Source organism: Hyaena hyaena, unplaced genomic scaffold (genome assembly GCF_003009895.1).
Source record: "Hyaena hyaena isolate Hyena2069 unplaced genomic scaffold, ASM300989v1 scaffold_44, whole genome shotgun sequence".
Taxonomy (NCBI): Eukaryota; Metazoa; Chordata; class Mammalia; order Carnivora; family Hyaenidae; genus Hyaena; species Hyaena hyaena.
The window spans coordinates 2,004,246-2,076,334 of NW_024080676.1; the positions used below are offsets into that span (position 1 = coordinate 2,004,246).

At 38.2% G+C, this 72,089-nt stretch overlaps 1 protein-coding gene across 3 annotated transcripts; it reads right to left on the reverse strand.

The window, feature by feature from the left end:
- Positions 1-1,421: 1,421 nt before the first annotated feature.
- On the reverse strand, positions 1,422-39,228 carry LOC120230557 (protein FRA10AC1). 3 transcript variants are annotated; one of them, XM_039230174.1, is made up of 15 exons: positions 39,079-39,228; positions 38,913-38,974; positions 37,014-37,090; positions 35,640-35,735; positions 35,468-35,513; positions 32,546-32,622; positions 31,132-31,215; positions 30,456-30,540; positions 22,014-22,059; positions 19,655-19,768; positions 18,139-18,181; positions 15,646-15,764; positions 10,576-10,614; positions 3,726-3,804; positions 1,422-1,600 (listed from the first exon to the last, which is right to left on the reverse strand). In XM_039230174.1, exons 3-15 carry the CDS (start codon positions 37,088-37,090, stop codon positions 1,558-1,560), a joined length of 948 nt encoding a protein of 315 aa, XP_039086105.1. In that variant the 5' UTR covers positions 38,913-38,974; positions 39,079-39,228; the 3' UTR covers positions 1,422-1,557. The 3 variants fall into 3 exon arrangements, with proteins under 3 accessions (XP_039086105.1, XP_039086106.1, XP_039086107.1); XM_039230175.1 differs by lacking the exon at positions 38,913-38,974; XM_039230176.1 differs by lacking the exons at positions 38,913-38,974; positions 39,079-39,228 and adding an exon at positions 38,478-38,604.
- Positions 39,229-72,089: the final 32,861 nt, after the last annotated feature.

Genomic DNA, 72,089 nt, shown 5'->3' on the forward strand with positions numbered 1-72,089 from the left:
AATCTCTGATGCTAACCATTTAAAAATAAGGCACTAGTTGCTCAGTCGGTTCAGCATCCAACTTTGGTTTAGGTCATGATCTCATGGTTTGTGGGTTCAAGCCCCACATTGGGCTCTGTGCTGACAGCTCAAAGCCTGAAGCCTGCTTTGGATTCTGTGTCTTCCTCTCTCTCTGCCCTTCCCTCACTTATGCTCTGTCTCTCTGTCTCTCAAAAAATAAATTAACCTTAAAAAAAAAAAGACTAAACTACTTACTCTGCAATTGAATACCAATCATTCCATGCTTAAATGTCATTTAAAATAGTATATCTTCAGGGCACCTGGGTGGCTCAGTCCATTCAGTGTCTGACTCTTGATCTCGCTCAGGTCATGATCTCAAGGTTCATGGGACGGAGCTCCAAGCCCCATGTCAGGCTCTGTGCTGATAGCGCAGAGCCTGCTTGGATTCCTTCTCTTCCTCTCTCTCCGTCCCTCCCCAGTTCGCACTCTCTTGAAATAAATGAATAAACTTAAAAAAATAGTATATCTTCAACAAAATAATCAAAATGCTATTATGATCACTTTCTATTGGTCCTCTCTCTTCACCAAATCATGCATCTTCTCTACCTCTTGGCTCTTGCTCTTTATAAAAATTGGTTAAAACCTTTTTAAAAAAAAAAAATCAAATATATGCATTTGAAAATTTAATGAAAACTGTAGACTTTCCACACACAGCCCCCCCAAAACACACATAATCACAGAAGTTTGCACACAGATTCTAGGAGTGCTTAGCACATCCAGTGACTATAAGGGGTATGACTCTCAAATTAAGAATCACATTTTATAATACATCTTGGCACAGAAGTACATCCATATTTGCATGACTGTATCTGGGACAAGCTCTAGCACATACTATTACTCAGCTCAATTTTCTTACTGGAGACTCTCTCTGTTGGAGAGTTAGCTTTTGTGAACCTAATCTACTGGTTTAGACTTCTGGGACCTCATTGGCTCCCCTGCCCTCAATAGTATTAATTTAATAAACTGTTCACACACTGAGAAGTCAAATTTGATTATAGCTGCCTTAAAAAAAAAAAGGTAGCTAGAAATAGGTTGTGATGGGAAAGCAGGTGCTTAAACAGAGGGGTGCCACTGACAGGAAAGTAAAAAGAAGCTGAAGACATACTTACTCTATTTCATAATTTTTGTGAGGTATCAATAATTCTAATAATTTAAGCTAACTGAGGCAAGGCAAGATAAATATGAATGAGTAAAAACAACAACAAAAACTACAAATTACAGGAACCACAGACTCTCTCTGTACAGTGTACTAGCTTCATCCTCGAGGAGCCACAGGCAGAATGGCCTGTAAGATAAGCAACTGAAAAGATACAGAAGGGAGGGCGAAACATGTCTCCAATGGAACTGAAAAACTTCCAAAGTAGCTGACATCCTGACAGTAGTTGGATTTTTATTTCCAAAGATAAACCACTCAAGCTGCAACTTGTAGATGACATTGTTGTGAAGAGTTTCAAAATGCACTTTCATATTAAGGAACGTGGGCTTCTTTCTTGCATCTCACAGAAATAAATCTTGAAAATAGTCATCAAATTCTTCTTCTCTATTTAAAAGAAAAAAGTACAAATATTGATTAAAATAAATAATTACAGAAAAAAAATTACTAGGTGACACATTATATGAGATTAATGAAAATATTTTCACTCAATGTAATTTGCTGATTCTTCTATATATCAATACATTTCATGATTCAGCCATCAAATAATTCTTAACTTCAATCATAACTATACCCAGACTGATTAAAATGTTCTATATGTTGTCACCTTCCCCTAAATATACTTATTACCTAAGATTTTACTTTAAAGTGCATACTTTATAAAATGTTATTGCTTCTCTTTACTTTTTTGGTTGACTTTATAGCTTCCCTGTTCATTCTCATTTCAAATTATAGTCTCATCAAGAAATAATGAAAAAGAAAACTATTTTCAGGAAAAATATAAGTCTTACTCCTAATAATGGGAAAAACCTGTTTAGGCTATAGGTTTTTATTGCTCTGAGAATAGTAAATATATATTTGTAGCTGTACAAATCATGTCTAAAACAAAGAATCAAACTCTGAAAAGAGATATTAAATTGTATTATAAATGTGTTAAAATACTATGAAAACTGTCAAGTACTAAACAAGTATTTGTGTTTGGAACCAGAGTGATGAAGGAAAATACCACAGGTTTTCAAGTCAGACAGTGTTTAAGTTCCAGCTCTGTCACTTACTAACTAATATGAGCGGGTTACTTAACTTCTCTGGGCTCAGTCTCCTTATCTGTGCAATGGAGAACATATTTCCTCACAGAGGCACTATGAGGATTAAAGGTACACACATCTGCTTTTCTTCCTTCTCAGAAGGCAACCAAGCTGTAAAGTCAAATCCAGTTTACCAGTCTCTTCAGAAAAAGTTCTTCTACTTCAGGGATTCACAATGGGCCTCCATCATTTGATTTTAAATACTTGCAAATGCATAAAGCCATTACACCCATGTTCAAATAAAAAAAAGTAAGTACACAATCAGCTAAAGTTGAGTTAAGAATTATCTGCAATTTGGCATTCCTCATGCTGCTGTCCCTTGTTCCCCAGCATGACAGCAAAATGCATTAACATTTTAAAAATTGTAGTAAGAGCTTAAATATAGAAAATTAGCTGAATCTCTGTTAGACTGAGATGTTGAGTACTTGATCAATGTCAAGTATTTATTAAGGTTACAAAGAATTCTGGATTATGAGGGCCTTCTTAGGATTTACTCAAGTATCTTCACTGCCTGAAAAGATGAGCTGATCATAAGACCTATTCTGTCATTTTCAGCTATAAAGCTCTTCAATGGGAAGTTTTACAGTTGAAAGTTTAGTCAATAGCTTGACTAGGATAGCAATATTTTATTCATAGTAATAACTTTTACATGAGAAATTATTTGGCTGAAGAAAAAAGTTAAGGTCACAGAATAAAAATAAAAGAATATTTAAAAAAAAAACCACCTCTTTCCAACACACTTGAATTCTATTACACTGGGAACATATCATAATTAGAAAGATGTTTTGTAATCAGCTTAAATTAGTGAATAATGATGGATTCAATAGGTATCTTTCCATTATGAGCCAAAATGCCTAAAAACGGGACTAAAATTTATTGAGCACTTAGATTTGTAGATATGGCACAAAGTGCTTTCCATTCTTTATTTCATTAAATCTTCACAATAAATTCTTTGCAGTAGGTATTATTTTATCCTCTTTTAGGAGATAAAGCTCTAGTGCTGAACTTCCCAGTATATGACAAAAGCTATCTTTAGGGACTAAGGTGGTTGTTAGCAATTTACCCAAGCATATCTTCAAGGGGCTCTCCTGTACAGATTTATGATAATCAGAATATCATGAAGAGGCTGCACGAACTAGTAAACAGCCCTTCTCTGATGGATTCTAAGCAAAGACCAGAGAGGGCCATCTGTCAAGGTGAGCTGAAGAAAGATTTACCCACAGAGAGGAAGCTGGACAAGTTAGCTGTCTATGGCCACAAACAATGACTAGAATTAAACTCTGATGTTATCAGACTAGAGAGTCCTTGGAATTAAACAGACATTCATGATGCTAAGCTTTTTCATCAACTGTTATCAAGAACAGCTGTGGTTGCAGCTTCCTAACTGACGTAAAGGGTATGCATTATCTATTAATATCAGGACTCACTGTGATTTTTCATCTGTCTCTGGTACGGGACCCTTCCAAAGTTCAGATTCTGAAGTACCTTCATCTTCATCAGAGTTTCCTGTTCATTTAAAAGAGACTTTTAAAATGTGTTCTATTTAAAACATGTTTTGAACTACCCATCAATGCAGTTAATTAACTTCAGAGTTAACTACAATTTAGCTTCAGCTTTTATGTCTCTGAATACATAATTCATTCTTCCGGGCAAATATAATTCTTTTCAAAAATAAATAAATAAGCTGAGATATACCAGAGTCTCAGCAAAAAGACCAAGGAAAGTCTCAAGGGAAACTTCCTAAGTTACACTGAGTTAAAGTAATGATTACAATATTAACACTTATAAAGGAATGATCTCTTGCAATATAATGGTCTTCCCTTTAGTTTCTTCTTTCTATCAACATATAAAGGACACACAGGTTAAGAATTTTATAGAGAGATGGGGCACCTGGGTGGCTCAGTGGGTTAAACACCAACTTCGGCTCAGGTTATGATCTCGCGGTTCATGGGTTTGGGCCCGCGTAGGGCTCCGTACCGAGAGCTCAGAGCCTGAAGCCTGCCTCAGATTCTGTGTCTCCCTCTCTCTCTGCCCCTCCCCCGCTCACACTCTGTCTCTGTCTCTCTCTCAAAATTAACATTAAAAAAAACTAAAAATAAAAAAAGAAGAATTTCATAGAGAGTATATTTACCTTAGGATTACAACCTCAAGAATTGAACTAGTGTGTAGGACAGCTAGTTAAATTACAAAAAAATATTGTCGGATGCTTTTAAAATTTAACACTGATAAACGATTGGGACCTCATCAAGATTAAAAGCTTCTGCACCGCAAAGGAAACAACCCACAAAACTAATAGGCAACCAACGGAATGGGAAAAGATAGTTGCAAACGACATATCAGATAAAGGGTTGATATCCAGAATCTATAAGGAACTCACCAAACTCCACACCCGAAAAACAAACAACCCAGTAAAGAAATGGGCAGGAGATATGAACAGACACTTCTCCAAAGAGGACATCCAGATGGCCAACAAACACATGAAACGATGCTCAGCATCCCTACTCATCAGGGAAATACAAATCAAAACCACACTGAGATACCACCTCACACCAGTCAGAGTGGCTAAAATGAGCAAATCAGAGAACACAAGATGCTGGCGAGGATGTGGAGAATCAGGCACCCTCTTACACTGTTGGTGGGAATGTAAACTGGTGCAGCCCCTCTGGAAAACAGTGTGGAGGTTTCTCAAAAAATTAACAATAGAACTCCCCTATGACCCAGCAATAGCACTGCTAGGAATTTACCCAAGGGATATAGAAATGCTGAGGCATAGGAGCACATGTACCCCAATGTTCATAGCAGCACTCTCCACAATAGCTAAAACATGGAAAGAGCCTAAGTGTCCATCAACAGACGAATGGATCAAGAAGATGTGGTTTATGTATACCAAGGAATACTACATGGCAATGAGAAAGAATGAAATCTGGCCATGTGTAGCAACATGGATGGACCTTGAGGGTGTTATGCTGAGTGAAATAAGTCAGGCAGAGAAGGACAAATATATGTTTGCACGTATAGGAGGATTAGGAGGAACTTAACTGAGAAACAAGGGGGGGAAGAAGGGTGGAAATGGTGGGGGAAAGGGAGAGAGGCAAACCATGAGAGACTCTTGAATGCTGACAAAAACTGAGAACTGATGGACGTGGGGGGGAGGGGGGGATGGGCATGGAGGAGGACACTCGTGGGGATGAGCACTGGGTGTTATGTGGAAACTAATTTGACAATAAACTATTTGTAAAAAAAAATAATAATAAAAATTAAAAAAAAATAAAATTAAAAAAAATTAACACTGATTAAATTAATTAGAAGAAGCCAGTTTCAAAGAAACAAGCATACTCATACACTGTTAGGAGTAAAAATTCTATAAACTTTTTTCTTGAGGAAAATTTAGCAATATAGATTGGTGTAAAATGTACATACACTCTGACCAACAACACTGCTTTTAAGAATTTAATTATTTACTTAGAATAAAATAAGCACCTGAGATACATGTACAAACATATTCATTCTATAGTAACAAGAAGAAAAGAAAACAACCTATATCCTCTCCAGTTAGGGATTAAGGGTTGGTTAAATTAATACCATACAGCTGTTAAAAAAAAAACAACAAAAAAACCTTAGCATATCTATATGTATTACCATGGAAAAATATCTGTCCTATATCAAATTTCTTAAAAGTTACAGAAAGCCTGCATGGTATAATACAATTTGTGGTTACATATACTATAAGTCTGTAAGGTCCAAACAAACTTTAACAGTCATTATATTATCTGTGGGCCTGGGATAATTTCTACTTTAAGCATTTCCAAATATTTTATATTTTAAACAATGATCATGTATTGCCTTAAAAATCAAAACAATGAAGATACTTCTATTTTTAAAAATACAACAAAATAGACATGTTTCATATAAATCACCCTATGGGGTGAACCAAAAATTATCAAATACTGAAAAACACAATAAAAGTATATGTCATATAGTAATTTTAATAGCAAATAGTTCCTCTCCAATAAGTTAGTCTTAAAGAACTGACACAAATTTGGCCTGTCAATACAGAATGTCCCTTAGTTAAACACACACAAAAATAAAACAGCATTGATTTGCCACAGTGGTTTCAGCCTTTTACGTGTTGGACTTTGATCCTTGAATCAATATGCATATCTAAACTTTGGTTCTAACTGAGTCTATTCTAGCACAAATTCTGACAAAAATGGCAAAAAAGAAAAAAAAAGGAGAGAGGTTGTACTTTTAATGATCTACATACAAAGACAATAAAAGATGATAAAATTATAAAGCCTTGGGAACAAGATTCCCACTCAGTAACAACTAGCACTGAAACTGTCAGGGTCCCAAGCCAAATATGAGAGAAAAAAGAACAAAAGTCTTCTACTATTATTTTTATTTTTTATGAAAACTCACTAACACGAGATAAAAAAAGCACAGAAAAACTAATCAGGCCTAATAGTTAACACTACGGTGTTACCCTGTTAATGTCATCAGAGAACAAAACCTACAAGGTATTTGAAAATGGGCAGCTCATCTCCCAGTCAAGGGTACTTCCCAGAGGCCAGCTTTCCTACACCAGTTTTCTGACACCAGACAGTCCAGTTTTACTAAAAGAGCAAATCAGTTTAGAGTATTATAAAAAAATTTACTTTGAAAGATAACATGCTAAAAAAGTGACCCAATACTGTTAGAGAATCAAATCCAGACGACTTTACTACATGACCTTTAGCAACCCTACGAATCTATAATATTCTAGTTCCCTGACAGTGGCAGTAACTAGAAACCATCCTATGGTAACTGCTACAGCCTGCCAGAGGTGGGAGGGGCACTGCTAAGGAAATAACAATGAGAAAAGGCAATACAAAATGGTACTCTTGTATCAGTGTCAAAGGTAAGCAGCAGTTCTTAGCAAGTGAAGATCAAAATCACTGACTCTCTGTATGAGATCTTGGAGGTCTTTAATCTAGCTCTTATCCAATGATTCAGTCTCTTACTGTAGTATCTCCACAAGTGCAGTCCAATCTATGCTTAAACACTTCACTACTGCCTGAAGCAGCCCATTCCCCCATTCCTTTCTTCAGATAATTCTAATTGACAAGTTTTTCCTTAAATTAAGGCAAAAATCTGTCTCTGGGCAATTTTCTTCCATAGATTCTAGTTCTGCCAGATAGTCACCAAAAATAAGTCTACACAAAAACAGTTTTACAAACATCTACATTTTCTGTGTCTAACTCCTTATCCCTTCTCTCCCAACCCTTCACTTTTCTCCAAACTAAACATCTGTATTGCCTTCAACCTTCTTCCTATGACATTTTCAAGTTCTGTCAATGCCTTGGTTAATAATCCATTTTTGACCTACTTTAAGTTTTCAATGTTTGTTTTAGAATGTATTACAAACTGCATACAATTTTCCCTATATTTTGAATAATGAAAACAGATCTGTCATCTTGGTTTTTCTAGATATTATATGATGCCTAAATAACTTGGGCTTACTGAAGAAGTGGCAAGTCTCCAATTATGATAACAAACAGACAGGTCAAACTTTTATAGACTTAACTTTTGATTTGACCAATTCTAAAGAACAAAACCCAGAATCTGTTTAATGTCTGGTTTTCTTTCTCTTCCCAAACAACAATAATAGCTATAGGTTATCAAGAACTTGCTTTGTGTTGGACACATGCTTTATATGTGTATTGTCTCATTTGGCTTTGATAATAAAAAAAACCAAGTTAAGTCTCTTTATACTCATTTTACAGATAGAACTGAGACACAGGTCAAATCATTTAATAGATTTAATCATTTAATAGATTTACAGAATGTATCTGCCAAAATTTGGGTATAAAGAGTAGACTTACATTTGATTCACTGATGAACAGTTACTGATAATACAAGTAAAAGGGCACAGACTTTGTAGAGTTATAAGTCTGTGTTTAATCCCAGCTCTGCTATTAACCAATGACTAAATCTTAGGCAATTTATGTAAAATCTCTGGTCTTGGTTCTCCTGTCTGCAAAATGAGACATTATATGTCCATTATTAAGATTAAATGAGGTAACATAACTAAACCACTTGCCATTGTGGCCGATAGAGTAGATAATCAACAAATGCAAGTTAAAATTATTTTTCCCTATAGAAATTGGGATTTTCTTCATGGATTTGGTTTTAATAATCCATATGTTAAATGGCAGTAAAATGGTAACTGAACATTATCCAAGTAGAAGTGAAAAATAGTTCTACTATTTATTTATATATTTTATATATATTATATACATATTTTATATATATCTATTTATACTATTTATTATTCTGCACACACACACACACACACACACACACACACTACTTCCGCCCCATATAGCAAAAGTCTTTCAGCATCATGCCTGGCTATGCTCTGGAAACTGTTACTATACTTTCTCTAATTTAGGAAAAGGGGCTACACATCAATGAGGATCTACTTGGGGAAAAACAAAGATCAGTGCTTTAGAACATTTTAAATATGCTGAAAACAAAACAGGTATCAGCAAAATAATTTATAATAAGTATGTTGTATTCCTAAACTAGAGGAATGCTTCCACTGACACTTCCTTCTCCATTAAATCTTTACACAGCAAATATCTTAAAACCTCTTTTTCTATTTTTCCCAGGTGCAAAATTTCTGATTACTGACCACTTAAAAATTCTCCTTCAGAATTATATTAAGGGGCACCTGGGTGGCTCAGCCAGCTAAGCATCTGACTCCTGATTTCTGCTCAGGTCATGATCTTATGGTTCGTGAGTCTGAGCCCCATGTCAGGCTCTGCATTGAGAGCAGGGTGCTCCACCTGGTGTTTTCTCTCTCCTTCTCTCTCTGCCCCTCCACTGTTCTCTCTTTCTCTCTCAAAAATAAATAAATAAACTTAAAAAAGAAGAATTAAAATGCTCATAATATTTCTATTTGAATAGTGGGATTTGGAGTAATTACAAATTTTTTTTACTGATTTTGTCACAGTAAATATGTATTACTTTAAATCAGATAAAAACTTACCACAGGGGAAGGGAAGGGGAAAAAATAGTTAACAAACAGAGAGGGAGGGAGGCAAACCATAAGAGACTCTTAAATACAAAGATCAAACTGAGGGTTGATGGGGGGTGGGATAGGGGAGAAGGGAAAGTAGGTGATGGGCACTGAGGAGGGCACTTGTTGGGATGAGCACTGGATGTTGTATGTAAGCCAATTTGACAATATATTTTAAAAAATCAGAAAAACTTAATTCTTAAGTTTATAAATTTCTAAGCGTAGAAGTCTCAAATTTCTGAATTTCTATAAAATAGGTTTAAATAAATTAGATATGCTATTTGAACTATACTTTATTTATACTACTGCAATGTCTTTAAGAAATTTGACACTGTATTACTACTGAGATGCCAAGGCTACTGTTTGTTATATCACAGATGGATGCCCCATATGAATTCACAGGAGAGTCTGCTCTCAGAACACTGCCTGGAAAAAGATGAACACACTACATACGATTATATGGGTACAATTAATCATTCTGCTGGTGGTTTCCTTCTTTGGTTTGATTGTGTAGAAGAAGAGTGACAAATGTGTGATCTACCTTTGTAATTATGTAGGACTTTTTGGTAAATATTTGTCTAGCTTTATTTTCCTATTCTATCTTACTTATCCCTTATTTTGATTTCACTTTTAAAAATCTTATTTTATTGTAAGTTATTTGAATGTTTTCTGGAATGTCACAGGGAAAAACAATAAAATTTGTGGCAAATAGTCAATGAATCCAAGCTGGTTTGATACAGTCAGGTGAAAACCACAGTACTTATTTAAAAACTAACCAGTAGTAGCCAGATGCCAACATTCTACTTTTCATACACAAACCACACATTTCATTTGATCACTCGAAACCATGAAATAACAGAGATAATTCAGTCTCATACAATATAAGCAACATTTCTTAAATTGTAATCCACTTCCCCAATTTTTCCATTCCACTCTCATCTCTTTTTCTTCCTTTATATTCCATAATGTGAAATTAAAGTGTGTATCCATAATATTTACTGAAAAAAAATTTTATGCTCTTCCATTTTAAGAAACTTTAAAATGTTTTAAATTGGGGAAGAAATCATAGACTCCTAGCACTTTTTCTTTGATTCTTCTCACACAGTACAAAAATAAAAAATAATATATCAGAGCAAGTCACAATTGATGGGAAACCCAAACTGTAAATAATCTGAATCTATATATGTGTATTAAATAAAAAAATACTTAATACTTACTGTTCACAGAATTTTCTGATTCCTTTGAGGATGAATGCCCTGAAAAGAAAACAGCACTGTTTTGTTAAAAATCATTTTGCAACAGCATAACAGTTATAGTTGTGACCAGAATTCTTCCCAAGAGTCTAGTTTACTTTATATTCTTACAGAAAAGCACCTTACTGCATTTGAATCTTTCATGTTTCGCAGACTTATGTTTCTAATTAAAGTGTTAGAGTCTTTTAGGCAGAGGTATTTTATGCTTGAAATATACAGCACAAAGCTTAAACAAATAATAAACACCTCAAAAAAACCACGAAAATATTAACTCGTATTGTTTAAAAAAAAACTCTCACAGATTAACTGCAATATAATCATATTTTATCTATAGTATGATGTTCAACATCGGAAAGCAGTTTACAAATAAATACTCATTTTTCACAATGCTTTTTCATATACAGATGAGAATTCTTAGTAACTAAAATCCACACCAAATATTACTTCATAAAACAAACATTTTTAGTCCTACAATAGTCATCCAGTGAGGGAAACAGAAAGAAAAAAGTACTAAAAATCTAGCATAATTTTTAAAAATCATAACTCTACAGAATCTTCTGCAATAAGACCAGAAGGGAAATAATTCTGAATGAAGACTGATAAATCAGAAAATGGCAGATAACAGGTGGAAAGTAACAAGTCCGCCAACCTCCTTGGATAGGAGATCTCATAAAGCAAAGGAGATACATAAATGGCCCCTTTCAGGCCCAATGAAGAGGGTGTCACAACCACAGAGTAACAACTCCACAGGAAGCCAAGGCCTGGACTGTAGCAACCACTTTAGGTTATTGTTTCTTTTCTTTTCTTTTTTAGGTTGTTTCTTCACTCCTATTTCCTACTTATCAGAAAGCAAATAAAAACATAGCTAAGTGGGCAACAAATGAAAGGATTCTTCTCTGTCATATGAGGAACACAGTACCGGGTTCCAAATGTCTATAGGTGTGTAAAAAAAAAAGAGGTTAGCTCATTTTGGAGGCCTAAAGACATATTTGGAACCAAAGGGAAGAAATTGTAGGTCTGGGCTAAATTAGTTAAGGAGAAACCTGCTAACAATTACAACTAACCAAAACATAAAATAATATTTTGGATGGTAGTAAGTTCCTCTTCCCTGGAGGTGTCAAAGTGAAAGCAGAGTAAGTACTGATATAGAGCAGTGCAGCTCAAATTTTATGATGCCTATGAATCACCCCTGAACTTAACCTGTACTTATAATAATTCAGGAGATCAGGAAAGGTCCAAGACTGTGCATTTCTAACATGCTCCCAAATGATGACAATACCAGAGGACCATATTTTAAAAAGAAAACCACACAGTATCTTTTTGATCATGATCCCAGGGCTGATCTCTGATGTTCCTTTCAATGTTGAGAACTGTTTCACTGATTCACTCACTCACCTAACATTTGTTGAACACCTACTATGTGGAGAAAGCACTGTGCTTAGAAATTGGATAAAGAAGGGGCGCCCGGGTGGCTCAGTTGGTTAAGCATCTGACTTCGGCTCAGGTCATGATCTCATGGTTCACGGGTTCAAGCCCCATGTCGGGCTCTGTGCTTACAGGTAGCTCAGAGCCTGGAGCCTGCCTCAGATTCTGTGTCTCCCTCTCTCTCTGACCCTCTTCTGCTCATGCTCTCTCTTCCTCAGAAGTAAATTTTTAAAAATTAAAAAAAAAGTTTAAGAAATTGAATAAAGAATTAAATAAGTTACATTTCTTAACAGAAAACACATTAGTTCAAGGGTGATATGTATTTCCAAAGGAGAAGTACAAGGTGCTACTAAAGTGTTTAACAGGGACCTAATCTTGCCTGGAGGTGTGGAATGAAGGGTGCCGGGAAAGGTCTTCCCAGGAAAGTGAGCTTGGGGATTGACTGGTAGTGGTGGGAGGAGTAAGATCTTCAACTTTCTGCCAAGATATTCTACCTAAGTACTGTGTTCTGCTCAGACCTGTCAAAGCAGACTGGTCCTCAAAGTCAAGCTATTGATCTTTTTTATATTTTTTTCTCTATCCACTGACTCAGCAATCTAGCTATCCAATTATCCATCCATCCATCCACTTACTTAACATTTTGTATGATAGAAACCTGACACTATGGGAGCCAATGGGACCACAAAAGGAGAACACAGAAAGAAGAGAAATGATGTGAGAGCCATAGGCAATTCCCAACACCTAAGAGTAAGACTGAGGAGGACCTATAATCAAGAGGTGTAGAAGAGACCAGAAAGACAGGAAGAAAATCAACAAAGGAGACTGTTTTGACAAGTTTTGTCAACAGTTCAAATGAGGCTGAGATAGGGGCGCCTGGGTGGCTTAGTCGGTTAAGCATCCGACTTTCGCTTAGGTCATGATCTCGTGGTTCGTGGGTTTGAGCTCTGCGTTGGGCTCTGTGCTGACTGCCAGCTCAGAGCCTGGAGCCTGTTTCGTTCTGTGACTCCCTCTCTCTCTGACCCTCCTCTGCTCACGCTGTTTCTCTCTCTCTCTCTCTCCTAGAAATAAATAAAACATTAAAAAAAAATTTTTTTTAAATAAAAAATAAAAAAAAAACAAAAAAACAAATGAGGCTGAGATATTAGCATTTATTATTATTCAAGTTTGGGCCAAATTACGGTTGTCTAGCTATAAAGTTTCACATCAAAGTCAAGCTAGCTCCAGATGATCCCAGATACAAAGATATTACAGAGTTCAACATGGTTTTCCTAAGTTTGCTAAAATCCTGTCATTTTTTGCTTTATGCCACAGAAGTTGAAAAAAACTAACTATATTTTGTGCTCTCTGCTATCAGGTGCTCTGAATAAAGAATAAATCAGAAAAAGATCTCTCAAATCTACTCTGCTTTCATTCTCTATCCCTGAAGTTGTCCTGAAACAATCTTTAAAGTCTTTCATTTTCTCATTCTTTCTTACTTTCACCTTAAAGGTGCTGGGATACAGCAATGAACACAGCAGACAGATACACAGCCCAGACTTGGGCTTTTATATAACTGTCACATATGTAATGAGGAAAAGTTCCAGTTCTATAATGTTGATGGCATTATAATTGGAGGTATTAATTTAAATTCATGGTCAGGGATGGAAGGAGGAAAGGATCCCTAAGGAAGTGACGTTTAAGCTTAGACCTGGAGGATGAGTTAGGATGGCACTGGGTGGTAGAGGGAGGGGTTAGAAAGAGAGGAAGGAGCATCTCCACAGTCCCTAGGAGGAAAGAAGTTTGGCATTGTCTAGAAACTGAAAGGCTGTGGAGTGGAGTGTGAAAGTGAGATGAAGCATGATGAGAACCACAAGTTTTGTATGCTGGGTCATACAGAGCCTCTGGGTTTTGTGCAGATTTTGGTTATGTCCTAAGAACAATAGTAAATCACTGCTTTATGGAGAACGGATTAAGGGGAGGGCATGCGGGATAACAAGACAGTGGCAGAACTCGTGAAGAACAGTAATACGTCAGTGGTCTAGATGAGAAAACATGGTAGTTTGAACTAGGGTAGAGAGAACTTGAGAAATATATACTCTGGGGGTAAAACTGACATGATTTGGTGACTAATTAAACATAAATAATGAGAACAAAGAAGGCAACTTCCAGGTATGATTTTAGGCTGACAGAGGTGTCATCTATTAAAATATGGAGCACTACAGGAAAAACATCTGTAAGGAAGTTCTGTGTGTAATCTGAGTGTTCCAACCCCATACCTGACCCTGAGTATCCAGCTACCTGTCTGCTTTGAAGGTACTAAGCTTTTACAAGGTAAGGAGTAGTTCTTCTTTAATTTGGGATACATAGTGAGTAACATGGTATCATACTATGATATGAATACAGTATTATATAATAATGAAATCAACAAAACCCTCAAGTATGATACATTAAATATTTCTAAAACAAAAATTTTTTAAAAACAGAAACAGAATTTTCACATTTACTAACATCTATTTTGGAGTTTGGAAATGATTAAGATAGACACAAAAAGGAATTCTGCTTCAAATACCATTTCTCAATAAACCCGGAAGAGTATTTTCTTCTCACCATCTATCAATTTCACCAACTCTATTAGTTGGTGATACTATATGCTTGAATATGTTATGATTCACTAGAAAAAAAACTACATGTAAGAATGAAACCTATTTAATAATCTTCAGAGCTGGAGCAAGGGAGCCCTCTCCTGTCCAAGTATTGTGTTAACATTTGGCTGAAACTAATACAATCTTCCATTAACTACATAATTTAAATTCAATTCACTCTAAGTTATAGCCAATTTGACTCTAAGATGGACTAAAAAATAAACTAGCAGTAACCTTCATAATAGCTAACTGTGTACCACGCATTGTGCAAACAGCTTATCTTCATTATCTCATTTCAACTTCTGAACAACCCTATGATCCAGGTACTACCATCATGACCATTTTACACATGAAGAAATTAAGGCTAACAGAGCTTAAGGACTACTGAGGAAGAAGTAAGTGATGGATGGATTTGAATTTAACAATTATTTACTAAGAGTATGTGAACAGCACGATGCTAGGTCTGGAGACACATATGTATCAAGCTCTATGATTTCAAGAAGCTCATAAGCTAGTAAGAAAATCACAAAGGCCAAGGTAATTGAAATCACAGTGTTATAATTTTATACTGACTTATGGATTATGTACTGTTTTGCAGTGTTCAAAGTGCCTTTCACATTCTTACTTGATTCTCAACAATAAGCTCAAAGAGCAAAGAAGCCCTTTATTCGTATCGTCCCTACATACATGAGGAAAGTAAAACTCAAAAAGTTCATGGACTTGCCCAAGGTAACAGGTGTATGAGACAAAGTCAGGAAGAAGAATGCTGTTTACAATATTATTACCATCTGCCCAAAATGAATTAAAAGCCAACTTGCTTTCGAAACCCCTGTAAATTACTATAAATTCCTATCTAATTTCCCAACTAGTAACTACTATAAAACAGAAATCTAAATATGTTCACCAATTAAATTCTACATTTGACACATATAGATTATATTTCATGTTAAAAAATGTGAGAAGGTATTATATTTGAATTCCCTTTTACCTTTTTCTTTTTTCTGAGAAGTCTCTTCTACAGAAGATAATCTGGATTTTTTATGTGATGACTCTTCACGATCTTTTTTGGTTTTGTCCTTTCTTTTTTTTGACTTGACTTCTTTCCTCCTTTATGTTGAAGAATATAAAACTAAAGTTAACTTTTTCAACTGACCTTTATGAAAAATAAGAACCAATGAGCAAAACAGTCAAATCAGTTAAACTACTTATTTTTATAATGTAATTTACATAAGGAACACTTAAATGAGTCCATAAATATTTTAGGTTAGTATATTAATTAAGACAATTTTGAATGGAGCCTAAAATTCTAAGACAAATTATTTTTTATAAGTTCTGTATACAAATTTTAGTAAGTATAAATCATAGTTTTACTCATTTCCTCCTTTTTGTTTTCTATCATTTAATCATTTTTTAATTACAAAAACAAATGTCATTTCCCTCCACATAATTCATATCTACCTATACTTTGAAAAAACACACAAAAGACGAAACACTATAACAGTTCTAAACTACCTGTTAAGAAAAAAGGAATACGGTAAAGGCATAAAGGAATGAGGATGCAGGTGCTTACTTTAACTCAAATGTCTACTTTAGACCATTTGTCCTTTTATAGCTATAGCTTCATCTCTTCTAGGCCATGTGTACAAGGCTGTTGGTACCATGGCTGGCAAATAATTGATTTTAACTCATTAAGAAAGGAAATACTAGATAGGAAAAGGTGATAATGCTAAAATTGGGACCGGGAAAGAGAAGGAAGAGACAACAGGGGATTAGTTTCAAGAAATTTACTCATGAGACCTTCCAAATTAAGTTACTTAGACCAAATGCCATAATACTTTTTAAGGCAGTCACAACTTTCTGCCTTTCCTAAGAATCATTTCAATTTTGAAATGAAGCTCGAAAGTCAAGGTAAAAAAAACCCCTCTGGTATCACTGATGGAGAGGGGAAATAAAGGTTAGGCTATTCAAATAATCTAAAAATTCTGCTAATTTCAAGAATTTAAAAATTATTAATATTTTTTAATAACTAAAATACTAGGTACAGCACATTCATAGCATAGCTGATTTAAAAATTAATATACTGGGATGTCTGGGTGGCTCAGTTGCTTAAGCGTCCGACTTCAACTTGGGTCATGATCTCGCAGTTTGTGAGTTCGAGCCCCACATTGGGCTCTGTGCTGACAGCTCAGAGCCTGAAGCCTGCTTTGGATTCTGTGTCTACCCCTCTCTCTGCCCCTCCCCTGCTTGTGCTCTGTCTCCCTGTTTTTCAAAAATAAATAAATGTTAAAAAAAAATCTTTTTACCATACTAACATGCATATTTTATAAAGCTGCAGAATCTCATTGTTAGACTTTCAACTTATTCAGGGCTTGACAAATTCACAATAATGGCAGGTCACAGATTTTGTCTGAACATCCTCAATGCCAGGGACCTCTCTATGCTTGACTTAGCATATGCCAGACACTATGTCAAGCACTTTATAGGCACTTTTACCAGTGTATCCTTAGCATCCTCATTTTTAGAGGTGATAAAATTGAGTTTTACAGAGGTTAAATATTTTTTTTAATGTTTTTTTTCTGTTAAAGACAAGTTTATTATTTTATAATGCTGCATTTTACTTTATTTTTTTAATTTTTTTTCTTAAATAGTTTATTGTCAAGTTGGTTTCCATACCTTTTTTTAATGCCTATTTACTTATTTTGAAAGAGAGAAGGGTGGGGAGAGAGAGGGAGGGGCAGCATGAGAGGGAGAGAGAGAATCCCAAGCAGGCTCTGCACTGTCAGGGTAGAGCTCGAGGTAGGGTTGTCTCACAAACCGTGAGATCACCACATGAGTCATATCAAGTCCGGAGGCTCAACGTTTAACTGAGGCACCACTGTGCCCCCTAGAGCTTAAGTTCCTTGCCCAACACAGATAACTAGTAAGTGGAGAAGCTGAGAGGAATACACAGGGGGCTGATTTCCAAGCCCATGACCTTCTTGATATGTACTGCAGACTGCAGAACATGGATACTCCTCCCCCACTGAACATGACAGCCACATTCTAGCTCACTCAACAGGAGCCTGATTTTGACATTTGAAATGAGAACAGAGGAATATAATTCCTTTTAAGAATGACAAACTCCAAATAAAACACTATTTAAATGAGACAGAAGTATCACTTTATGAAGATCTGCTTTATAATACAGTTTACAAGAATATTATGGCATCTGAACACTGACTCCAAACTAAACATTCTAACATCTATCTACCACCGTGTATGGGCCCTCACATTTAAAACTGCTTGGCTACAGTACGGCAAGGCAACCTTCCAGTTCCCTGGTATATGTGTATGGTGTATCACACAGTAATGCCACATATTCTACACAGTCAATTAATTAAACCATCAACCACTCAAGTCTACATTTAGACATTCAGTGTAAGTTAAGTGACTATTCAAGACTAGAAAACAATAACAACAGCATTTTAAAAGATAATATTACCTGTAATGAAAATTTAATTTAAAGGAACATTCTTGGCATAATCCTAAAAAAAAAAAAAAAAAAGTGACACCACTGAAAGGCTGAATTAGAATAACTGTACTGCTACTCTACTTTTAATATCATACATTCTCATTCTTCCTTATATCCCTTTACTATAAGAGGGGAAATAAAGACTCTGAAAAAAACAATTTGATTCTCTCTACCTCAAAAAATGGCTCTGGGGGCGCCTGGGTGGCTCAGCCGGTTGAGCGTCCAACTTCAGCTCAGGTCATGATCTCATAGTTTGTGGGTTCGAGCCCCACATCAGGCTCTGTGCTGACAGCTCAGAACCTGGAACCTGCTTCAGATTCTGTGTCTCCCTCTCTCTCTGCCCCTCTCCCACTCACGTCCTGTCTCCCTCTGTCTCAAAAATAAATCATTAAAAAAATTTTTTTTAAATGGCTCTGCACAGTAAAAAGGGTATTAGAATGCTTGAGACATCGAAAATATTCTAACATTACTTTAGAAAAAAGTACTGTCAATTTATTTTAAAAGCAAACTGTTTTATACATAGCATTAATGAGTGCCTCATAAAAAAGATATCTAATAACAACAGTGTGGGTATAGTCACTTCCTCTGAAGTCTTCTAAAAGTTTTCAAATAACAAATAGCATTTCAAAAAGTTCCACAGTTGTGGGCTCTTCTTTTGCCTTGTATAAACTTAATTTCAGCTCACACCAGCTGTCTTATCCCCATGAGCACTTCCAGGAGGGACTTCTGCTCTGGTGAGCATTAAGTAGCACATGAGGAAATTTTTGACTTCTGTATGGAGTGAGCAGAAAACTCTGAAGCACATTTATTTAGGACCCAGGTACGGTAGATGACATGACAGGAGAAGAAGCTGACACAGAAGACTAGCTGAGAGAGAAGAGAAGAGAAGAGAAGAGAAGAGAAGAGAAGAGAAGAGAAGAGAAGAGAAGAGAAAGGAAATAAAGAGGGAAGAGAAGAGAAAAGAAAAGGGGAAAGAGAAGAAAAGGAGGAATGACAGATTCTAAAACATGCATATTACGAGAGGCTGCTGCATTCTGGGCTATAACCTTAAGCTTTTAAGACTGAACCGTTACCCTCCTAAAACCTTTTCTTTATTGACACAAAGAGAATGTATTTATTGTCCACACCATAACAATACGGCTACTAGGTAATGAGATTCTATGCTCCCTTTTCTGATACACCACATCTCATTGTGCATTGGTGACATTCTCACATTAATGGGAAGAGGTCTTAACTTTACAAATTATCAGTTTCTATCTGGCACTAGAACTGTTTCACCTAAAATGTCACCATAATGCTAGCAATATAAAAATTTTATTTTCAAAAGTTATCTATCACTTTGGTAAGCTCTCAGAAAAATGAGCACTTCCACAATGATACATCAAAAATTTTTAATTAAACCTTAAATTAGCTTATATATTTTTAAATCTAAGCAATTCGATAAACTTTGAAGAAAGTGGTTATATCCCCGCTAAAGTCAACTTACTTAATTTAACAAGTGCATTTCTCTTTTCACCATGCTCAACGTAACCAAAATTAACTTCCCAACTCTTCAAATCTTCTTTTTCATCACAACATTTATTTCCACAGAAAAACTGGCCTGCAAAAAAGAAAGGAATATTAGCTATGATAGTTGGTGACAATATTGATATAGAATATTAATATTAATCTGGAATTACTCCTGAAATTTACCATACATAAATTCTAATTCTAGCAAGTCAGCATTAAAAAATAACTGAGTGTAATAACTATAGAATGCTCAACAAATGTGTAAAGAAGTATTAAATCAAAGAGCTGAAGAAAGCGTTTAAAAAAAAAATCAGTCGCAGAATTCTTGCTCAACAGATAAACTGTTTAGATCAGAGTTTTACTAACTCCCTGTTAGGGAATCTTATACTTTGGAAAATGGAAGTACTAAAAAAGTATACTCAATAATAATACCCTAAAAGAATAAATATATTTTCCATAATACATGTATTTATACCTTGGTGAATTCCTTTTAATATTTAATAATAATTTTTAAATTGATTAAAATTCTTATTTTAAGTATTAACATTATACCATCTATATTAAGTACCAGCATAAAATGGCATTTAAAGCACGTTTTAAAATGGTAGTACTCTGAGATGAAGCAGAATAAGTAGAAATAATAATGCTCTACATTTAGAGTTATTTGACACTAAAATCAACACATTATCATGTCTGCTGTATATGAAAACATTCTGTAAAACAGGACTGATAATGACGATTCAAGAGAAAAAAATGAAAGAAACTACGCAACTACTATTTACTTTTACAGAAGATGAACCTTCTACTTGTACAGTAAAAAAATAATTTATATCTCAATAATTTGTACCAACAGGAACAAATCTCAACTTTTCATTAAAAAGAAATTACTGAAATGAATTTTGAAAATTATCAGTCCAAAGAACCTGTAACTTTTCTAAACTGGCATTTTTTACTCATTCTAAATGAATACTTCATGAAATGTATGTTTAGTAATGGCTCTATTGTTAAAACAGCAACAAAATTATAATTCAAAATCATAGCAAAAGCTTTCTCTCACCAACTAGTCCTTTTTTCACTTATATTAGTTCAGAGAATGCCTATCAATTTTTTAAAGGCAGCATTACTTACCATCACCTGAAAATTCCAGTTAATAAAAGTACAAAATTTTAAAACTGAAACATTTCAAAATTTTTCATTGTTTACATAAAAACATAAACTAAAATGCAATACTAAGAAAAGTTAAAAAATAGCTTTAAATTTATTCTTTTTCCTTCTTCTTTAGAGTATCTTCAGGGCTGATCCTTTATCTAAAGAAAAAAGTGTCCTACTCTTTCATTTTGTTTTATTGCATATCCAGTTTTATACTCCACATAGACATCGAATTTATGGAAGATGGAAATGATCCACAGTGATGGCGTCGATGTTTAATCATCCTAAAGTGCAACCTTTATTTTTAGTTTAAAGGTTTTTTTAAAGTTATTAGTTTAAAATAATTTCCTAAATGCTCCTTTGTAGCTTTCAGAAGCATTAACACCTCAAAATGCAATTATCAATAAAGAGCTAACTTTACAGCATGAAAGATGATAAAGATTAATTTTTCAGAGACTTATGAGATTACAACAATGCATTAAAAAAGCATTTAATAATTACCTCCCAAATGTTTGATCTTTTGCTGTAAGACTAAATATTTGGTCTCAATCTCAATGTCATCCCAAAATAAGAAATAGCCTATCCAAAAATCCCATTAGGTTCAAAGTGATAATCTCTACTTTCAAAATGTGATTAGACTGAAATACAGTAATACCAAATCATTCTTCCAAAAATTAACTTAAAAAATCCTCAAGTATTCATCCTTTACTAGTTTAATTCTTTAAACATTTTTGGAGTGCCTGGGTGGCTCAATCAGTTAAGCATCCAACTCTTGATTTCAGCTCAGGTCAAGATCTCATCGTCCATGGGCTCAAGCCCCACATTGGGCTCAGCGCTAATAGTGTGGAGTCTGCTTGGGATTCTCTCTCTGTCTCTCTGCCTCTTCTCACTCATACACTCTCTCTCAAAATAAATAAACAAACTTAAAAAAAGTGTTTTTTTTTTAAAATTTTTCTACTTATACTCTATCAAATGTTCTAAAACCAAAAATTCTAGAAGTAAAAATCAGTAAACCATTATATTTTGACCTTTGCTCATACATCACAAATATGTTGACTGTAATTTTATTTTTATAGATAAGCATTTATTGTATAAATTAGGAATAATCTTACCAAATGACTTCAATTCAATAATATAACAAAATAACTTTATCCTATTAAAAAGTAAAATTTCAAAAAATGAATTACCTTTTCCTGAAATTACTTCTTTTTCTACTCGCCACCTAAATCCAAACTAATGAGAAAAAGATTACATTTATGATAGGATAAATTTAAACATTATTTAAACTGTATATACATCTAAACACAGAGCCAACAAATAACATAATGATACTTACCAACCTGAAAAGCAAATCTAATTCAACAGCAGGGGAATATGGCAGGGGAGTAGGAGGACCTTAGGCTCCCCTTGTCCCATGAATACTAGTAGATAACTATCAAATTATCCTAAATACCGGAGATATCAACCTGAAGGCTGACAGACAAACTATGTAAAATATGATACTATATACCTAAAACATAGGGAGAAGAGGAGTGAACAATAGATTCAAACTTAAACCATCAACTTAATAGAGACTGTAATATATAAAAGATGTTATATCTAAATCTAATGGTAACCACGAAAAGAAAAACTACCAATAAATATGCAAAGAATAAAGAGAAATAATTCCAACTATCCCACTAAAGAAAACCAGCAAACCATTTATGAGAGAAAGACAAGAAAGGATCAGACAAAAGAAACAACCACAAAATGAGTAATAAAATAGCAATAAATACATATCTATCAATAATTTCACTGAATGTAAATGAACTGAATACTTCAATCAAAAGACATAGGGTGAAAGAATGGATAGAAAATCAAGACCCATCTATACATTGCCTATAAGAGACTATTTTATTTTATTTTTTTAATATTTTTATTTATTTCTAGGAGAGAGAGAGAGAGACAGCGTGAGCAGGGGAGGGTCAGAGAGAGAGGGAGTCACAGACTCTGAAGCAGGCTCCAGGCTCCGAGCTGGCAGTCAGCACAGAGTCCGACGCGGGGCTCGAACCCACAAACCGCAAGATCATGACCTAAGTGAAAGTCGGACGCTTAACCGACTAAGCCACCCAGGCGCCCCATAAGAGACTATTTTAGAACTAAAGACACATGTTTTGAGGATGTGCGAGGTGAGAAGACGGAGAAACATTTATCATGCAAACGGATGTCAAAGAAAGCCAGAGTAGCAATACTTGTATCAGAAAAAACAGACTTTAAAACAAAGACTGTAACAAGAGACAAAGAAGGACAGTATATATTAATAAAGAAGACAACCCAACAAGAAGATGTAACAATTGTAAATATTTATGCACCCAACATGAAAGCACTCAAATACATAAAACAGTTATTAACAAACATAAAGGAACTAATCAATAATAATACAGTAAGAGTAGGGGACTTTAATACCCCACTTACATCAATGGACAGATCATCTCAATCAGTAAGGAAACAATGGCTTTGAATGACACAGATGGATTTAACAGATATATTCAGAACACTGCATCCTAAAACAGCAGAATTACGCATTCTATTCAAGTGCTGGTGGAACATTCTCCAGGACAGATCATATATTAGGCCACAAAACAACCTTCAATAAAGTCATAAAGATCAAAGTCATACCATGCATCTTTTCTGACCATAATGCTATAAAACTAGATGTCAACCACCAGAAAAAATCTGGAAAGACCACAAATATACAGAGGTTAAATAACATGCTACTAAACAATGAATGAGCCAACCAGGAAATAAAAGAACTGAAAAAGTATATGGAAACAAATGAAATAAAAACACAATGGTTTAAAACCTTTGTTTAAAAAAAAAAAAAAAAAAAGGGAGTGCCTGGGTGGCTCAGTAGGCTAAGTGTCTGACTTGTAGTTTCAGCTCAGGTCATGATCTCACCGTTGGTGGGTTCAAGCCCCACATCAGGCTCTGCACTGACAGTGTGGAACCCGCTTGGGATTCTGTCTCTCTCTCCCTCTCTCTGCACCTCCCCTACTTGTCTGCTCTCTTTCTCATGATAAATAAACATTTAAAAATAAATACAAAAATAAATAAATAAAACCTTTGTGATGCAGCAAAAGGAGTCTGAAGGGGGAAGATTATAGCAATATAGGTCTACCTCAAGAAGCAAGAAAAATCTCAAATAAATAACTTAAACTTACACTTAAAGGAGCTAGAAAAATAACAAATAAAACCCAAGACCAGCAGAAGAAAATAATAAGATTAGAGCAGAAATGATATAGAAACTTGAAAAAACAATAGAACAGATCAATGAAACCAGGAGATGGTTCTTTGAAAAAAAATCAATAAAATTAATAAATCTCTAGTCAAACTTATCAAGAACAGAAGAGAAAGGAACCAAATCAATGAAATCACAAATGAGAGAAGAGAAGTAACAACCAATACCACAGAAATACAATTATACAAGAATATTATAAAAAAAACATATGCCAACAAACTAGACAACCTAGCAAAAATGAATAAATTCCTAGAAACGTATCAACTACCAAAACTGAAGTCAAAAGAAATAGAAAATTTGAACAGACTGATAACCAGCATAGAAACTGATTCAGTAATAAAAAAAAAAACTACAAACGAACAAAAGTCCAGGACCAGATGGCTTCACAGGTGAATTTTACCAAACATTTAAAGAAGAGTTAATACCTACTCTTCTCAAACTATTCCAAAAAATAGAAAAAGAAGGAAAACTTCCAAATACATTCTATGAAGCCAGCATTACCCTGATACCAAAACCAGATAAAGACACTACAAAGAAACAGAATTATAGGCCAACATCTCTCATGAACATTGATACAAAAATACTCAACAAAAATACTAGCAAACTAAATCCAACAATCCATTAAAAAAAATCATTCACTACAATCAAGTGGGATTTATTCCTGGGTATCAATGTTGGTTCAATATTCACAAATCAATCAACATGATATATCACATCAATAAGAGAAAGGGTAAGAACTATATGATCATTTCAATAGATGCAGAAAAAGCATTTGACAAAGTATAACATCCATTCATGATAAAAACCCTCAAAAAAAGTAGGTTTAGAGGGAACAGATCTCAACATAATAAAGGCCATATATGAAAAACCCACAGCTAACATCAATCTTGGTGGGGAAACCTGAGAGCCTTTCCCCTAACTAAGGTCATGAACAAGAGTGTTCACTCTCACCACCTTTATTTAACATAGTACTACAGACAACAAAAAGAAATAAAAGGCACCCAAATCAGTAAGAAAGAATTTAAAATTTTCACTATTTCAGATGACATAATACTACATATAGAAAACCTGAAAGACTCCACCAGTGAACTGCCAGAACTGATAAACGAATTCACTAAAGTTACAGAATACAAAATCAATGTCCACAAATGTGCTGCATTTCTGTACATCAATAATAAAGCAGTAGAAAGAGAAATTAAGACATAATCTTATTTACAATTGCACCAAAAATAGTAAGATACCTAGGAATAAACCTAACCAAATAGATACAGATGAAAGACTTGCATTCCAAAACTACAAGACACTGATGAAAGAAATTGAAGAAGAAGACACAAAGAAATAGACATCCCACACTCCTGGACTGGAAGAACAAATATTGTTAAAATGTCTGTACTACCCAAAGCAATCTACACATGGAATGTAATCTTTATCAAAACACCAACTATATTTTTCACAGAACTAGAACAAACAATCCTAAAATTTGTATGGAACCACAAAAGACCCTGAGTAGCCAAAGCAATCTTGAAAAAGAAAATAAAAGCAAAGCTCGAGGCATCACAACTCTGGTTATATTACAAAGCTGTAGTTATCAAAACAGTATGGTACCCACACAAAAACAGACACATAGATCAATGGAACATAATAGAAAATCCAGAAATAAACTCACAATTTTAAGGTCAATTAATCTCTGACAAAGCAGGAAAGAATACCCAATGGGAAAAAGACAATCTCTTCAACAAATGGTACTGGGAAAACTGGACAGCAACAAGCAAAAGAATGAAACTGGACCACTTTTTTATACCACACAGAAAAATAAATTCAAAATGGATTAAAGACCTAAATGTGAGACCTGAAACCATACAAATCCTAGAAAATAGCACTGGCAATAATTTCTCTGGCATTGGCTATAGCAACTCTTTTTCTGGATAGGTCCCTTGAGGCAAGGGAAACAAAAGCAAAAAACTATTGAGACTATATCAAAATAAAAAGCTTCTGCATCATGACAGAAAGAATCAAAAAACTAAAAGGCAATCTATGGAATGGGGAAGATATCTGTAAATGACAGATGTGATAAAGGGTTATTATCCAAAAAATAAAGAACATACACAACTCAACTCCCCAAAACCAAATAATTCAATTAAAAATGGGCAGAAGACATGAACAGGTATTTCTCTAAACAAGACACACAGATGGCCAACAGACATATGAAAAGATGCTCATCATCACTTATCATCAGGGAAATGCAAATCAAAACTACAATGAGCTATTACCTCGCACCTGTCAATATGGCTAAAATCAAAAACACAAGAAACAACAAGTGTTGGCAAGGATGTAGAGAAGAAGGAACCATCTTGCACTGCTGGTGGGAATGCAAACTGGTACAGCCACTCTGGAAAACAGTATGGTGGTTCCTCAAAAAGTTAAAGATAGAAATGCCTTAATATCCAGCAATAACACTACTGGGTATTTACCCAAAGAATACAAAAACTAATTCAAAGGATACATGCACCCCTATGTGCATGTATTTACATGCAGCATTATTTACAATAGTCAAGATATGGAAGCAGCCCAAGTGTTCATCAATTGATGAATGGATAAAGAAGATGTGGTATATATAAATACACACACACACACACTACAATGGAATATAATTCAGCCATAAAAAAGAATGGAATCTTGCCATTTGCAATGCCATGGATGGAGTTAGAGAGTATTAGGCTAAGTGAAATAAGTCAGTTAGAGAAAGACAAATAGCATACGATTTCATTCATGTGGAATTTAAACAAAACAGATGAACAAAAGGAAGAGAAAGAAAGAGAGAGGGAAGCGGAGAGGGAGAGGGAGGGGGAGGAGGAGGGGGAAAGAGAGGGAGGGTGGGGGGGGGGAGGGAGAGAGAGAGAGAGAGAGAGAGAGAAACCAAGAGACTCCTAACTACAGAGAACTGATGGTACCAGGAGGGAGATGGGGAGGGGGATAGATGAAATATGTGATGGGGAGTACACTTGTGATGGGCACCAGGTGATTAAAATAAAAAGTTGAAAAAAAAAAAGCAAACTTAATTTTCAACATGATACCTTTTTTTTCTTATAGAGAATTCCAGGTCTTTAAAAATACATTTGAACAATGTTAAAGAGCAATCTTTACTTTTAAACTACCTATTAATAGGTACAGGTGGTAGGCCACAAGATACCTACCTTAATAAAAAATATATATTGTTTTATGCCACTGATGGGAAAAAAAAGAGGTTATGGTACAGTGAATAGGCAATATACTACAATGCAAAAGAGTTGGATTTATCTACATTTCAGGTATTAGCCCCACCGCTTAATAGATTATAATATTGGACAAGGTATTAAATATTCTTGTGCCTCAATTTCCTCATATGTAATGTAGAGATAATACAGTTCTTACTTCTTTGGTTTAAAAGGTTTAAATAGGATAGTACACATAAAGTGCTTAGAATAGTACATGGTACATAGTACCCCAGGGGTTAGCAAACTATGGCTGACAGACCTGCTGCCTATTTTACAAATAAAGTTTTATTAGAATACAACCACAACCATTTATTCATGAAAGGCTCTTTCCCCACTGCAATGGCAAAGTAATGAACAAGAAAGAGAAATGGGACCATCTGGATCCCTAAAGTGGAAAGGTGTTAAACTTCCTTCCAGATTCCTAAACATAACTTTGTATTTTAGCTAAAAATAATTTTTTCCACTGTCTTTTTAAGATCTTTCATATTCACATACTAATTTTCTGAAATTATAGTAAATTACTTAGTTTTCTATTAGGTTTACTATAATGGTTAAAAGCTCAGCTCTAGAATCATACAGACCCAATGTAAGCTCTACCATTCACTAACTAGCTCTGTGATCTTTCTTCTCAGTCTATATCCTTTGTATGTATTAAAACCCCAATATTATAGGTTGTTGTATTAAAAGAGATAATCCAGATTAAGTGTTCAATGCCTGGTTAACTTTGCCTATTTTGTTTTTTATCACCTATTATTTGAATTAGGCAATTTTGTATTTTAAATGCAAATGAGGGCTCAAAATATTTGAAAATATTCTCATTAAAATCTAATAAAAATAAAATCTCTCCAGTCTAGGAAAAAAAAATAAAGCATTCAAAATAAGTCTGTTTAATTCTATTTTTAAGTCCATACATGTATGTGAGGATTGCTTGTCATCCAACATCTATGTTAGGATGTCCACTGAAGCACAAATGTGTACAATAGTTTCCCAACTTTTTCTCCCATTCATTAATCTATTCAACAAATAATTATTAAGCAACTACTTACTGGGCCTGGCACTCTGCTGAAGATATAAAATGATTATTAAAATTGTGCCTGTCATCAGGAAGGTTATAATCTTATAGAGGGATAAAAAAATGTCACAAATACAGTCCTACTAGTTAGTTACTAAGGATTTGGTGCTGAGCCGCCTCCTCTTACTCTACCTTCTAGCACAAAGATATCACACATACAAGCAATAAGACAGACACACCCTAACTTCCTGAGAACACAAAGTTCCATGACATCTACCTGGACTTCTATGTAGAAGAAAAATAAAATTCTATCTCATTTAAGACAGTGTTATTTAGGAGTGCGTCAGTCCTTCCAGCTGAATCTAATCCTAACTGATGCAACAATCCAACCAAATTCTCAATGATGAAAGGGAAGAAGTAAAAGGAAGGGAATCGGTGTGTGGGACAAAGGCTGGAGTTCACTAAAACTGCCCCATCTACTGTATATATTAGGCACTGAGCTAGGAGCTGATTTTTAAAAAATGAATACAACACTGTCTTTGTATAAATAAAACTATGAGAAAATGCATCCTGGCAAGAAAATCAAAGGCAGTACTCAACTTTTTTGAGCACTTCAAATGTGGTATGCCAAAAAAAGTCATCTTTCCCCGTAGAAAAGATCCCCGTCATGTGTATGGGGAGAGGGGTATATAGGAAATCTCTGTACCTTTCCCCTTTATTTTGCTGTGAACTTAAAACTGCCCCTAAAAAATGAAGTCTTTAAAAAAAACAACACATCTGTCTCCCTCCAAATTTCCTATTTCTGATTTCTTACTTGGATTTACCTCATATCTAACTAGTCATCATGTTCTAATAGGAAAATATAATTTGTTTCAAGATTATCCTCTTTCAAGCATGATTTCCAGTAATATATTGTGCTTTTTAAATGGAGAATACAAATATTTAATATTGATTTATGTACACTTTCTTCCCTCAACTATTACTATAGGTGGTTTTTTTTTTTTTTTTGAAGGGCAGTCACTACAGTGACTGTTTTAATCCACTATAACTTGCCTATTCCTTAATAAATACTGAAAAACAACAAATGAGTCAGCGCTGAAAAAGCTGCTTTATTATGTGGTCTTAGAAAGATTTATATTTCACATTCAACTTGCAGTTGAGTAACTCCAATTGTTGTGATGCCTTTTGGATCTGATGTGATCAATAACTACTACAGAGGAGAGCTAGTTCCTAAGAAACTGAGGAAGTCTTTCGGATATATGACATGCATTGGTTTGTAAGCAGGGTTGTAAAAATAGATACTATTACCTATAAGATTCTGTGAAGCAAGACACTACTGAAAAAAAAAATTAAACCAATCATGATTCTGAGATTTAACTGAAAAATAACTTCTTATAATACATAAATCTAAAACAAATTTTTAAATAGCTTATCTTTTTAAACAAATGTACACTAGCCAAAACATACAGATTTATGCAACACTCCCTCCCTTCCCCCCCCCATTTCAAACTAAGATCATCTGTTCCTAGGTCACCTTCTCTAGCTACAAATGTGAAATTTGAGATGGGAATAAAAATCACTTTAATATCAACTAGAGTAACATGTAAAGTGGGAACGGAAATCCGTCATTACTAATTAGCACTAGTTAAGATTTAATTATACTAGAATAGACATTTATATAAAAGAAGATGTGCATCTGCCTCTTTACAGATGGTAATTTATTTGAAAAAAAAAGTTTATCGATTTCAAACATCATCTGTGAGACAAGACATCATTCTGCAGTGTCAAATCATTCATTATAATCAGTAGAGGCTCTAGGCCAGAGTCAGGATGAAACAAGATCCAGTAGCCACTTGTGCTTAATTTTAGACTATTCATGCCTCAGCTCACAAAGCACCCTTGACTAAGAGACCCTTTGTAAATTTCATAGCTCTAGAAGTTCAATGGTCCAAATGACTCTTCATAGATGCAGGGCTAATTCAACCTAGACTTCAATTAGCACCTTTAAAAGAAAAATGTGAGGCATGACAATAATAATAATACTGTGCTTAAATAAGAACCTTCTATAAATATTTGGAAGGCATACCTTATTTTCTTTGTATCTACTGAGATCTGCTATGCAGTATTCCTTGAATAATTTATCATAGTATTTCTTTGCAAGTTTCTTCTCCCTAGAGCCATAAAAAATATATCAATCTTTTACATTTATAAATTCAACCACAGTTTGCTACTTGGAAGCAACATCAAATAAATAACACATATGATATAAATATTAATGTTTTAAAAGAGGCCTATTACTTACATGTGCACAGAATACCTGAATATTAACTATTAATACTGGCTCTCTCGGGAGGGAAATTGCAAGATTGACAGTCAGAGAAGAGGAACCTTACTCCTCGCTTTGTATCTTTTGTCATATTTGCATTTCAGGTATTACTTTCAAGTAATACTTCCTAAAAATATTTTAAAAATTTAAAAAGAAGCATATTACAGAACAACAAACAATATAGTAAAAGTGTAATAAACTATCTTTTCAAGACAAAGTCAAGCAACGGCAAGTCAGTTAAAACTTCTAAAAACTACCAAAAGAACCAAACTAGACTTAATACTACTCCAAGGCATGTTCTGATGTCCTCCATTCAGAACTCCTCCATGCAGGGGCTGAATGACCTGGACAGGTGATAGGGTAAGAAAACAGGGAGCAAGTAGGAGAGACAGGACTAAAGCATTTTATGCATTATGTGTTGGATGGCAAAAATTACCAATTCATGTCCATTTCATCCTCCTCATTCCATAGGAACCTATGATTTTCTCGTATAACATCCATGTCTGTCTTGTCATTTTCCCTGGAAAATAAAACTATTTCAATTTAACATACACACAAAATGTGTCAAATTTAGGAGGTTAAACAGTTCTGTGAAATTTTTAACACCTGAGTAAAAATACGTGAAGATAAAGATAGTTTTATGTGTGAATATGTATATATGTTCATAAACGTATAAAAATGATTTCAATATTTTCAAAAGACATTGATAAAGAGGGCTGCTACACAAGCAAGTTAAATGGATAAGGTGTCCATCCATCTCTAGTACTGGTTTCAATTATACAAATGGTGCTAAATTACCAAAGCTAGGATGAGAAATCCAAATAAACACTAAGTGGATAAGGAAAAATGAATGAAAGTAACTTTTAGAATCTAAAAAAAGTCAGTAACACCATGCCACAGAGATCAACTTTAAAAACCGTATGAAGAGTTTTCCATACCTCATTTTACTACAGCTTCCTAGAAAGACTGAGTAGGATGGAAGAGAAAAGAGGAGATGACATTTTAAGATGCTAAGAGTTTGGGGGTACCTGGGTGGTTCAGTCAGTTAAGCAGCCAACTCTTGATTTTGGCTCAGGTCATGGTCTCACGGTTCATGAGCCTGAGCACCACGTCAGGCTCTGTGCTGACAGTGCAGAGCCTGCTTGGGATTCTTTCCTTTCTCTCTTTGCTCCTCCCCTACTCTCTCTCTCAAAATAATTAAATAAACTTAAAAAAAAGGTGTTAAACAATTCTGGGGATAGAACAAGGCATTGTTGGGGAATACAGGTTAAATTGAGAGGGGAGATAAATTTGAGGTAGATAATATAAAGTGTTTTTAGGGTTCTACCAAACTCAGAAAATTATTAGGTCAGGAAAAAAACACACACACAATGAAGAGGCTCTGATAGAAGAGCCTCAACTACAGGAAGAAGTTGTTTTTTATTTTTTATTTTTGGGGTTTTTTTTTTGTGTGTTTTTTCTTGTTTTCCCTACCTTTTAAAAAGTAATACCAAACATTGAGGTCTTTTTTAAAAAGTTAATTATCTCAAAGATCTTTACCAAAAAAAATAATAAAAAATAAATAAATAAATATTTGCTGCATAATCAGGCACATGAGTATTCCTTACATATCCTGTTATTGCTAGAGGCAGATCAGGCTCCGCAGACTCCCTGAGACCTTTGCCAGACTATGGGGTTCATGAGGAGTTACTTTAGCCAAAAGTTATGGATAGCCTCTCCATTTCAGGATATTATAAGGAAACTGGAATGGAAAGCAGGAAAGAATGACAGAATCAGAAGACACAGTAGCTGTGGGTTTTTAAAGACATCCATACCTTCCTCCCATTCTATATAGGCTTCATGACACTTACCTTGATCGCCTGAAGTCTTCTTTTTTGCCACCATAGTATAAAATATAGTCATTTACAAACTTTGTATGCCTTTGATACTGAAATGCAAAAAATTAAGGATTTTATTTGTTCAGGGGTTGTTCTGTGCCCATGATGTACGAGTAAGTAGAGAAAAACAGTAAGAATCTACTTAGTTCTTTATGCAAACACATACTATATATGCTCATGAATTAAAAAATATCTAAAAGGGTAAATAAATATTAAACTGTTAAGAGTCAACACTACAGAGTAGAAGGACTTTTACCTTCTATTGAATACTGTTTATATTGTTTTGAACAGTTTTCAAGCATATACTATTCTTGTGATAAAATATTATCTCCAGGGGCGCCTGGGTGGCTCAGTCGGTTAAGCGTCCGACTTTCGCTTAGGTCATGATCTCGCGGTTCGTAGGTTCGAGCCCTGTGTCGGGCTCTGTGCTGACTGCCAGCTCAGAGCCTGGAGCCAATTTCAGAGTCTGTATATCCCTCTCTCTCTGACCCTCCCCTGCTCACGCTGTCTCTCTCTCTCTCCTAGAAATAAATAAAACATTAAAAAAATATATATATTATCTCCAACTGAGAAGAAAGAAAGTCTCCTGTTTCTATTGCTGAAATACAAACAGCCTCACATCAATATTCATTTTAATCATAATATAAAAAAATAAATTATAGTTTCCAAAATTAAAAGCATTGAGTACAATTTAGCTCTTATTACTATAAAATATAGTTATTCCAGTAATGACAAAGCCTCTAAAAGATACAACTTTTATAATATTAAATCCTAACATTAAGCTTTCAAAAACAATATAAGATATATTATTTTTTATACTTTCTTTTAGTATTTGAAGAATTCAGTCATGCTTATTTTTAATACAATATAACAAGATATATGACCATTTTACTTTTTGTTTTAAAAAGCTCAATGGTATTTTTTCCAGAGCTGAATATGCAAATAACAAAACTGTCTGACTACATCCTATTATATCAAAGATAAATAATGACTTAATTCATTACAATGTGTTCTGGCAGAATACTGAATCAGAATATGATACTTTCAAAACTGGCCATAAAGCAGCTAACCTTAAGAAAAGAAAAAAGAGAAAAGCCAGACATCCAGAGATTTGGGTTTTTTCCAGCTCTTGGTCTATTTCTAACTGGTCATATGACCATGGCAAGTCAGGGTCAGCAAATTTTTTTTGTAAATGCGGTCTTGTCACCTGTAAATGTGTCTTTGTCACAACTGTTTGGCTCTGCTATTTTAGCATGAAAATAGGCACAGATAATGCCTCAATGAAGGAACACAGGTATGTGCCAATAAAACTTTACTTATAAAAGTGGGTGCTGAGTAAGACTTTGCTTCCAGGAAGATGGAGCAAAGATGTACTTCTCCCTATTCTTCTCATTAAGAACACTAATAACCTTGGAAGTTCTATCTAAAACAAATATAAGAATAGGGCTCCTGGGTGGCTTAGTCAGTTAAGCGTCCGACTTTCGCTTAGGTCATGATCTCGCGGTTCGTGGGTTCGAGCCCCACGTCGGGCTCTGTGCTGACTGCCAGCTCAGATCCTGGAGCCTGTTTCAGAGTCTGTGACTCTCTCTCTCTCTGACCCTCCCATGCTCATGCTGTCTCTCTCTCTCTCTCCTAGAAATAAATAAAACATTTAAAAAAATTTTTTCAACAAATATAAGAAGACTCCAAAAGTGAGGAGAAGAAGGCATTAGTAGCCAGGGAGCTCAAGACCCATGGCATGACATGATGTAAGTTCCCCAGGTTTTCTTTTTGCCTCAATAACTCAGACTGGGAGTGAAGAAGCTGGCAACTTGGAAATGCCAACAAGCACAGACAAGGAAAGTCCCAACAAAAGCCTGCTCTAACTGAATAACCAAAAGAGAGGCAACCTGACAAGACAGGTAACTTTTAGACAATGCCTACTCTACTGCAGCCAAAAATTCTAGAAATAACTGTGGCCCTGCCTCCACCCATACCAGAAAATGGGACCTACACTTTCACTCTCACCAGGCTGTAACTAGATGCCCAAACACCCCCAAATGAGTGGTGTCACACAAGGCACAATTGATGTGGAAATGCTAAAGGAACATGTGACGGAGGAGAATAAATCCATGGGAAAACTGAGCTATCAGCTTATTAGAACATAAGAGGAATAAATAAATTGGAAATAAGAATTTCTACAACTTATAGAGATGGATTAGGAATGATAACAAGGTGAAACAGATGTCGATAGATAGGGGATGTATCTAACTGCCATTGTCTCTTAATCCTGCCCATAGTAATAAATATCCAGAAATACTTCAGGTCTTGCTTGACCTCTCTTTCATTCTCCCAATGTTCCCAACAGTAGTATGGATGGACAGTGGTAGCAGTTAGTATAGTGAGCCAGTCTTACCAAAAAGTTGAGGTGAGATATGGCTATAATAGGGTAGCAAGAAACATCTTAAAGACAGACCCAAGTCATGTCTGAGAGTTGAAGCCACAACAGGCCTGAGGACAGTCCACAGACAGATCTACCTTTAGATAAATAAAGAACTTCCATAACCAAGAACCAGATAGCAAAAGAATAAGAGTTAAAATGAGACTAAAGATAAGATTTTAATACTTTAAAATGAGAAATTTTGAAAGTCAGGCAAAAACAGGTTGGAAAAATATTTGCAAGTTCATGGATTTTGTAAACTTATTTATAGATTACTAATATGTTTTATTACTTTTGTCGCTAAATCTTTCTTATGTTTTAATAGAGAACTGTACTGAAAAGTAGAAATGACAAGATTGCACATCAATAAACATTTACCTTTAAAAATATAAGTCTATCTGCCTTCACAAGATTTTATGAAATACAGTAGATTTAAAAATACTCTATTAGTATCTAGAACTATATAAAAAGGATACAGCATCCATAGCTATGAGATGAAACCTTCTATTTCTTGCTTCTTCCCTGTTAAGACAAATTTTAAGCAAATTCAAATGTCTATATTCTAATTAATATAATCAAATCTCCCAAGTCCCTAAGTTTACAAAAACATCTTAAACCAAAAAAGGACATTTACACTGAAGTACACACCTATCGAGCAATTCTGCGGCAACTTGTTTATGGGCCACTTTTCCATGCTTTTCTTTCTGAAATGGCTTTTTGAGCAGTAAATCATCTTCAACTGTCCTGGTTTGTGAAGAAGAAAAATTATTAAAAGAGTTCATTTTTCCTAAAGGGTATTTCTTATTTCTTTTTATTTTTCTAATGGGAACATGTTCTAAAAATTTCAAGTCTTAACTTAAAAATGACTCACTGATCTTTAATGAAGCATTTTAGACCTAAAATTAATATCTTAACTTTACTTAATACTTTGAAAATGAAGAAGGTGAAATAAACAAATGCATGGGTTCTGATGTTAGACCACCTAGGTTCCTGGATCCAAATTTGGGTTCTGTCATTCACTATCTTTTTTTTTTTCTACTGTCTTAAACTTATATGAGATTAAGTTATTTAATCTCTTTGTGCCACAATTTTCCTGTTTGTAGAGATATTGATGCTTTTGGTAACTGATAACATAAGAAAGAATAAGGGCTGATTATAAATGATATAGGCTGTATATGATCAGCCCTAGTTATAAAGATAGATATAACTGAAAAGTATAGACTATTCAGCTATATTTGTTCAAATTCTATTTTTACAAAGCTATATTTTTCAGTGAAAAATCTTAAAAACATAAAGAACCATACAACATAATTTGTTATAATCATTTCTATTCTTTTGGTTATCCATGAAGACTGAGTACCCAACAAAAATGTTCAGGTTCATTTAGTATGGCTAACATATTGCTCTCAGTATGAAATAACAAAACAATTTTTATAGGTTTGGTTAATATAAATCAGTCAATCACTCCTAAATTAACAGATAAAATCAAATTTCTAAGCACTAAAAGCTGAAAACAATGCCCCTAAAAACAGCAATATAACCAAGAGTCAGTGTCCTTATAAAGCCCAGTATCTTTATGAGCTTCTTCCTTTAGACACTCAATCTGCTCATTCACAAAACCATAAAACTGCATAATCTCACCCTCCACATGAACTTCATTTTGAGGTCAAGTACTTGCAAAGGGACCTCCAACTGAGCCCCTTCTTAGCTATGACATTCACAAGTCATAAGTCCTTAACAGGTCAATGAAAATCAGATGCAACAGAGAAATCTAAGTTTTACTTGGTTTCCTTTTGCCCCCACCTCCTCTTCCATAAATCTCCATAAACTATTTCCTTATTTGTCACATAACTGTTCTCAAATTCTCGAGTCAATTCATTATAATTTAAGGAACAAAAATTCATTCAGTAGAGTCATTGTTTTCACATGCAAACATAATCCAAAAACTTTCAGTATTATTTATTTATACCTCTTCTCAATCTAGAAAGGATCTGAAACACAGATTAGTAAAAAATTACTTACCTTTTTTTCCTTTTGTTAGATTCGCCACAGTGTTCGTCATCACTAAAATCAGAGTCATAGCCTCCATGACCATGCATCTGTAAAGACGTATAAAGTCAGTTACTTATAAATATCTCATAGTTCAGGAAACAAAATAGTTAAAAAAAATAAGTTATCTTTAAAAGCTGTAATAATTGTAAAGGATCATGGTGGGTATATCACTGTTCAGGGGTTATCCAGCCATCTAAACTTTCATTCACTTTTAAATAACAGACTTACCCTTCAGAAAATGAATCCATTAACATTTTTCACCTTAATTACTATTAGACCAACCAGGGAAGCTACTCTTTGACCTCTTCGTTGAAAATGAGGTTCTTTTCAGAGAACCTACCATGTGACCGCACACAAGATTCAGCAATGCTTCACTTTTGACTCAGTGTATTTATCATCAACTTTGTTCCAGACATTATGGTAGGTCCTTAACAAACACTGCTTTTAATTCCACAAGTTAGGAACCATGCGCTACACTTTACAGATGAAGAAATCAAAGACAAAGTAAATCAGTCATAGAGCAAATAAGTGGCTAAGCTGATCTACTTGATTCTTAAGCCCATGATTTCTAGTACTCCAATTTGCCTTTCTGGAATATGCTACCACTGATTATTTTATTCCATTAGACTTACTCTATTTGTGAACAGTACACTATCAATTCATTAAAACTTAACTATCTTTTTTCAATATATGTTGAAATTTCCTTTTTCTTTTAAACCTAGTTTCTTCAAGGCAAACAACTTTGCCCTTTGGTCTAGTAAATTTTATCTTGTTCCAATTCATTTTTTAACTGAAATTCTTAGAAATATAGAAAGATCTCAATTGTCACTGAGTTGTATTGGAGGAAGCAACTGGTTTCAGCATTACATTGAATTTGGAACACATGTTAATGGGGAATCAGTGGATTATTTGACTTTTGAGGTCACCAATACCCAATTCATATGGCTACAAGGAACTAGTCCAGATCAAATGATATATCGAAAATTTTCAACTTTAATATTCACTATTACAAGTGCAGCAGCGCCGAAAGGAAGGAACTCCCTAAACTTTATTGCACTGGACCTAAGATAAGATACCTTTCTAGTCCTGGCTACCTTGAATAAATTACTTTATCTCTTTGGGCTTCATCTGCTAAATAAGATGGCTACATCAAATAAATCTTAAGTCATATATTTGTGAATTCTTAGGATTCCATTTTCAAACTTAAGTGTGTGAGTGAACACCTCTCTTACCTGTCCCACAGAATTCTAGAGGAAGGCCCCACAGAATTCTAGAGGAAGGCCCCACTGAAGGTTGGCGGTAAAGGTTCTAGGCCACAGTTCCAACTCTATCCTCCCTTACATCTGTCATCACCTGGATCTCCCACCCTTTATCATGTCAACTTCTTACTCCAGCTGTCTTAATGCATCTGTTCAAGCCGTACCAGCTTCTCACCCTTTATGTCCTCATCTTCCAAATATCTCGATGGGGATCAACCACTGCGTGTAGCTTAGAGATGTATTTCTGGCATCAGCCTACCAGAGTGCAAATCCTGGCTCTGAACTTTTCATTTGTCTTTTGTTGTGCATGTTCCTTTACCCCTCTGAGCCTCAGTTCCCCCTTTTCTCGTTCTATAAAATGAGGCTATTAAGAATACCGGTTCGATAGAACTGGACATTAAATGTAGTACAGCATAGAAAGAGTTTTCGAAGAGAGTCTACTATGGTAAAATCCTGTAAATGTTGACTATTATTAATGCCATCCTGGCCTCACAGCCCCGCGACACCACCTCCTACCCTTGCTCCCCCTCTCCCATTTTCCCCCTCTGGCAGTTTCATCCATCCCATGCCCATCTCAAATTAGCGGTTGCACTGAAAAGCCCTCACTCACTTCTGGCTAGGAATCAACTGACAAGGACCGAGAGAAATTAGAGACGGCAGACGCCGGTGTCTCTAGAACCAAAAACAACAACAAAAAGTCAACTAGTAGCATATGAGGAACAAGTTGGGAGGTCCTTCTACCCAACCCCAAACACACTGAAGGCCTTATCACACACCCCTTCCCTTCTCCCTGATCTGCCAAGGACGCCCGCGGGAGTCGCTTCCCCTCTCCCGGTGGCTGCGGCGACGACGCACGGCCTGAGCGAGCCGCTGCAGGACCTATCCGGTTCGCCCGGGCAGCTCAGCCTCCAGGCAAAGAGGGCAGCCACCGCCCGCTCCCCGCCTCTTTCTACGGGTCCCGATTGGGCTCCGCTTCCGGTCCGGCTCGGCCGCGTGTCACATTTAAATGACACCGTCCTCGGGCGCGCCGACCTCGTGCTACAGCCAGAACAGCCCCGGGAAACAAAGGCAGTGGCAACCAGGGCCCGGAGGAGAGGCAGAGGCTTTCTACGTTCTCCAGTCGCAGCCCTCAGTTTTTTCCTCGGCCTCCTTTCCTTCGCGAGCCCAGCTTTTAATTTCGTGTGGTACTGCTCGCACTACGCCCACGCCCCTCGTTTGAAAATGTTTTGTTTTAGAAAAAAGCCCTGCCTGTACATCACCTGCCGTCCTCTTTCTAGTAACCTTAGTAACGCCTCCTCGGAGCATCACCGCTGAGCGTCTGTCTCCGATTTGCCTCTCCTCTCCCTTCCAGAAAACAGTTCTCATAATTAGAACAAAAATAACTTTCCATCGTTTCACCACCCACACAATAGATACCATTCCAAATGCAGTGCTGATGGCAGAGGAGCTCATGGAATATGGGAGCAAAGGAAGAACAGGGAATAGGGGAGATTTCACAGGGTCGCAGATTCTCTGCAGACAATCACCTGGCACATGTGAAAAAGGATCCAAAATATTTCCTTTTAAAAGGAAGAAAAAGACAAAAACGTAGGCAGGAAAATTTAAATGATTTGAACTCCACCAGGTTCTCCCTGTGTTTTACCTTCTCTACGTTATGATGCCCCATTCTGCTTTGCAGACTAGTTAGTGGGTTCATGTCTTGTCTTCCAGCGATCTGATGCTTTTCATCTTTGCTTCCTCTCAACACCCAACACACTTCCTTGGAAATCACAAGCGCTAATTAAATATTTGTTGAATCGAACTGGCACGCCACTGACTTTTACAGCGGGCCCATTTTAGAGAAAACCTTGGCACTTAACATACATATCATTTTTACATCTTTTGCGCTAACCAGAAGATAATGATATTCAAGGCCCCCTTCTATTCCTGAGAGTAAATTGTAGATCTTTTTTTTACTCAATGCAGTGAATGTGATCTCAAAAATCTGTAAGTTAAATCATTGTAAATTTGATTATTTCAAAATGCAATAAGATTATATTTTAATAGGGGCGCCTGGGTAGCTCTGTCGGATGGGCGACCAACTTTGGGTTAGGTCAAGATTTCACGGTTTGTGGGTTCAAGCCCCACGTAGGGTTCTGTGCTCATAGCTCAGAGCCTGGAGCCTGCTTTGGATTCTGTGTCTCCCTCTCTCTCTGCCCCTCCCACACTCATGCTCTGTTTCTGTCTCAATAATAAATAAACATAGAAATTTTTTAAGATTATATTTTATTAAAAACATTTATTCAGAAAATGTAAAGCAATAGGTAGCCTCACAATTTACCATTATACTATATTGAGTTACTTTGTCAAGCAGTTCCTTTTTTAGTAAATATCTAAAACCTATATTTAGTCCTTTTATTATTATTAATACCAAGCACACCTGTACCTTGTATTCAATTTATTTTCTATCAATATTTGACATTTATTTTAATTTTTTAATGTTTATTTTGAAAGAGAGACAGAGAGAGACCAGAGGAGGAGCAGAGAGAGGGGGAGAGAGATCCCAAGCTGGCTTTGTGCTCTCAGTGCAGAGCCCCATGTAGGGCTCAAGCTAATGAACCATGAGATCATGACCTGAGGCAAAATCAAAAGTGAGCGGCTTAGCTGACTGAGCCACCCAGGTGCCTCCACCACCCCTCCCCCAGCCCATATTTGACATTTAATAGCATTTTTCTACTTTTCTTTGTATGTTTTTGTCCATTTTGTCTGTTGCTTCATTTTACTCTTAAAACAAGCCCCATTTTGCACCTGAGAAATAAAAGCACAGAACTTAAAGTCATAGACCTGGTGAAGGTCTAGAACTGGGAGTGCTTGCCTCTTTACAAGACTCAATTTTCTGTCCCTGTGTCTCTCTCTGTCAATTTCTCTCTCTTTTTTTAACTCATTCATTGTGTAGGAAGTAGCTCCTGGTTCTAACATTTTAAGAATTTCAGATCTGTTGCTACCAGACCATTCCGTCAAAGATTTGCATTTTCCCCTTTGAGGCAGCAGTTATTGAAAAAGAGAAAATAGGAAATACATGTTAAGGATAGAACACGTGATCTGTACTAAAGACAGTTTATATAGGATAGAAAACCTACCTGAACAGAAAATCTCAAGTTAGCAATTACAGCTCAACTCTAAAAATACAAATATTTATTAAATGCTTGCTCTGGGCAGAGCACTATTCTAGTTATACATATGTAAAAGCCACTCCTTCCTCTCAAAGGTTGACGACTAATCAAGAAAGAATGTACAGTATAATGACAACAGTATATTCTATGGGGGCACCTGGCTGGCTCAGTCAGTAGAGCATGTAACTCTTGATCTCACAGTTGTAAGTTTGAGTCCCACATTGGATGTAAAGACTACTTAAAAAATAAAATCTTTTTTAAAAGAACAATATATTCTATCATATGCCTAGTTCATAGTAAATAGCATAAACCTATAGTTCCTAATCTATAAAATGTATTATTTCAATCAATGTGAAAATTTTTAGGGGCGCCTGGGTGGCTCAGTCGGTTAGGCGGCCAACTTCGGCTCAGGTCATGATCTCGGGATTCCTGTGTTCGAGCCCAACGTCAGGCTCTGTGCTGACAGCTAGCTCAGAGCCTGGAGCCTGTTTCAGATTCGTGTTTCCCCCTCTCTCTGACCCTCCCCTGCTCACGCTGTCTCTCTCTCCCTCTCTCTCTCTCTTAGAAATAAAAGCAACAAAACACTATGGTAAGTGTTGGGGTGAGGGAAATAGGTCTCATGCCTCTCTGTTACCATTACCCTTCACTCTCAAGATACATACTCTTATTGCCTACCCTCCCCACTCTAAGCTGCTCTGGGAAACAGTATAGTAAAGTGTCATATTTCACAGACAGTCAGATTTTCTTCCACTTACTAGCTGGGAGATCTTGGGAAAATTATTTAATTCTCTGAGTCTTAATTTCTTCATCTACAAAATGGAGATTAAAATAGCAGCTATCTCATAAGGGGTTAATGAGGTTTAAAATGAAATGATGCAGCTAAAACGCTTAGCATGATGCCTAGTTCACAATGAGTATGTAATAAATGCTACTTGAGGAAAGAAGCAGATTACAAGCATTCTTTCTTGAGAATAAGTTTAATAATTAACTGCTTCTGGAATATGGCCCAGAAACAAACCCACACCTATATAATCCCATGATTAATGGCATAGTTTTAAGTACGGACTCTTCAATAAGTAGTAATGGGTCAATTGAATAATATGTTTTTAAAAAATCAGTTTCAGAGTAAATGGGAAATTATCTTCATGATATTTCATATCTTCCTTAAGGCAGAAAAAATTTTTCTCGACAGGACACACAAGGGGCTAACCATAAAGGAAAAAAAATAAATTAAAGACTTCTGTTCAGGGGTGCCTGGCTGGCTTAGTCAGTGGAGTGAGCAACTCTTGATTTCAGGGTTGTGGGTTTGGGCTCCACATTGAGGGTAGAGATTACTTATTAAAATTAAATAAATAAATAGGGGCACCTGGTTGGCTCAGTTGGTTAAGTGTCTGACTCTTGATATCAACTCAGGTCATGATCTCCTTGTCCTGGGAGACAAGGAGAATAATACATAAAAATACATAATTTCCCTGTCAAGGCTCAAGCTCTACATGAGACACACAGAAACAGACATCGAATCCCCATATGGGGCTCTGCACTTAGCACAGGGCCTGCATGGGATTCTTTTTCTTTCTTTCTCTCTGCCCCTTCCATGCACACATGCCCATGCTTTCTCTCTCTCAAAACAAATAAACTTTAAATAAATAAATAAAGACTTCTGTTGAAAAATTAATTCACAGAGTGGGAAAAAAATATTGCAGTATGCACAGTCAACAAATTTTCAGATTATATGAAGAACTTAAAAAATCAAAAGTAAAAGGCAGAAAGCTAATAGAACATTTAGCAAAAAGACTTGAACAATTAACAAAATAAGATATTCAAATGGCCAGTGCATGTCAAAGAAAGTGCTCATCTTTACTAGTTACAGAGAAATGGGAATGAAGAACAGAAGGCACACCATTACACACCCACCAGAATGGCTAAATGGAAAAGACAGATCTAGTGCTGATGAATATATCCTATGTCTCATATATCCCATTCCTCAGTGTATTTTCAACAGAAAAGTGTACATATGTTCATTGAAAGACCTGAACTAGAAAACACTAGTTAAAAATAACAGCACTATTTATAAGTAAAAAACTGGAAGCAACCCAAATATCCCTCAGCATTGGAACAGTTCAATAAATTATAGTTTATTCCCACAATGGAAGACTATAGAACAATAAAAATGAATAAACCACAACTATATGCAACAGCATAGGTGAATCTCATAAATATAATGCTGAGCAAAAGAAATACTGTATATGATGAAATTTGAAGTGGGGTTTCTGAGAAAATGGCTAAGAAAGAATTCTTGAGATGTTTTTGGTTCAAAAAGGTGATTTTATTAAAGCATGGGGAAAGGACCTGTGGGCAGAAAGCATTGCACTGGAATTGTGAAGAGTGACTGATTATATATTTAAGTTTGTGGAGGGAAGGGAGATAGAGATAAAGTCAGTTTCTAAGGAATTTTGGAAGCAAGGCTTTCAGGACCTTGAGGGGTTAGCTGCTGTTCAGGTAAGGCTACTTTTAGTTTTTAACAAAACATAAACATTAAGGCTAAGTAAGCTAACCATGAGTTCCTTGAGCAAGGTCACTCTCTGTATGTTTCAGGTGTGTATCAGTGGGCTACAAGCTGCAAGGAGATTTAATTTAAGGCACATTTCTCTTGCCTTTGTTTCCTTCATCAATCTCTGCAAAAGAATACATTTAACACAATCCCATTTATATAAAGAACAAAAGCAAAAGTAATCTGTTATGAGTCAGGATAATGGTTTCCCTGGTGGGTGAAGGGGAGGTGAAGGGGGCTCAAGGCCATGGTGGGCAGAGCTTTTGGGGAGACGGCAATATTCTGTTTCTTGATCCTTGCATTAATTACCTGAGTGGTTCATTTATACCTATGGTTTGTGTTCTTTTATTTATGAATGTTATGCTCCAGTAAAAAGTTTACATTTAAAAAATTTAACTACTCCTAGAGGGTTTTTAAAACTTTGACTCTAATGGATAAATGGAAGTATTGGTGATTAAAGCAATGTTAGGCACAATAGAACAGGTTGGGGAGTAGATAGGTGGGATTTCCTGGGGTCCCGGAAATCATACCATATAAATGCTGAATAGTCAAAGACAGATTTCCTAGGCACCAAGATAGGAGCAACTGGAGGGAGGGGTGGATAGTGGAGGGGGAGCTCTCTTAGTGCTGAGAAAGACTTTAGTCAGCACCCAAAAGACTGAAAGACCCTTTTGCAAGGTCAGCCTGTACTTACCATACATTTCTAAGTCAAGATCTGGCAGAAGGCAGCTGTATAGCCTCCCTAGTAGAGCTCAGTCCATGAACAGAGACAAAGTCCAATGGCTATCTTTTGCAAGCTGGTCAAAGGTCAGTCACTTGCTTGTGTAAATGCCCAAAGGAAACTGCCAGAGCAAGAACACTGTGGTTGGATGGAAGTTAAGCGGAGAAACTGAGCAACATATATCAATTACCAAATGAATTGATTGTCATTTTGAGGCCTGGTCCCAGGAGGCAAGAACAGAGACAGGATGTCTATAAAATCCCTCTCTGAGGCAGTCGTGGATAAGGAGCCTTGTGATTAAGAGATAAGGAGACACCAGATCAGACAAGATGAGAAGCAGACACCAGGAACACTAAATGTCACCGGAGAACTGGTGCACTTATTTCTTGTCATATAATATCTATGGGTATAAAGATGTCGTGCCTCACTCAGGAACGTGCAAAGTGGAGAAACTCACTAAAATAATGAAGGTTGATGTGTGTTGTACCTCTGGATACTGCCTCAGGAGCTGGCTAGGCCTGGACCTATAATCATGGAAAATACATAATTCCCCTGTCAAGGCTCAAGCTCTACATGAGACACACAGAAACAGGTCATTAGAGTATAGCACTGTGGGCAGTGATAGGAATAGACCCAAAAGGCTGTGGAAGCGCCAGGGAGGGGCCTCTAGTCCTAAGAATAGGAAGACTGGAAATGCTTAGGAGACAGAGGACTTTATGTCTATGTTCCAAATGTTTAGACCACAGAGTTAACTCTATGCTACAAATTGGACTGACTTTGCATTCAAAAGAAAGGGAAGTATGTCCTCCTAGACCTCCCATATTCACCAGTGACCAACAGCCTCTCTCTCTTTATAAGGTGTAAGCAAGAACCAAGTAGGAGTTGATCAAATCATATGATTTCACAGTGTATGGACACAAGTTGACCATGTAGAAAGCATGTTGGTATATCAAATAAAATGTCCAGTGAAGTAGGTCTACTGGATGGTTAAGGATCATGTCAGCATCATTATGTGGGCAGGCAATTATATGTAAGTAGTAAGCAATTTTCCAAAATGATGCCTTAATTAACATATTCTCTGAAAGTAAAGCCTCTTTGACTAGTTGTCCTAGTACTGAAAGTGATCATTGGTGGTAGGAAGTGGAAATACTTAAACATGCACAACAATATAAACGACTGAATAGATTCAGAGGAGCAGCAGTAAACAGGAGATGGAAAGTCATGCCTCTCCTGACTAGGGCTTTAAAAAAGCAACAGCACCCAAAGTAATATTTGGATTCATAAGTAGAACTTTTTCAATGACACACCTTATTATCAGGAATTCTGTGAAACGCTGTAGGAAGCATACAATAGAAATGCAGGCCACAATTGCTAGAGCAATCCATTTTTCCTGAGGAGTTGGAAATCTGGATTTTTAGATTCAATATTCAGATTTTTAATATTGGTGTCAAATTCAAGTTTGAAAATCAAAGCAAAACAATCCTTGGAACAAAACATTTTTTTTTTTTGAGTTGCATTCAGCCCATAGGATGTAAATTTCCAAGGGGTGGTCCATTATCCTCAGACTTGCATTTTGGAGGTGGTGGTTTGGAAGAAAATGTTATGGGGCTATCTTGGATATATGTCTTAGGGATAAGACAAGCTCCTGGTAAGCCAAACAGAAGGACTCTTTCAAAGGAGGAATCAAAAACCTTAAAAAAACACTCAGGAAAGGGGGCTTGACAGGGTTCCAGCCTGGGCCACAGCAAAGGGTGGTCCCTAAATTCCTGGGCAGGATTATCTATGCTGGCTGAGAGGACCAGGGTGACTCCCAGATTGGGGAGATGGAACTCACCTCCCAGAGAATGCTGACAGTATTGAATTTTACCTGAACTCTTTGCTCCTAGAAAATGCTGATGATTAAAGGAATCCTTTCAATTTTATTTTTTGGGTTTTTTTTTTTTTTTTTTTTTTTTTGAGAGAGAGAGAGTCAGGGAGGGCCAGAGAGAGAGGGAGAAGGAGAGTCTTAAGCAGGCTCCACACTGAGATATATTTCATTACCTGCAATCATGCTCTGAACAGAAATCAAGAGTTGGATTCTTAATTGACTGAGCCATCCAGGTGCCCCAGGAATCCCCTCATTTTTGTGTTCTAGAAAACAGCTTACTGCAAATCCCCATATGACTTAGATAAGACTCTGATGACTCCTGTTTAACCTATAACAAAGCCACACACAGACCTTCCAAATTCCTATTCTTTGCCTCATAAATAATGAGCTGGACTGCTTACTCCACGGATCAATTGGAACACAATGCTTGTTAACCAAACTTTGGTTGAGCTTCATTCCTTCTTCCAAGTCCCTGAACTTTGGCTTGTCACAGCATGAGCCAGCATTGAGCCCCTCCTGAGAATGGACTGGCCTTAGCATAAAATCCTTCTGATCTACCATCTGATCATGCCAGCCTTTCATTCCATTTCCCCACACTCAGTTCTTTCCAGCCTTGCTTACACCTTTCTACAAAAGACATTTATTTGCCCTGACCTCTGACACACTTGCAGGTTCTCTCTGTTGCAATAGTCCCTTTCTTCCTTTGTAATAATCTTTGAAGTAAAAAGTCTCTCCTATGTCCTGATTTGTTTTCTATTAGACAACATCCTTATGCAGGCTATACTATTTAGCACAATGTCTGACAATAAAGTGTGTGACTGACAAGGTTCTCTTTATGATGAGAAGTATTACTCTGTTGGGTGATGATGCTTTCTTACATGACAAGAAAAATTAGACCATGGCTGATGTGGCCCCCAGTCACTGGACAGCGAGTTGCTAGATATCAGGAGTAAGGTCGCTAGTCTGTCTTGGCTTCTGTAACCCCACACTCAGTTTTTCCTCTTCCCCAGAGTCTATGCCTTCTCAGGCTCCTGGTGTTCTGCAGGGCTAGGTCTGGGTGTTCTTCACTACCTGCACTATGGGTCACTGTCATGGCTCAGAGGTCCATCTACTTGCTGATGTGCCCCACTTTATATCCTTTTAATGGCTGCATAATACTCATTGCATATATATCACATTTTCTTCATTCATTCATCTGTCAACCAATATTTGGGTTGTATAGACCTTTTGGCTATTGTGAATTATGATGGTATCAATATTGGTGTAGGAATATCTATTTGAGTCTCTGCTTTCAATTCTTTTTATATACATGGAGAAGTAGAATTGCTGGGTCATATGGGAGTTCTCTGTTTAATCTTCTGAAAAACCACCAAACTGTTTCCCATAGCAGCTACTATTTTACAATTCTACCTTCTCCACATCCTCATCAATACTTGTTATTTTAGAAAATTATTATTATTATGGCCATCTTAGTAGGCATAAAGTGGTAGCTCATTGTAGTTTTGATTTTATTTACCTAATGACTAATGATATTGAGCATCTTTTCATGTGCATATTGTGCATTTTTATATCTTCTTTGGAGAACTGTCTATTCAAGTCTTTTGCCTATTTTTGAATTGGGTTCTTTGTTTTTTTTCTGTTGTTGAGTTTTAGTTTTTTATAGATTACAGATATTAATTTCTTTTTTCAAATGTTTATTTATTTTGAGAGAGAGAGAGAGAGAGAGAGAAGCAGTGTACACATGTGTGCAAGATGCGGAGGGGCAAAGTGAGAGGGAGCAAGAATCCCAAGTAGCCTCTATACTGTCAGTGCAGAGCTTGACACAGAATTCAATCCCACAAACTGTGAGATCATGACCTGAGCTGAAATCAAGAGTCGGATGCTTAACCAACTGAGCCACCCAGACACCCCCAGATATTAATTTCTTATCAGGTATATGATTCACATCTATTTTCTCCCATTCTATACACTGTCTTCTTGCTTTCTTGATAGTGTACTTTAATCCACAAAAGGTCTTGATTTTGATCAAGTCCAATTTAAAAAGATAATTTTTAAAAAACCAAAATCATGACTCTTATACAAATATCAAACACACATCAGAGATTTTATTTACCTGATTCATGAGGCACCAGCAAGTATTTACTTGCAGTTCAAAGAATTCAAAACATCCATGCATAAAGGCAATCAGGAAAGCTAAAATGAATTTGCAAATAGGTGTAAAACTGGTCAATATCCAAGGCAATAATCAGTGCACTTCCACCAGACAAAATTCATTTGCATCTCTAGTGACAAAAATCATTTGTATTGCTATCTGTTTTATACAACCTAAAAAGTTGTAAAATAGTTCAAAGATGATGAAAGTCCCAGTAACTCAAAACAGTGCTAGACAGGATGCCTTGTAACTTTTTTATGCCTATTTCAAAGTCTTTCATAATTTTTTCTGATGCTACTCTCAGAGCCCCCTTATCACCACTATCTCACCAATATGTTGAACCAGCTGTTCTCAGGTTGCCTCAAGTCTTTCAGCCCTTGGATGGCTACTGGGGACTGTTACTGGAGCTCAGGGACTTAATCACTGGGTGCCGGGGGGGTGGGGAGGTGCAGCTATCCAGTCATTCCTGCTACAGATACTGAATATCCACTCTGCTATGAGCACAGTGGGAATCAAGCAGACTGATCTCTGTCCTCTTGAGCCTTACTGTCCAAATGGGGACAGGGAGAATAGTAAATAAACAAATAAAATAATTACAAACTGTTGAATGCAATGAAGGAAAATAGCTGCCAACACAGAGAATCACCAAGAGGGGCCTGGGTGAATAGGGCAGTCAGGGCAGCCGCTCTGAAGAGAACATTTAAGCAGAGATCTGACAGATGAAGAGGAGCCAGCTACTCTGAGTGTGGACGGTGGCAGGAAGCCAGCAGAGCAACCAACGTTACAGTCTGTCCTCACCCTCTGTGCTTCTAGGGATGGGCCTGCAAGCAGCTCAATTATTGCTTATGTCTGCCCGGGTGTTCGGGAGGCAAGAAAGGCCAAGTCCGGCCCCCACCCCAATGGTGTTACTAGCTGCCCTTGAGTCTAAGCTTCAAAAAATTTCAAAGAGAAGAGAAGGTTCCCTTCCAAACCAGCTTGCCCTCTTTCCGCTTCTGACCCAGTTTCTCTCTGAACTACCCTCATCTGCTAAGTGAAGCCTGAAATGTCTTCAACTTGTGAACAATGGTTGAACCCACATAAAAAGATAAAAGATTTTAAAAATGCAAATGAGTGGCAGAATTAACACGTTAGTGTGACTGTGTAACATGATCAGCTTTTTGCCAAACTGATTGGATAAGCTGCAAAATACAGGGCTCTTAGGGGCAAGAGGAAAGACCCAAGAGTGATGTGGGGTGATGGGGCACCCAATTTGACGTATCATCTGCCTCACAGTTCTGTCCAGAGCCTGGGAAATAGTTCATTGCTGTTCCAAAATCATTTCATGCTGCTCCATGACTCTCGCCAGGAGGCTGGCACCAGAATGGCTGGGTGGGGAACCATCTGCCTGAGTTGGAGTGCTGCAGGTGGATGGGCTCATGGGGACAGAGAGCAGAGGGAGGAGAAGGCGGAGGGCAGAATCTGGGGCCACTGATCCGGGCAGGAGAGGGAAGAAGGCGATGGAGAATAACAGACTCAGAGAGCTCACAGAACCAGAAAAAAATGTTGTATCATAGCAACCAAAGGAAATGTTTAAAGAAAGGAAGTAGCCAATTATGTCAATACAGAGGGACTGTTTCTCAAAATGTGTGTGGTTCTGGGAACACCCACATCAGAATCATTTGGGGAATGATTAAGAATTCATATTCCTAGGCCTCAGCCACACCTTGTTTGGAACCTCTGGCACTGGAACCAGGAACTGTCATTTTAACAGGTGCATGGGGATTCTGATACATGTTCTGGGTAATATGTAATACATGGGATGTGGAATCATAAATGGGTCGGATTCTGGTTCTTTCCCTTAAGCTGTTGGGCAAGTTGTTTATCTTCTCAGAGCCTAGTATTTTTAATCTGTAAAATAATACTGGCTACATAGGGTGGATCTGAGGATAATCTTCACAATGAGATTGTATTTATATACATAAGCTACATATTCAGTGCTTAGCAAAATGCCTGGAACATAGTTGGAAGTCAATGAATATCAACTGTTATTGTTACCTAGTAAAGAAAGGCCACTGGATTTGGGAAGAATGGTGATTTTCAATTTTCCAGATAGTCTCAATAGAGCAGGTTGAGAAATTTCTGGTACTTTTAATTTATTTTATTTTTTAACATTTATTTATTTTTGAGAGACAGAGAGAGACATAGTGTGGGTGTAGGAGGGGCAGAGAGAGAAGGAGACACAGAATCTGAAGCAGGTTCCAGGCTCTGAGCTGTCAGCACAGAGCCACCAGGGGTTGAACTCACAAACTGTGAGATCATGACCTGAGCTGAAGTCAAATGCTTAACCAACTGAGTCACCTGTGTGCCCAGGGAAATTTCTAGTACTTAGAAAGCAAATACATGGGTAAGAAATAGAAGTAGCAAGTGAAGATCAAGTTCAAGTTCAGATAAATGTGCAGTAGAAGGAAAGACAGTTGGCTTGGTAGTTAGAACTGAGTAATGTTGGTGAAAGAAAGGTTACTATTGGAAAAGCAGTGATGGGAGGGTGCTTGAAAGATGGGGTAAGGACAGTTCAATGGCACAGATATAGGAGACACTAGAGGAAAACAAGAATAAAAGCCCAGTCTCAGAAAAGATTAGAAGGAGGTTCAGAGGATTTGTAGTTGGGTGGGTACTAGTTAGAGAAGCTAAATCATTTCCTCTGACATCAGAAGAATTATAGCAGGAGTTTGGCAAGTGTGAATCCTGGTCCCGCAGCATCAGTACCTCTAGGAACTGGTTAGAAATGCAGTTTTCCTGGGGCACCTGAGTGGCTCAGTCGGTTAGGCATCTGACTTCGGCTCAGGTCATGATCTCATGGTTCGTGGGTTTGAGCCCCGCGTCGGGCTCTGTGCTGACAGCTAGCTCAGAGCCTGGAGTCTACTTCAGATTCTGTGTCTTTCTCTCTGACCCTCCCCTGCTCACGCTGTCTCTCTTTCAGAAATAAATAAAACATTAAAAATTAAAAAAAAAAAAAAGAAATGCAGTTTTCCTGCTCCATCACAGAACTACTACATCAGAAACTCTGGAAGATGGGGCAATTTTTGCTTTAACAAGCCCTCCAGGCGATTGAGAACCGCTAGATTAGGCAAGAGGTGAAGAGGCAGGGGTCTTTGAGACAAAGAAAGCTATGTAGTGTCCTGCGCAAGCCATCTGCTGAATGTGGGGGTGGCAGAGGGCACAAGTGGAGGCTGCAGGAGCAGAGAAGGAGGCTGGGTCAACTGTACTAGGAGGGTACTAAAGATTTGATAAGATATATGCAAGGATTTCCAAACTACAAGATGCCGTAAGCAGGTAAGAACATTTCTGTCCTACAGTAACAACACATCTGAGGTGAGTAAAAACTAATTCAAAATATTCAAAAGCAACATATTTATAATATTGAAAACCTAAACACTTAATTGCCCAACATTAGGCAAAGCGTTAACAGAGTCCCAAGTCATTTATTAACACCTTGTGCAGATTATGAGACAATGAGAGAAAACCTCTACAATACAATGCAGCGCGGGGGGGGGGCGGGGAGCCTACAATAGTGTTCATATATACAATGACAATTACATTTTTTTAAAAAAGCACTTTTGGGAGGATTATTGGAATTTTAAAACAGATTGCCAAAGGCCACTGGAGCCAAAACAGGGCTATTAAACTTAGCACCCTAGAAGCTGGGCTGTTGGTAGGACTAGTCAGCAAGGGCTGCATGGGGTGGTGCAGGGACCAGGAGCTGCTTTCCAGCAGCAGTGGTGACTCAGAGCCAGAGCGGATAGGATGGAATCATTTAGGTTGGTTCAGAGTTCTTGAGGCCACACACGTGTCTGTAGTAGAAGAGTGTTACAGAGAATAACAGGAGGGGGATGACATTTTTAAAACCCAAACTTGGGACCCAAGGCCTGGCTGAGTAAAGATGCTATTGGGAGTGAGGGCCAGCATATCTGAATCTGGGCACTTGTGATGTAAATGTGTGAGACCAGGGCGGTCATGTTGGATGAGCAGTTCTAGGAAATCATTTACATTTGGAGACTTCAGTCCCCAGTCATTTTATAGATAAGGTAAATGATGGTAAGGGAAGTTGAACATTATGTGCAGAATCACACAGCTTGAGTGCTGCAAAGGCTGAGGCAAAAGCTAGGTCTCCTATTTTAATATCATGCTTCCTGAGCTAAAATACTAAACCCTGAGCTAACAAGTTGACATGAGATGTGACAGGTAACAGGGATCCATGCTAAATCATGCCCTAGGAAGCCACATGGGGAGTGGAGCATCTGAGGAAGGGCAGTGACGTGTGACCTGGGCAGGAAGCGTCTGAAGGACGGGGAATCACTGGAGGACCAGTAATAACCTAGACATGTGGTTAGTGAGGGCCTGGACGGATTGCTGGCTGTCAAATTAGGAAAGAACCACGGAGAACCATGGCATTCCTCCCTCCACACTTTCCCCAATTTCCTTCTGTCTGTTCCTTAGAATTCATTTCATTTATCTTCAAGGCTTTGTGGACCCAACTCAGCACAGACGTTAGCTACCCCGTAGATCTTTCTGTATTTTTTGCTGGGCCATGCTCCACACTTTGCAGAGCCAGGGCTATACCCACTGGTTATTAAAAGGAATCACACACACCACAAACTGCAAGTGGCCCTAACCTCGTGGCCTTCCACAAATACTGTGGTATTTAAAGCGGAAGCTGACAGAGCAGAGGGGCCGTAGAATGTCTCCCTCAAATCCAGCACTTCCTTTCCCGCTTCCTGCACCGCTGTGGCTCCCTCGCATTTCCGGTTTCCTTAGCTCAGCTGGCACAGCTGCTGGCTTCATCCAGGACCGTAGGAGGCATCCCATTAACTTAGGACTGACCAGTCAAGCTTTCAGGCTAAGCCGTCAGGGACCCAGAACTCGAGTGGTGAAGGAGAAAACAAGACCGAACCCAGGTATCTTAAAGCCCTCTCTAAATGGCAACCTGTCTTTCCTTATCCCTGAAATGCAACCAGAAATACAGTTCCAAAATAAAAAAAAAAAAATTTCAGTTCAAAAGTGTACTAGTTATATATAGGGAAGATATGTAATAGAAATATATTTATGTAAATGTAATTATGTATTTATACATGAAATATACAAATAAACATTGTATATATACAGATGAAAGTCAATAGAAGGCAGATAAAGTTATGGTAAATATGTAGAAACCCAAATATCACCTTAAATGCAGTAAATGAATAGCGTTCTTTAAGTTGAATTGCTTTAAAGAAGGGGAAAATGAAGAATTTTCTCCTTTAAGTTAGACCTACCATCAGAAGTAACTGGTCCAGGGGTGCCTGAGTGGCACTGATGGGTAGGGGTCCAACTCTTGGTTTCTGCTCAGGTCATGATCTCACAGTTTGTGGCTTGGAGCCCTGAGTGGGGCTCGATGCTGGTGCAGATTCTCTCTCTCTCCCTCTCTCCCCCTTTCCCCCTCATGCTCTCTCTCTCAAAATAAATAAATAAACATTAAAAAAAAAAAAGAAGTAACTGGTCTACATGTGCTTTTTTTAGGCACATGACTGTTACGTCCCTCAGAACTGCATTATGTTATTCCTTGTACTTATTTCCCTTTCCTTCTGTGACCCAATCTGCTGAAAGGAAAAGATCTTATCTTTGCATGCCTCATGATTCTTTGTATGGTTTTTGGCACATTGTTTATTCTTCAAAGATTTTTGGCATGGTGTTTATGCTTTATAAACATTTCTGGAATAAAAGTGCATAAAATAACTTGCAGCCAATATTTTTGCAACTTGTTCCTTCACCATGTAAAGAAAGAAAAGTCAAATAGCAAAGTGAATATGCCACATCAACTGGACAATTTAACAACTTGTTTTTCCAAAGAAAACACCTCAGGAAGCATTGGGCTCATATATAGTTCTGAAATCCACATCATACAGATGGGTCTGAACAGTTGAATCAAGTCTTTGGACACAAATGAATAATTTGACCCACAGCAATTTGGGCAGAATCAAATAAGATGTCAAACTGCATTGAAGCCAATTTCCCTTCCTATAATCAATGAGTTGTTTTAAAGCCAAAAAAAAAAATCCTCAAGATTGTGTTTACTTACAATATTTTAAGAAGACTGCTTTGCTTGCTTTCCTGTAAAACTAAGAACATAGTGGGTTCCTAGACTCTTCACCGCTTCAGCTAAAAAGTTAAATGAGCACCAATACCAACAAAATGAGGAGAAAAATTATGCCACATGCTTGACACCAGCTGCAGCAATTAAGCAAGCACCTGCCTTGTGTTTCATCTCCTGTCATCCCCTCCTGGCTTCATTTAGGCTGGTTTCTGGGTGTTTTGTTTTGTTTTGTTTTGTTATTTTTGAGAATAAATGCACCTCAGTGCACAAGCACACAAATGTGCTTTTCCCTTTCTTTCTTTCTTTCTCTTTGCTTTGGCTATCATTAACTGGGGCAAACTGAGTGGCAGGAAGATCCAGACAAAGGCAGGGTAGTAAAGGCACTTAAATTTCTAAAGTCTAGAGTTGTTGAGAATGTTGGGGGCAGATGTAACCATAGCAATCAGCTCCAGTATGAGTGCTCATGTATGCCGCTGTACGAAGCAATACACTACGCCACCCCAGGGACACCCTGCAAATGAAGATGTAGATTTGATTTCTGGAAGCAAGGTTTCTATTGGCTTAAAAAGCAAGTTTCTCTGCAGAGATTCAGGCTTGAAAAGAGACGCCATCAAGTAGTTCTAGGCTGTTATCAGGGCAGTGCTAGCATGAGCATCAAACAACATATGAAAGAGATGACAGTGCTTTGAAAAGTTGAAAAGATTATGCAAATGAGAGGCAGGTATTAATATTAAATATGCTTACTGAAATCTACCAAATAGAAACTAGACAGTAAGCATATTCATCCCTTGGAAGTGAATTAGCACTTTTCAGAGCCCTGAGCTACCATTTCCTCTTTCCCCTTTTATCTTCTCTGTAAAAGCTGGCTAATGATGTCTCACTCATAGGAGATTGGGAGGCTTACACAAGACTAAATGAGATAATGTATGTGAAGCACCTTGCTCCGTGCCTTGTATATAAAAAACACTTAGTAAATGTGAACTGATTTCAAAGGGGAAATTAAACACATTTTCCTGAGAATTCTTCATACTTGCAGCCTACCAATAGACGCTTCATATTAAATCGTTCCCGAGAGAAAAAAGGTCACTTTCAATAGTATGGGATCAGTGAAGCTGACTACTTTTCACATGGAGAAACCAAGACATTAACACTTCAGTTTGTGGGTACCAAAGTAGCAACCATTCCTTTCTTCCCATACTTATTACTAGTGCTCTGCTCTCCAGGGCAGAAATGTTAAAGCTGCTTTTGAAGTCCCTCGAACATAGCCAGACCCCTGCAAAAGAGAGATTCTGAGAACAGAACAAGAACTTCCAGCTAGAAAGAAGCAGGTCCTTGAGGGCAGGAACCTGCCAGGACCCAGAGCTTGCAGGAGTACCCAGCACATAACAAGCCCTCGGGGCACAGGCACTGAATCAGTTCAGCACATCAGAGATATAAGGAAGAAAATGAGGTATCAAATCAAAGGTTGCTTTGTTTCAACAATTTAATTGGTACTCTTCCTCTGCTTTTGGTTCAGAATGAGGCCACATTTGTGTTAGGGCTCACACCATAACAATTCTGTAGCTCCACGTGGTGACAGATGGAATTAGTCTGACTATGGTGTTCATTTTCCGATGTGTACAAATATTGAATCATTATATTGTGCACCTGAAACTAATACAATGTCATATGTCAATTACACTTTAATAAAAGAAAAACATAATGATTCCAAAGTTTCAGTCTTGATTGAGGGTCCATCCTATTCTTACTAGTGTGCTCATCTCACCACTAAGAGCAAGAGCTCCAGGAATACATAGTCCAAAGTGGTCAACCTGTTAATTGTTAATTAGCTAATACTGCCTCACTGGAGAAAAAAACAGAAAGTCTGGTCAGCCTACTAAAGGGCTCTGCCATCTGCTGTTGGTACAGATTTACATTGGTGCGGAAGAAAGGAAGTTGTATAGAATGAGCCTTTATTTTTTTTTTTTTAAGGTATAGTGGTCTACAGTACCAAGACAGGTAGTCATTGACAATCCTGAGAGATTCTTAGGGACTGTGGGGAAATGGTGTCTCCCTCTCTCTCTGGGTCAACGCCCACCCTTAGAACCTATGCACCAAACAAGTCAGTGATACCAATGTGATATCACTTGCTTGTTTACACATACACACACACAGAGCCAGTTTGTCTCTAAGGCATGTCTATGGTACCTGGGTGGCGGGATCAGCAGGTCCGACATCATCAGCCTTAAACCATGCTGAGAACCCCTGTCTTGACTCGTCTCTTCCCTGGAGAGCCTAGAAACCCTGAGTTTGAGTTCAAAAAGGTAACATTTGAGCAGACCAGCAAGGATGAAAAGGGGAGGAGAAGACAGGCATACTAGGAAAGCAAACAGTATCTCCAAAGAGATTACTTTGTTTTTTTGTTTTCTTCAGGTTTCTAGCATATTTACTGCACAGCTCTCAAAATGCAATGGCAAGTGCAAGGTGAATAAAATAAAAATGGAGTCAGGGAAGAGGGCCATGGGCACACACAGGGAGGGGCAAGAAATGGACAAGTTAGGAGCTGGAGCAGGGCAGCTTTTATGGGCATCACATTTCATCCAGCCCATAGTCTTCCTCAGGGAAGTCCCTCCACTGTCACAACTGATGGCTTGATGAAGGCGCTGTACCTGGCCAGAATTCACAGTAGCATTTTTCATTCACACCGTCATCACTTTACCCTAGTTGCTCATCATAGTGGGTGCCAGTCTGGTAGTTAGGTTTGAAGTCTTTTGAGTCCTATGTACATGATGGTGCTGTGGCAGAGGGCTGCCTGGGCACCTGCACCTCACAGGGGCTGCCCACCAGGAGTCTGGAGCTTCCCCTTGGTGAGGAGCTGGGTTGTCTTAGCCTCAAGCAACCTTCACTTGTCTGGATACAGAATTCATACAAGGGTAGGGAGGTAGGAGATGTCATAGAAAGACAGGGTCATTTTTAGGCTCTATAGTTGCAAGGATGGGTGGAATAAAGAAGTGTCAAGATTTAAAGAAGCATTCATTCTTTCCTTGGAATATAAAGATACCTTGAGAGGTGCTATTTGTACCACATTTTAGACTTGAGGCAAAAACTAGAACCCAGCATCCTGAAAATCAGTGGTAGCTCCAGGGAAGCTATAAAGAGATACAACAGCATATTGGGATTAGACAGTCTTCCCAAGATTTGGGGCAACATTTTCCATGTCGATCTATCACATAACATGGACCAATTAGCCCTAAGATAGACATAGGTTAAACGTGTTGAAGGCTCTTGAACAGATATCCAAGTCAATCTAGGACAGTCAGAGAAATAATCCTGGTCATGAGAGTGGACTCCTCAAAGTCCTACCAATTTTGATCAGTAGGGAGTATATTCATTTGTTGATCTGGCCAAAAAGAGTGTGATTAACTATGATTGACTGAAACCAATACTTTCATTGGTCCTCTTGCTGTCGTAAAATAGAACCACCTAGGGAGCTCAAAAAAAATTCCCAATGTCTAGGCCCACACCAGTGATTCTAGATGGGTCTAGAACAATGACTAGGAAGGCCTGGAGAACAGGGTACATTTATGGGGATAATTACATTTCTACATGCCTAGAACACTGAATAGAGAAATGAAGCATCAAGTGACATACTGGGGCCACCACTGTTCAGTGGGACATGTAGGTAGTGGTGTACAGTTTAATTCCCTGTCCCCAAGTCTAAAATGTGGTAGATATCACAGTGGAAGCTATTAAACAAGGGAATCTTAAAAAAATCTTTGAGAAAGGGTACAATTGTCATTCTGGCAGACATTATGTATTCATCAAATCTTATCTCCTTCATCTCCTGGTAAAGGATCATGTGATTGAATTCCAACAAATGGAATGTGGGCAGAAGGGCTACATGTCACATCCAGGCCTAGCCCTGAAAAAACCTTACCTGAGAACCTCCCCATGTGCACTCTCTCCCATTCCCCTCATCTTCTGGTGGGAGGCAGAGTCCAGTGGAGGATTCCAAGGTCCTGGTGTGGGTGAGATATGAGTAAGCAATCAGCCTATATATGCTAAGTTCCTGAACTTCGGGGAACATTTGTTATAGATAGCCTGCCCTGACTTATACAGCAATCATAGATCAAACAAGTTAACTTATTTACAAGTATAATGTAAAAACATAGCGAATGTTTAGTAAGCAACAGCTATTTATTATTATGGGATATTTACCCTGCTTTAGTTACATAGACTTTCCCTTCCAGTTTTCTAATACTATTCCTTCCCTTTGAGCCAGTGACCAAGGCATATCTGGATGTCTTTTTCTGCCCTGTCTTTAAGTCCCATCAAAATGTCAATGCAGTGCTTCTTTCTGGACCTTGCTTTACTAATAGAATTTTCTTGAAAAAACTATGGGGATAGAGGAGATGCTTCTGTTCACATAAGAGTTCTGAAATGAGTCAGAGGCATGAGGCAGTCCAATTGGCACCGTTCATCTCCACTCTGTTCTGCTTTCCCTGCCTTTCCGTATGAAGGCTACAGGGCTGAAAGTTCAATTAGTTTGAGGACTAACCTGGAGGAGCAGCACAATTTGCTTGCCTGGAGAAAACAGTCCATAAAAACTGTTCCTGCTGAGTTTTCAAAAAACTTCCAGATTGTAATTAGAAACTGGAGAACCAGATGGGTGACAAAAGGAATTCTGACAACGTCAAGGAATTTAGGGTATTAAATCAATAGTTGTGTGACTAGGTGGTCACTTAGCATGATTTAGGGACATCTAGGGTTTCCTCCTGTGCCCCCTCAAACTTCTCCTCCATTGTGTGTCAGCAATGCGTGACATAACAACCTTTCACAAATACATGTCCCTTTGCATGATCTCTTTAATGCTCCCAATTCTCCTGCAAGTTAGGGGTATAAGAATGGACCCCAAGGCTCCATGAAATCAAGCAATTTGCACAAGATCACACAGCTGGTAAAGGGCAGAATGGGGACTTTTCACATGTTCAGTGGCTTCAGAGTTCTTTCGAGCCCACCATGCTGCCTCTGCTGTTATTAAAGATTCGCTTCTTTGGGTTCAGTGCATCTCCTAAGGAACTGATCATTCAAATGAAATCTCACCTGAATCTTAGTGTTTAAGTGGAGTGGTTCTGGTCAAAGTATATTTATGGGGAAGAGAGACAGGGAGAGGGAAAGCTCAGGGAAATAGATGCAAAGCCCAAGAAGTATAGTCTAAAAGCCACTAGGTTAAAGCATTTGTGCCCTATTTTGATACAAATGGCCTTGGAGGAACCACTTAGTGTCATTCATACACTGTATTCCATCAGATAATTTCCTACTAGTTGAGACAAGGAGATAAAACAGCAATCCCAGGATGAAGGGACCTGTCAGTGTATGGGAAGGAGGGAAGGAGGGAAGGAGGGAAGGAGAGAAGGCAAACAATAAAGAAGGAAAACCCAATTCAGGTTTACTCTGCCTGTGGAGGGAATCGGATTCTGCTGCTGATAATAGATCATTGTGCTTCTTGAACATTGATGTTTAAAGTTAATGCTTTAAAGTACTGTATTTATCGAGTGCTGTGAGAATCAGGGTTTTAGGGGCCAGAGAGAGTGATGGAACCAGCCACCATGCTCTCCAAATTCCTGGGAGCAGGACAATGTAAGAGAAGAGGGTGTGGCAGCTGGCCTATGACTGGGATTGGTGACAGAAGAACCTGGGTGGCTCCTGATGTGTTGGGAGAAACTAACTGAGGGGTTTCCCTCATTCTCTTACTCTCATCTTCATGCCTTACTCAGTTCATGTTTATTGAGTACCTTCTTGGCCAGCACCACCAGGTGCTGGAGGATTTACAATTCCTACCAAGGATCCATTTCTTGATTCTTTTTAAATGCCCCTTTTAACGAACAATGGTGTTTCCCACCTTCACTCCTGCAAAAATTTGCCTTTACTAAAAAAGGATCAACTAATTTTATTATTTCCCTGGACTCAAATCCTAGTTCTGCTGTTGGCTGGCTCTATGACCTATTCATTTGACCTCTCTAGCCTCAGTTTCCTTACTTGGAAAATGGGCACAATAACACCTACCTCATAGAGTTGTAATCAGAAATAAATCATATAACAAAATATACATAAACAGTTTTGAGCACAATGTTCAATACCCATTCAGGGCCCAGTGAAAGGGATGAGACTATGTCACCCAAAAAATGCCACTTTGGAATAAGGTTTGTTTTGAGCTGAAAGCGACTGTCTCTTTCCCTCATGGAGGAAGGCACTTGTTGGGATGACCACTGGGTGTTATATGGAAACCAAATTGACAATAAACTATAAAAGAAAAAAAAAAGCAGTACGCACATTTCCCTTTGTAAATGTAATGTAAATTTTCATTTGTGAACATGCATTTCACTCCAGTACCAGGAGAAGAACTACTCTGAGACAATCACCTTAGAGAAACTTATCTGCATAAGAAAACTTATTAAAACAAATCTTATTACCATACATTTCCTAGTCCCTTTTCATAATTTACCCACATTCCAGAAGCCCCTCTTCCTTTGTCTCCCCTTGTCCCCCAACAGTATTACCCTTTGTTAAGATGATGTACAAGTCCCAAATTCTAACACCTCCTTAAATCACATTTCTTGGTGAACTCTTGTCACAAGTATATAATTAAATCCTGTTTTCAAAGAAACTCTTGTTAATCTGCCTTTCATCAGTTTAATATGTAGGACTCAGGTACAGAACATAAGAAAGTAGAAGAGAAAAAGTTTTTCCGTCCCTACAGAGGCATGAAACCTTTTTCTTCTTGTACTTTTTTTTTCCCATTTCCCATTATATTCAACATTCCCTGGTTTACCTTAGTAACCATTTCTCTGAAGCCTTGGCCATTTTGGGGAGGATTCAGAGGCAAAGGAGTGAGGATGTTTCTAGATCTTTGAGAGCAGAAGGACTAAAGTGGGACACTCTCTACTACTGAGAGTATACATCTGACATCTATAGGGAATCTGGGAACCTTGAGGAAGCTGCCAGCATGGACTAAAAAAGAGATGAGGCCCTTTAGGTTTAGTTTAAACTTTCCTGACACCTTAGGACTCGGTGCTGCTATCGCTGCTCCACCAACCTGATCATCCCCTAACACAGCCTTCTTCCACACTGTTCTTCCTCTTATTTAATTCTCGTGTCCTCCTCTAGACTGCATGATGCTTGAAGGCAGCAGCTCTGTGGGGATTTCCCTGTACTGAATGTCCAGTGCTGTGCTGTGCCTCACATGGAAAACACACTTAGCAAACATCTGTTGAATGAGTGAACTTACACAGCTATGCTGAGTAAGAAATAAGATTCATTTGTTCGAAGTAAAACCAAAACCAAAACCAAAAACAAACAAGCAACAACAAAACAGTCCAGCTATCTAATCTGAGTGGCATGATTACAGTCAGTTGTCGGCTGATGGACACTCCACTTAAGCAAGGCCTGTGTCCATCACAACTTACTTCAGAGTTGGTCCAGAAAAGTGAAAGAAGGGAAAGTGCTGTTTTCCTGGAAAAACCTTAACAATCATCTCAGGGTGTTGAGGCTGTCATTTGAGAGCCCTTCTGAAATCTGGCTGCTCTTCAGGCTGAGGATGGAAGGGAATGCCACCTCTGGACTGTGTTTCTTCAGGGTCCTGTGATTTACTGTCAGACTAGAATGAGGACACCTGTAACAGAGGCCTGGGCTTGAGAGGATAGTCTGGGTTGGGAAGGCAGCCTTTCCAGTCTGTTCTCCTCCCTAGGTCAGGCCTGGTTTCTCCCTTCAGTCGTTCTGACATGTTCAGGAGGGATGCTTTCTTAAGGGTACCTGAGACATGGGAAGACATCAGAGTACTAATAGTTTGCTATGTGTGCTAACCACTTTCTTACAGTATCTCATTTCCTCCTCATCGCAATCCTGTGACAGGAGTCTGATATCTCCATTTTACAGTGAGAAAAATGAGGATAAGAAAGTTCAAAAGTTTTCCCAAGGTCACTCAGCTGGTAAATGGCCGAGCCAGGAGTGAAGCTCTAACTACCATGCTAGATCACATCCTACTGGTTTGGGATGACCCAAGTGTTCCCCCAGGTTTCCTCAGAGAGCCTCCAGAGCCAGGGCTGGATCAGCCTCAGTCATTTCCAGGCCTCTAATGCCACATACTCTACAGACATCTAACATAACACTTGTCTCACATAGACAAGGTCTCCAGAGCTGCCCATAATTTCATATACAACAAAAATAAGGAACCACATGATAAACATTTTGGATATAGACAGAAGTCAGTTTGAAGTCAAACTATATGACCCTGGGCAAGTCATGTAATCTCTGTGGGCCATGCTTCCTCTTCTGCAGGGTGAGGATGGTAATGCCTTGTATGCAGAGCAGGTAAGATGACCAATTGGCCCAGCAAGTATTGACTCTTTCATCTTCCTTGCTCTACCTCAGGAACAGTACAGACAGTGCCACACATGTGGGCAGGAAAGGGGCTGGTGCAGGTGCCTGATGGTTCCCTGCTGTTTATGCTCCTTCCTGCCCCAGACCAGCAGGGTACTAAATCCTATGGTCATAACCATTCCCTTGCCATTTTCTGGGGTTAAATTCCAAGCTTCTTGGATCATCATTCCTATGCAAACATAACGGGTGTAATACAGGCCATAAGTCACGGGCAGCAATGGAAAGCTCTTAGTTCTTCCAGAATGAGAATTCAAAGCCAAACAAAATAAAACAGGACCTTTCTAAATGAATAAGGGAAAAGCAACAAGCTTGAAATCCAACATCATAAAGTTCAAGTTTCCAAAGCCCAAGCAGTCTGGTTGTATGTTTCTCCTTTAATTTCAGAATCTTAAACCAAAATCATCAAACAAAAAAGCACTTAATGGTCTCCTTGAAAAGGTGGAGCAGTGTCTCTTTTAAGAAAAAAAATGACTGCTAATAACTTCTGTGGCAGTGATTCATGCATAAAGTAGAAGAAGAAGGGAGGATAATCATATTTTCAACTTTACATTTCAATAAACAAGTCCTCCCTAGAGGCAGTGTTTTCCCTTAGTACCACCCCAAATCATATTTCTGGCTCAGTTACATTCACCTTGCCCATGACTTAGAATCATGCTTATTTTATTCACTAACAACCTTCTGTTTCTTCTCTATTCAAGTCCAGCTGGTAGTTAGGGCAGCCTACCATGGCCTTTCCTGCATTTTTGGTGTTTGGCTCTGAAAAATTCCAATATATTTCTAGAGAAAATGCTAAATAGCTAAAATCCTAGTTCATCAAAAATATTATTGGATCATTAGCTTCTGTATACTTTTTTAAAAATTGAGATACAGTTGACCTATAATATTACATTAATGTCTGGTGTTCAACATAATGATGAGATATTTGTAGGTAGCTTTGCAAAATGATCACCACGATAAATCTAGTTAACATCCATCACCATATAGAGCTACAAAAAAATTTTTTTTGTTTTTTGTGATGAGGACTCTTAAGATCTACTTCCCTAGCAATTTTCAAATATGCAATATGGTATTGTTAGCTGCAGTCAATATAGTCAATAAAGAATGCTTTTGTATTTTGATTTAAACTTCACCATGTGCATTTTGGTTAACTGAAGGATATGCATCTGCCAGAAATATAGTGAGGAAAACAAAGTCTTTTCAAGACTCTGTTTTGACAAGGTATTGCTCCTGCCTCTCCTGTGACAAGGAGAGAAATTTGGAAGTTACAGAATGCTAGTGCTAGAAATGTGGAGAAACTGAGGCCTGCAGAAATGAGGAAATGAAATGCCAGTCCAAGGCCACACAGCCTCTCCTCAGTTCTTGCCAAAGTGTATATGTCAGTTTGTTTTGGATTCTGTATGTAGAGCATTCAGCTTCCCTGAGTTAATGGATTATTGATTAATGTTCAGAAAAATGCACAAAGAAGTTTTTTATGTTCCCACTATGAGAACTCCTTTTATTCCTTCTCAGTGGGAACGCTAGGAGCTTTGGGGCAGGACAATTCTTCGTTGTGTGTGGAGGTTCCAAGAGTTTCAGGAGGTTGGCATCTCCCGTTCAATGGTTGCAGCCAGGGTGAAGTGGGAGGCAACTAGGCCAATGTTTTCACAAGTCCTCAGGGCACCCAAATAGCTAGGAGGAACTTACTACTGTATACTCAAGAGCCTGCTCAACTCTCTCCCTGCATTTCAGATAATCTTCCCTCTAGGAGGGTTTCTGACAGAGGTAGAGAGATCCCTAGAGATATCCAGCCCAAGCGGTTCCTTTGAAAACCAGAGCCTGGATGTCAAGAGCTATGCACAAGATCATACTGCTCATCCCAGACAGAACCAGATCCTGGCTTCTTCTCTTTCTACCACAGCTCAGAGACAAACTTCCCATACGCCACAGCTTTTACCAGGATTAGCCCCCATTACACACCCAGAGGAGCACAGGGGCTGAATACCCATCACCTCACAGGGGTTCTGCACTCCCACAGTCCCTGCCTGCTCTTGGGAGTACAGTGAGATCACCTTTGTTCCAGGTTGAAGCGAGGAGACAGTGCTGTGGGGTGATCAAGAGTGTGGAATGTCTCAGTTTTAAGCCAGATGGACTTCTTATCATATATGGATGAGCTGCCTAGCCTCTGTGCTTCAGCTTCCTCACTTACAAATCAGGAGTCGATAGGAGCTGAACTATGTTATGTTTAAATGGGGTAGTGGTCCCAAAGCACATTATAAACACATGCCAAGTGTTATTCGTCAGCAACATCATCACCACCATCATTTTCTTCTTCTTCATCAATTACATCAACTTTCCTCCCCTGAAAATTTAACCAAGGAAAGAAAGCAGGGCTGGTTCAATTTCTACCACCAGCATGAGCCAGAGGGTCTCTTTCTTTGGAGCTGTAAGCAATGGTCTCCAGTCCATGCCTAAATCAATTTCTACTCAACATTGAAGACAGTTATGAAAATGTATAAATTCAGCATACTTAACTGTAGTAATAAAAACTAAACAAAACTGGGGCCCGGGGTGGCTCAGTCAGTTAAGCATCCAACTTAGGTTCAGGTCATGATCACACGGTTTGTGGGTTCGAGCCCTGCATTGGGTTCTGTGCTGACAGCTCAAAGCCTGGAGCCTGCTTCAGATTCTGTGTCTCCCTCTCTCTCTCTGTCCCTCCCCCACTCATGCTCTGTCTCTGTCTCAAAAATAAATTAAAAATTAAAAATTAAAAAAAAACTAAACAAAGCTGAGTTTATTTTTTAAGAACAAAAGTAAATACCAGCCCACACATCTAAAGTACATTTTTCTCCTTTGCAAGGACTATTTTAGCTATTTCTCCTAGGTAATGATCATTCCATCAAGGGAATAGAAAGATAAATAAAATTGCAGATCGTGGCTTCAAGGAGGAGGATTCTTTTTTCCAGCAGTACAACTTGCTGCCTTTCATCCCATTTATCTGGGCTTCACTCTGTGATGGGCTTGGAATCCTGGTAAACTAAATTGCGCCAGGGCGAAAACTCTACTGGATTCACGAGTCTCCTACTCCCTTCCTTGCAGTCTACCACTCCTAATAGCTTCCCCAGGCTTCCACACTGTTCTCAGTGCCTTTAGAGTCCAGTCAGTCACTTCCTATTGAGGATCAGTTGGAAGGGTGCAGTAAGTATGTTTTTTTATATTCTATATTCTTTTTTTTTTTTTGCTTTTCAATAAATTGTCTTTATTTTTTTACAAATAGTTTATTGTCAAGTTGGTTTCCATATAATACCCAGTGCTTATCCCCACTATATTCTATATTCTGATGGTTTGACATCTGTGGCCTTCCTGATCTTGAAAGGACAGCCCCTGGCAGAGTTACCCAATTCCTAGAGACAGTAAACTACTCATCTGTAAGAATATCTTTCATATTGCAGCTGGTTCTGCAAACCAACTAATGTGGAATCCATCTCCCCAACCATCTGCTCTATTGGGATCTCTTTCTCTGAGCCACTATCCACCTGCCCTAATCATCCCAGAAACAGGTACCAGATGATTAGGAACAGCTCCTATGTCCCAAATCCCACTGAGATGATTCAAACTAGCACAATAAAGGCTCTTGTCTACATTTTCCCTTCACTCCTTCTGCCTCCTGACTGACCCAAGTGCTTCCCCACGTGGCCTCCCTACATGGTGTGCCACACCTCCTATTTTGTACTCCAGGGTTGAGTACAGCAACTTCTGTGAGTATAGTAACTCCATCCTTCATGATAGTCATTTCCATGCTTGCTGTCTTACCATACCTGACTCAAACAAATCTTGGCTACCCTTACAATAAAGGGTAATAAAATGGGGAAAGATTCAGAGATAAGAGCCAATTGGGGAGGAAGGGTAGTAAACATGACTAAAACAGCATAATAACCCCTCACACTTGATCATTGGCAAAAGCCTGTGACGTCAATATTAATCTCATTTCACACAAAGATACTGAGACAGAGAGAGGTTGCATGACTTAACCATGATCTCACAGCCAGTGGGTGGCATACATACATTATACTGTATAATCAGTTTTCAGTGTGTGGTAGCAAGAGTTACCACCTTTTTTTTTTTTAAAGTTTATTTACTTATTTTGAGAGAGAGCACATGCTAGCAGAGGAGGGACACAGAGAGAGGGAGAGAGAGAATCTCAAGCAGGCTCTGTGTCCAGCGAGGAGCCTGACGGAGGGCTCCATCTCCCCACCATGAGATTACGACCTGGGCCATTATCAAGAGTTGGACACTTAACCAACTGAGTCACCCAGTCACCCCAGTACCTTTGATTCTTCTGTCTTGGCTAGGCCCTGTGGGCCTTTACTGTCTGGGCTATGGGTGCAGTGTTAAGGATTTCTGCTCAGAGTTCCCTCCTTAGCCATCCTTTACACCAACTGGCTAGTTATGACCCTGCTTTCTAACTCCTGTTTCTTCCTCCTTTGACAAAAGCAAGAGGTTGTCCCTATAGCACTTTCACCTTTAACTCAACAGGTATTTCTTGAGCATTGTTTCATTGTTCCTGTTGCTACATTAACAAACCACGCAAAATTTACTGGCTTAAAATCATTTGACTTGCTCACAGCTCTTTGATCTGGTGTAGGCTCAGCTGGGAGTTTCTTCTGTTGGCCTTGCCAGTGGTCACTCTTGTGGCTGCGTTCATCTGGCTGATCCGTTTGGAGCTGAATTCAGCCTGGATGCTGGGGTGGCTGGGTCTCCTCTATGGAGACTCAGGGTTTCTAACTCTCTGTGGTCTCTTCACAAGGAGCCTGACTTACATAGCACCTCAGGACTCCTAAAAGTGCAAAAGCAGAAGCTTCCAGTTCTTAAGACTCTGGCCAGGAACTGGCATCGATTGTATCACTTCTGCACATTTTGTTGGCCAGTCCAGCTCCCAGAGGAGAGGTCACAAGGGCATGGATACTGGGAGGCCTGGTTCATTGAAGGCCATTAATGTAACAGACTATGAAAAGCACATTCTCTGTGCCTAACATTTTGTTAGGATCATTGGTGAAAATGTCAGACCAGACTCTTGTCTCCATAGGCCTGCATCCCAGGGCAGGTTCCAAAACTTAAGTGTGAATTGGAATCAGTTGGAAGCTTTGTGAAAACACAAATTGCTGGGTCCCACCCCAGAGTTTCTGCTTCCATTTGTCTGGGCTGGGGCCTGAGAATTTGTATCTCTCACAAGTTCTCAAGTGATACCAATGCTGCTGGTCTGGGAACACTTTGAGAACCACGGTTCCAGGGACCAGAAGACATCCCCAGAGATTTTAAATCAGTTGGTCTGCGGTAAGACCCAGGTATCCGTATTTTTTTTAAGACATTTCTCAGATGATCCTAATGTGCAGTCAGGATTGAAAACCATTACTTGAGAGTCTGTTCTGTCTCCTTCTCTTTGCTTTTACAAGTTTCCTTGAGCTAGTCACATGTTGATTTATCTTTATGACCCCACCTGAATATTTCCCTTCTTCAAAACCAGGATTCTCAAATTTTGCTGCACTTTAGAATTTCATGCGACCTTTAAAAGTCTCAATGTCCAGGTCATACTCCAGACCAATTAAATAAGACCTTCTAGGGATGTGGCCCCAGCATTAGTATTTTTAAAAATTCTCAAAGTGGGGCCACCTGTGTGGCTCATTTAGTTGAGCATCTGACTCTTGATTTTGGCTCAGGTCATGATCTCGTGATCCAGGAGATTGAGCCCCATGTTGGGCTCTGCACTGACCGTGCAGAGCCTGCTTGGCATTCTCTCTCCCTCTCTCTCTGCCCCTTCCCTGCTTATGTTCTCTGTCTCTCTCTGAAAATAAATAAATAAACATTAAAAAAAATTCTCCAAGTGATTGCAAAGTGCAACAAATTTTGAGAATGGGTACTTTAAAATACTCTTATTTTAAATGTGTACTTATTGTCACAGTACACATTTCTCAGTTAAAAAACAGTCTTTCCCACAGTAGTTTTCAATGTTTTCCTTTGAACATTAAAAGAATGCAGAGTATATTTTAAACTAGAATTTTGCCCTCTCCTCTATCACTCTCACTTATATCTGATTTATGCCTCAATTGCATAATTATCCTTTAGGGAGACCAGATTTTGCCACATTTGGTATTAAATTTTTTTTTTTACCTAAGACAGTGAGGAACTTTTGGTGAAGAAGGGGTTAATCTGATAACCCAGATGCATGCTGGGAACTGTAGTGCAATAACAGCGCCTAGCCAGTGAGGCACTATGGGCCTCCAAAGCAGCACCCAGTGTCTCACATCACACTGATCCTTTGAGGATGCAGCACCCAGTAGTGGCTAACACCGCAGGCATCAGAGTCAGATCCCAGTGCCACTCCTCACCAACTGCAGGACCCAGGGCAAGCTGCTTCACCTCCTGGCCCTAAGTTTCCTTTTCTGTAAGTAGAGAGGAAATAACAACAGCAACAACAACAATGAATATCTAACCCATTAGATTGTTATGAGGATTAAATTAATTAATATACATAAAGGGCTTTGAACAGCAGATGGCACACAATATGCATTCTGTTAAGTGTCAGCTTTCATTATTCTTGCCTTCCGTCTCCCCTCTTGGCCAAAGTTGGACTGCAAAAATCAAAAAAACCCCAATTCCAGAGTCAGGACACAAGTGTTTAGCTGTCTTTTGAAAAATTATCCATATCTGTTTGTTTGCATTGTCCTCTGGTCATGCTCTTAAAAATCATGAGTTTGGTTAGGGTGACAAGCTGGGGCCAAGGGAAATGATACAAGCTGACAGATGCTGGCACACATCCCATCCTGTAGTGAGTATTCCTGGGTTTTGCCTTCCCAGAAGCCATCCTCTCTGCTCTTGGTAGTAGTACCAAAGTTTCCTTTAGGGTGCCACACCCTCCCACTGCGTCCACTCTTGGTGGGGGTGGGATTGCTGCCAATGTGTCCTGCTTTCCCGTGGCAAGTGGGTGGGTACCTGACCCCAGATTAGCCCACCAGGCTCTCTCCTTTGGGGAGGAACATGGGGATAAGAACGTTACAGTGGATTCACCTGAGGACCTGTCCCTTACCTCCTGCAGCCTAGACCCCCAAGCTCCCCCAAGTTTCTCCATTCTGAAGCCTGCTTGGATGGCCCTTCCTTGGATTCTGTGAGTCACTCTATCACCATGGCAATAAGGGCCTTTTACACTGAGGTTGGCAGAGTCAATGTCTGACACTTTCTCCAAAGAGTCCTAAGTGACACACTCCTTCTAAGCAATCTTTAACATCTGGTCCTCTGCTTACTGCCCTCGCCCACTTCTCATCTGCTTTCTGGCAGAACTATCAGTAGCTGAATGCCTTCTTTGGGACTTGTCTTCCACGTGCATTATCACCAATCCTAATATCAACAATGCAAAAATGGTATTCTTGCTATTTTATCAATGTAGAAAATGAGGCACAGAGAGGCTAAGCAACTTACCCAAGGTCACACAGCTAGTGAATAACAGAAGTGGTATTCCAACTGGTCTATTTACTGCCCTCAATCAGTAAGTGAAACTTATTGGAATTGAGATAAACTTTGCTTTGCCATTTCACAAATTCTTGGGGTGGGTGAAGTGAAGATCTTTCACTCTCTCTAATGAAGTATTTTCATTTTCTTTTTTTCTTTCTTTCTTTTTCTTTTTTTTTTGGTCGTAGACTGTAAGAAACATTTTACATCACAACCACACACACACACACATACACACACACACACACACACTGGAACTGACACCCATTTTCATGTGTGAGTGTTTGTAAAAGGAGGCAGGGCCAAGCTGGATCTTTAAGGCTCATAATAATGATTTGTTTACTTGCATAATGTGTGTTTCCTAGGCCACACCAGCCCCAGCCGGGTGGGAGAGCTGGAATCAGAACCAGCACAGGCTGTTCCTCTCTCACTCTGCTTTCATCAGCTCTCCCAGAATCTCCAGCTCCTCCACAAAGCCCCTGTCCAGTTTCTGAGGATGCCCTGGGAACATGGCACATGTGCTTCCGAGCACACACCAGATCCTTATTTCCCTTCTCCTGAACTCTGGCTCCCTGCTGTGATCATCTGCCAACTCCTCAGGAGGGCTGCCACTGCTGCTGGGCCACTAGTGTTGAGCTGCTCCTGGTGGAAAGCCCGGTGGCTTTGGTGATAATCTGAGTCACGCAGTTGGAAGGGGATGCTGTTAGTCTTGTATTTCCGGTGCCACAGCGCCGTGTGCAGTTCCTCACAGCACCCACGTGCAATGCCACGATGCCCACTAAACTAGAGAGAACCCCCTCTGTGACAGGGATCCCAAGTAGATTCCTCTTATCCCTCCTAACTGACATACCGTCAAGGGCAGTACCAAAAAACATCTCCGTCCTGTGTTTATAACCGCCTTCTTCTTCTCCAGCTCTGGACCTTGTCCTTGGACTGAGTTTTGATGTCTTAGTCTCACCCAAACTGGGGAGTTCTTTCTTTCCCAGGAGGATGCTTGGTTGCTTTATGCAAATAGACTCTTGGCAAGGCCACAGTCTGTCATCCTGCCCAGAACTGCCTGCTTCCTAGAGTGAATACAGACTTAAGAGAAACTCTTTTTTTTTTTTGAGAGCTTTGCTTCCCAGGTATCAGGAATCACATGTTCAGAGTTCAAGTCCTGTTGCAGCAACGATGATGATGATGATGATGATTACAAATCTTTCCTCTGTATCCAACAGTAAACACTTTAGATACATTACTGGATTTAATTCTGCCAACAATTTTATGTGATATATTATTATTATCCTCATTTTACAGAGGAGAAAACTATGGCTTAGAAAGGTTAAATTGTTGCCTGTA

Coding starts and splice junctions, on each gene's coding strand:
- LOC120230557 (XM_039230175.1), bottom strand. CDS start 37,090: ATGCATGGTCATGGAGGCTATGACTCTGATTTTAGTGATGACGAACAC. Junction 35,736..37,013: donor TCTAACAAAAGGAAAAAAAG/GTAAGTAATTTT, acceptor TTCACAAACCAG/GACAGTTGAAGATGATTTAC. Junction 15,765..18,138: donor AAATTAAATTTTCATTACAG/GTAATATTATCT, acceptor TTCAACATAAAG/GAGGAAAGAAGTCAAGTCAA.